Genomic DNA, 72,089 nt, shown 5'->3' with positions numbered 1-72,089 from the left:
CAAAGCTGGAAATAGTTAGGACAGGGGGTAAAAAATAAACCTGATCAACGTCCTTATCAATTCTGGGAAACTCTGTGGACACAGAAACAGAACCGTATTTACACTGAGGGTGGTTCAACGGGCGGCCCGCGTGCCAAACGTGACCCACCCATTAATGCAGACCGGCCCTTGAAATACATTGAAAAGTTAGACATGAACTGTAGTTATGTTCATGTAACCCAATAAACACCTGTAAAGTACCAACAACCTTATGACTATACAGGAGCAACGTGCGTTTAAGAATATAAACCTGAGGGAATATTATCCACAAATGTATTTGTTGATTTGAATAATTTCTAGTAATTTATAAGTTCTTAAAATAATTTTGTTTTTTTTGTGTGTCGGAGTTGTAGCTTGACACCCAACAATTCATTTTTCAGGCCCTCAAGATTGAAAATGTGGCCCCCAACCGACTGCATCAATTTCCACTGTGGAAACGCAATTTCGTTGTTTGGTTTTGTTTTTTTCTTTGTCGCTCGCTGTAACGTGTAATCCAGGGGTCTCCAACTACAGGCCCGGGGGCCACACCCGGCCCCCTTGAAACAATATGCTGTGGCCCGCTACATGGTGATAATGCACTGATAAATGTGGCCGGCAAATACTGTTTTTCAAATCACAGTGCTTAATGAACCCGCACAAAATGTACTTCATGTTTTTAAAATGTGAAACGAGATTAAACCGATCGTAAGAGAGCGATTTCCGACAGGATTACGAGGCAACACTAACGTGCGGGACAGAACGGAACGAAACGAAACGAAACAAAAGGAAACAAAGCGACCGCTTTTCCCTAGAAGTTCAACACGGCCCCCGCTAGAAGAAGACAACCTTCGGGAACAATATGATTACGTCCGACCGTACCGGGAGCTTCCTGTTTAAGGGCATGTGGCAGGCTCCCGACTCTTTCAATAGGACAAGTCATAAGCCCCCGCCGTGCAGCTCTAGTCTACTTCACGCTAATCACCTCTTTCCTCTGCTTTCAATTCAACATATTGAGCCAACTCCTCGAAATCCTCCCTCCTGCAATCTCACGCCGCACTCCGAGTCCTGGATTGAAAATGCCCCCAGATGCCGCTTCCTGCTGTGATCGAGCGGCTCAGTAATCATTATCACAGACATAACTGTTTTTTGTGGGGGGGGGTTTTTCCCCCGCCCCGACTGGGCTCCTTGATCCTGATGGGGATGAGGTTGTCATTTTTTTTTATGTGACATTTCTGACGGTTAGACGGTGCGTCTCCGAGTGCTTATGAAGCCCTTCTATAATCGTGATTTTGATGGGGTCTGGATTTCGGCGTAAACACTCCTCATCCGGTTTTATTTGAGCGTATGTTTCTTTTTGTTAAAATGAGCCGACTTCTCCGGCATGGGAGTCGACATTCCCGATGTTGTGAAACCCTGAGCCTTCCACTGAACCTTATTCTTGTCTTAATACGTATTGTTTACCTATGGAGCGAAACCCCAAAACATACTTAGTACTCGTGTCGGAATTTCTGTGGAAAATAAGTAATGATTCGATTTCTTTCCATTTTCTCATCACCCACCCTGATATCTGAACCAAAGAAACTGTTTTAATAACGGTTCATAGAATCATCTGATTCATAACCTTCCCTATTTCGAGCTAAAACGTACCACTCTGCTCCAAATATATATTGCTTACCTTGATGGATGATTTGTCCACATACCTGTCCTTAAAATGCCTCATCATTTCTCTGGTGATTAAAAGGTTTGTATGCTCTATATTTAATCCGCATAAACTAAAAAATAGAAGAAGTAATAAATCCAGTTATTGTGCACTGTTCATATTATCCTGGCTAAGTCGTCCTGACAAATTAAGACAGAAAAAGACTCGATGCCTCCATGAGCATGTCCTCACAAATCAGAATGAGAGGATGCCGGATGCTTAGTGTAGAACCTGGGGGAAAAAAGGAATTAACTGGAGCGAAATAATTGATAATTTAGCTCCTTGATCTGATTACAGGGCTTCATCAGGGAACACATTAAATTATTTCTTCTCCTTTGCGTGCGGCGGGACCGCAGCGCTGTCACCCGGGCCCGTCACGTCGTCCGTCTCCGCAGAGTAACCAGTTTATGTGACCCGGATGCTCCACAAGGATAACACCGATGTATTTACCTGCGTCTGTTCGGAGCGGAGCGGTTTGTTAGCACTGTGGTGGCAGAGGCAGCTGATGGGTCCACGAAGCAGAGACGGATTATTGATTCAATTTTTTTTCATATTTTTTCCAACTAGTGATGAAAAGTTTGGCTCTTTTTTGGAGGTTCTTCTTTTTACCAGCGACTCAGCAAAAAGATTTGTTCCGTGGGGCGTGGCAGTGGTGTGGCTTAAGCAGCCGCACCTGGCTTGGGTCTAGGTAATTGGGCCCGGAATGGGGGGCTGTACGCCTGTTGCTTGTCAGAGCAACAGGCGTACCCCCCCCCCCCCCCATCACCGCACAGACATGGGGAGAGCCTCTGTCATGACAACGTTCCATCTGCTCCCGGCTTGCTCCATGTTGCCACCCTCTACAACCAACTGGTGTGTTTGAAACCTCTCTGCCTGTGTTTCCAGGCCACTCGGTTGGCTTGTGGCAGGCGGCTCTGCCACATTCAATTTTCTAGACTCGTTCGACTCAGTTGGTGTAACGCACGGCGATCAAGGGAGGACTTCCGTGCACGATGAATGAGAGCGGGAAGAAGAGTCGACACTTTTCCCTGAGCGACTCGCGAGTCATTTTAAGAGTCGTTCGCCACGAACGAATCGTTTGCGAGTCTTGCTTCGCTATTTATAACGAGTGTGTCTAGTTTAAGAGCTTCCGCTCAGAAAAATAGCCCACAACCACGTGGCTTACCCTGCGTGAAGCAAGGTCTGTGGCAGATAAGTGGTTGCCATCGCAACGACCATTATTAACAGACAGTGCATTGCTTGCAACCAAATGGCCGCTGGTTACACCTATTGACCGATCAGAGTCGAATATTCCACAGAGCCGTGTAATAACAGTCATTAAAATTCACAAGTGCAAGCGGTCAGTCGGTAGTTTATAGCACCTTGGAAACTGATTTAATCAATCAAATCACATCTCAAGGACAGGAGCTCCGCTGTGAAGAACGCTAACAACAAACAAACCGGCACACAGACAAATGCACAGTATGTCTCGGTTGTGGTCCGCGCAGGTGTCTCGGTCAGCGTCTCCACCTTCAACCTGATGGCCATCTCCCTGGAGCGCTACAGCGCCATCTGCAACCCGCTGGCGTCCCGGACCTGGCAGACCAAATCCCACGCTGCCAAGGTGATCACGGGAACCTGGTTGGCCTGCTTCATTCTGATGCTGCCCTACGCCATCTCCAGCACGCTGAAGCCCTTCACCCGGTACGACAACAGCACCGGGCACATGTGTCGTCTGCTCTGGCCCAATGACGTCATCCAGCAGTCCTGGTAAGTCCCGGCTCGCTTCCCATTGGGGACGGTCAAGGGCACAGAACACCTCTCACCTTCACTTGTGAATCCTCTCTGCCCGTGTCTCAGCCTCCGATACACACTCCAGTTCAGCCATGCTTTGTTTTCCCATCACTCCATTTCATCTGGCCCCTAATTGGTTTTGCCCTCGACTGGTGCTACTAGTGCGGGACAACCTCTTGGGGAGGTTTGGAGTGGAATGCTGTTGTATCACATTTTGCAGGTTGACACATACTCCAATACCAGAAACGCCGAGTTGATGTCGGCAGTATTTAAATAGCTGGGACTTTTCTTCTCTCTCTAGGTATGTGACTCTGTTGCTGCTGCTCTTCCTGATCCCCGGGATAGTCATGATGGCAGCCTACGGACTCATCTCCCTGGAGCTTTACCGGGGCATCAAGTTTGAAATGACAAATAGGAAGTCCAGCAGAGGTATTACCGCGCTACAAATCAACCGAGCAAGTGGTATTTCATCATGACTGAGGATTCTGATTGTAATGCTGTAGTCTGACGATACCGCTGTAATATTGATCATTTCTCATCTAACTCATCTCCAAAATTCCTCCAAGCGACAGAGAGGCAATCCAGCACGGGCAGCATCAAGCCAGGTGACAGCGATGGCTGCTACCTCCAGTCCTCCAAAAGGAAAAGCCTGACCCTCTCCGTGGGAAGCGGATCTTTCTCACGCCACAGCGCCTCCCCCAAGGTCAAATTGAACCGCGTGTGCAGCAACAGCTCCACCGCCAACCTGATGGCCAAGAAGCGCGTGATACGCATGCTGCTGGTCATTGTCTTTCTCTTCTTCCTGTGCTGGACGCCCGTGTTCGTGGTCAACGCGTGGCAGGCCTTCGACCGCCGCTCGGCCCACCGGCTGACTGGGGCGCCCATCTCCTTCATCCACCTGCTGTCCTACACCTCCGCCTGCGTCAACCCCATCATTTACTGCTTCATGAACAAGCGCTTCCGCCAGGGCGTCCTGGCCACCTTCACCTGCTGCTCCGGCGGGGGCGGCGGAGCCGCGAGGTTGGCCGAAAGCAGAGGGGGAAAGGCCAGGGGCGCCGCGAGGAGCGGCGAGGCGAACGGCCTCGCCGCTCCCCTCCAATCCCCGCCCAGCAGCGCCAACATGCGCTTCGTCTACAGCAGCAACCGCGCGACGGCCTGGAGCGAGTTGACTTGAAAATGACGGAGATTTACGCTGCGTGTATAACCGCCGCCTCAAGGCTTTGAGAGGACCCGTGGTGTTCAGCGATGCCGGGTTTTATTTAAGGACCACAAAGTGCTTTATTATGACTGTTTCTAAGGCCAAACATGCTGCTCTAGAGTGTTTCATGACGCGGGTAGAGTTGTTAACATCTGTGTGCCGTAAATGTGGCGTGCGCTGTGTTTATACCGTCCTCCAGGACCCCAATAGCTCAACATTTATGTAGCTCTTAGTTTGCCGTTCGAAAGCTTGCAGCACTCAAGCTCTTATTACATCGCTCTGTCTAATTTAAGCGTTTATCAAATTAGCCTTTACAGCCTTCCGAGTGACATCCAGCTGAATAACAATCAGTGTATGTACGTTGACGTGTATCGTCATTTCTAACCCCAACCTACTGGCTACTTATAGTATCAAATTCTTTACTCCTACCGTAAGTGTAGGTACTACCACTTTAAAAAGTTAGTGCCAGTGCCAGAAAGTTTATTTTGGGGGGTTTTTTTGGGGTTTTTTTGAGCGTGAAAACTTATTTGGAATTAATGTTAGAAAGCCCATCGCTGGACGCTCGTGACGAGCTCGTCCTTGGCCTCGTGCGTGTGCGTGCCGACCACGCAGAGACCTTACGTCATGAGAATTCCGACACCTGCGCACCCTCTTCAAAGAACAAAGTCCCGGCACCACGTGTACGTTTCTGGGCCCGTGTCCCACCCCCCGTCTGCCTTCCACGAATTCTGTCAAACGCAGCAGTTGCGAAGGGAGCGCAGGCCTTTTCGACTTTGCTTACTTGTAGCCTGACTTTCGCAATGCAGTACGTTGTAGGCATAGAACGCTCAGTACGGCGATATTGTTGTATGTGTCGTTATATTCTCTCAGAAGTGTTTCGAAGTCCTTGTGTTACTGTGCAATTTGTGTTACTGTACAATTATTTTATGCTTTAAAAGGATTTGTTAATTGCTGAATGAACAACGAAGTCTCTGTGTTGACGGTGAAATAAAGAACAGTGGAGATCAAATACTTGTCGATTTCCAAATTATATTAGGGTGCAGGTATTTTCAGCGACAACCCTCTGCTTATACTGAAACACTCCCACGGCACACCACTATTCTGTTAACCACAAAACAAACAAATCCTTCAAACGACTCGGCCGCCGGGAGTCACTCCGACGAAAGAGTGGGGGAGCGAGTGAATCTTCCACTCAAACTGAAAATAATTACTAAGGGCTAAATTAAAGCCAAAGGCAAAAAAGGCCAAGGCCTTTTCCACAGTTCATATCGAATGGGACTGATTCGCCTTGAGTTCCGCCAAACTAAGATTGACAGGATGGAATGACTTTGGGACTCTGGCGGAATTCCATTCAGGACTCGGAGCCGAACGGACCCGTCTGGACTGCCGTTCTCCCTCGCTCACCGCGCGCTACCCCATCCCGATCCCAACGAAGGACGAGCGGGGAAAAATTGGGAGAATCTCTTTTACCGATGGACTCGCCTGGAACCGAATCTCCAAAAACAAGCCAAACCTTTCAGGGCGACTAATAGTTCTGACTTTCAGTGCGAAACTTGAACGGGAACCAATGAGTCAGATGAATAAGCACGGTCTTGCAATTTTGATCTTGCAACACAAGAGCTGGTGTCCAGTATTAATCACTTCAAGTGGAATTTGGAACCTTCCTCGTAGCACACCGGCAAGCGCTCGGCACAGCGGCTGAAAATCACCGGTGTAGACAACTCACAACTCAATCTGTATAAACCACATCTGGATAATCCACATCTGGTTTGGCCAAATAAAGCCTTAAACGCGACTCCGTGATGTACGACCGATCCTGTGACAATTTTTGGCCGGAGTGACTCGGGGGCTTTTAACGGCTTCCTTTCAAGTGCCTACGAAAGGCATTAGAAGAGGTTTTGAATACCACGGCGGAGGCCAAGACGACGCTCTGGCCCTCGGTCTGGAGACGTTATAACTTCATATACGAGGCGCGGTTCACTGCAACCGCAAGGCCATAAATCTTGTTTGTGCACATTCCAGCTCTAGTTGTTTTGTTTTTTTTCTCTCCCCTCCGTTCAGTCAATAAGTAAAACCACACACTGTAACACCATTCAACAATTAACTCACACTCCAGGTGGAATATTTTATATCACTTTTTTTTTTTTATTTCTTTTTTTTTTTATACCAATATTGCAAGTTTTTTTTTTTTTTCCACTTTTTTTTTCTTTTTTCAATGACATATGGCGCATGAACCAGAAACTGCGATATGTACAAAAACAAACAAACAAACAAAATAAAAAGACTATTGTATGTTGTATAAAAAAAAAAAAAAAACCCAAAAAAGAAACTGTCCCATTGTTTTTTTTTGTTTTTTTTTTTGACGTTATTGCTAAATGTTACAAACGGCACAGGTTTCTACCATCAGCGACCCTTGGCGCGCTGAGGATACTACCACATTGACATCTCGGTTTACCGTTACTAAGAGATTACACAGCTTAAAAAAAAAAAAAAAAGAAAAGGAAAAAAGAAAAAAAAAAAAAAGAAAAAAGCGTGAGAAACCCATCGGCGCGTGTGAATGAGTGGGAGGTGGCGAAGGGCGAAGAAAACAAACCAACATAAAGGAGCGGCCCGACGGAAGCCCAGGCTACAGGTGCGGACAGTGGAGCCGTGAGCGAGGGAGGCGCTCCCAGACGGACGCCGCACAAGCACACGGAGGAGAGAGCGGGAGGGAGAGAGAGGAAAGGGAAAGAAAAGAAGTTGAAGAGCGAGGAAGGGGGTAGCGCTCTGTAGTGCAAACAGCCCAATAGTCTGAATCGTAGAGGGATTAAGGCTGAGTGCGACTTCGAAAGGGCTCCAAACGCACCGTTTCTTTGCGGGGGTTTTGTTTTTGTTAGTTTTTTTTTACGTTTTTATTTATTTTCTTTTTAAAGCTGCCTCTCACTCGTATAGCAGTGCACGAAAACTACGTTGTTTTTTTTTTTGTTTTTTTTGTTGTTTTTTTTTTTCTCCAAAAAAAAAACACATTTGGCATAATAGGAAGATACATATATTGTTCTGAGCTCATGGTAAAAAGAACAGCTGCTTTCGGAAGAGTTCGAACATTTTGATCAGACACGTAAAAAAAAAAAAAAAAAAAAAAAAGGTTTTTTTAAATTAAAAAAAAAAAAAAAAAATTCGAGATTTGTTTTTTCACAAATGCTGACACATGAAACGGCAATCTGCCTTTTCTTTTGTTTTTCCATCTTCTCCGAAAGCTTTTTGCGCGCCACGGTAGATACAGCAAGTGTACAATAGAAAGGCATGTGTAACATCTTCCACCCCTTTGACTGCTCATCATCATCATCATCATCATCATCATCGTCGTCGTCAAGTAATTCTGTGTCCTCCCTTTCTCCTTCGAACTCCAGGTATGTTCAAGAGAAGGGGAGAGAAAAGTGAAAGGAAGGAAAGACAGAAAATAAAAGAAAAAAGGTGTAAACTGGGAACCAGCTCGGATTGTCACGGGGGGGGGGGGGGGAGTGTTTGGAAATATACATGCTACTGCACACCAGGAGGGCGGGGGGTTAAAAAAAAAAAGAGGCAACTCAACATGTAAACAAAACCTAAACCCCCGCCCAGAAAAAACAGACAAGATGGGGGGGGGGGGGGCAGGATATTCATAGAGGGGAAAAGCTATCTTTAACCTGCGGGGCATTCAAGGCCAGTTGGAAAATCAAAAATAAAATCCTCGGGGCTGGGATAAGAATTGGTGACCGGCTAAAATGGTTCCGTTTGCTTGCCCCCCGGCGGCTGCTCTGCCAACGCGGACTTCTCACATTTTTAACCGCGACGAACGATCAAATTTGTGGAGGAACCTGTTCCTGAAACACACAGCGCAGAAACTATTCCAGGGTAGAAAGGAAGTGGCCGTTCATTCTCGCTCTTTTTTTTTGTTTTTGTTTTAATACACTCCCAGGCCCAACAAGGCAGCGTGGACAATAATGCACTTGTTTCTTTTTTTCTCTCCAACATTGAATTAGACAAGGGGAAGCTATGTAGCAATAATTTAAAAAAATATTAACATTACAGTGTAAAATATTTTTAAATCAATCACCGGCAGAGAAGGGTGGGATTGACTGGGACATAACTTATACTTTTTTTTAATTTTTCTTGTTTATACATATTATTATTATTTTTTATTTTATTTTATTTTTTTTACTTTGAGAGTAAGCAAGCGAACCTTTGTTTTATTTTGTTTTTGCTCCTTGCCCAATTCAGGGTTTGGCGATCAGGTCAAAGCAACCTCATCACGCAGACATTCAAGTTACAGCATCATGGTTTTATCCCGGTAAGTGTGCACAGTTTAACTGTAGATACTAAGATTGGATGAAGTATTGCCTTTGAATGCTTGCTTCTATTTGCAGAACGGTGGAAGACGGTGGAACGGTGAATAAATTAAGTCCGTTATTTGTTTTGTCGTTTTTTTAAGAGCAACAATTGTTTTGTTTGTTTTTGTTTTGTTTTTTGTTTTTTTAAACGTGAGATAACACACTTTGCAATGGAGCGAGTCTGACTCGGCATTCCATTGCAGCGACCATTAAGTGAGCCTACACACACACACACACCCACACCCACCCACACCCACACACACACCCACACACAACCCCGCTGGCTGGTGAACTAGTGGTCAGGCAGACGAGTCAGCATCACAACAAGAGACGACCTGTATAATAATATTGCTGAATGTTTCGGAAACACACATCAAGAAGGCCTTTTTGTTTTGTTTTGTTTGTTTTTTTAAACCTCTACGGGAGAACTGATCACCAGGGACGCAGATGAGTGGGGCTACCGACGGCGAGTTTACAATATACTGTATGCACACACATATACACGCACTTACACGCACAATGGTTTCCGCAAAGTAAACAAACTCACAGGATATCTGAAAAAAGGCTGAGGCGAGCTCAAAGCTCTCTGGAGATTTTGCACCAAAACAATGGAAGGTGGGGTCAGGGGGTTGGGGTGGTCGGTCGGTTGCTTAGTTGGTTTGTCAGTCGGTCGGTCGGCTGCTTCGTTGCTTGGTCAGTTGCTTAGTTAGTTAGTTGGTTGCTTGCTTGCTTAATTAGTTGCTTGGTTTGTGAGTCAGTTTGTTGGTTTGTTTGTATCCCAAAACGAAGGCCAACGGATCCTTCGAAGCGCTGCTAGCGATGACATCGTGGATTTGTTTTTCAAGCGGTCGGAGGACGTCGCAGCAGGCGGCTCAGCGGTTCTTCCCAAAAGTGAGCCAACGGGAGATGATTTGCAGGAGTAGAAAAAAAATGGAAAAAGTTGAGATCTCTCTTTGATATTTAGTTAAGTAAGTGAGTAAGGCCACGTCACATTGGAAAATGTCTTGAACGGGTTTTTGCGTGGTGCGCTTTTGGGACCGATGCTATTCCTCGATATGCAGACGATGACGCCTTTCACCTCTGCCGGCGATACGGCGAAGCGTTGGGGGGGGTGTGGTGGGGTTTCCCGATTTCCAGAGACGTTCTCGTGGCTCCGGCTGAGATGTAGTGATGTGTAGACCAGAGCGCACACAGAATATTGCAGACAAGGCAGAGGCATTGCTTAAAGCTTTCTTTTTAAAGACTTTGTAAAAACCCAATGGTAAAAATATGCCCTCTGAGGTTATTCCCTAACAAAAACAAACAAACAAAAAAAAATTGTGTTCTGTCAAAAACAACAAAACAAACGAAAAAAAACCCAAAACAGACAAATACACAGGCTTAAGATTCATCCCCGGTGGGAGGAAGCCTGAGTACGAAAACGAGAAACAAAGTGTTTCACCCAGAGACTGAGAAGGCAGGCGTTTGTGGGAGAAAAGGAGTAACGTCGCAATAATAATATTAATAATATTACAAAAAAAAAAGGGAGGGATTTTGGACCTCAAAGAAATAAGGACAAAAACAAACAAACAAACAAACAAACAAACCCCAAACTCAGAGGTGGAATAGAAACTATTTGGTAACAAAAGTGTACTATATGTTTAATACAAAAAAGGTATGGAGAAAATGTACCTTTACTAAAGCTTATACAAGATCCTTGGTCCATAGAAACTATGCGATCGTCCCAGTCCCACTGTGTCCCCGAACAACAATACATCCAGTCCACTTCTCAGAGACACACATAAAATAATAAAAGGACAGGAGGACGGGAGGGGGTTAGGGAAAGGGAATAATAAACACACAGGGGGAAGAGGGTGAAAATATACTTTCTTTTCTCTATTTAAAAACAACATTTTTTTGTACATAGTGGATGTATTGTTGCTGTGGGTTCTTTACGCAGCCTTAACACAAGGTGCTGGTGCTCTGATCTGGAGACTGGGGAACCCCAGAGACTGGACAGGCAGGTCCTTTGGAAACCAGCGAGAGGGGGCTGGGTGGGTTGTTGGGGAGTTGGGGGGGGGGGGGGGGGGGGGGGGGTGTGTTCCAAAAGGCGACGCCGTCCCCTGCTCCCCGCCCGTCGGCAACATTTTGCTATGACGTCGTTGCTCCTCCTAAAATGTCCACGTAATTTCTACTTTCCAGCTTCTTTGAATCCGAAAAGAAGAAGAAGAAAAAAAATCGATATGCAGCACTTTAGAGTCTTCTTTTTAACATTTCCCCGTTTAGTCTTTATACCTCGTGGTATATTTGCTCTCAAGGCGTACTGTAATGGTGCAGTGGCTGAGAGTGTGTGTGTGTGTGTGTGTGTGTGTGTGTGTGTGTGTGTGTGTGTGTGTGTGTGTGTGTGTGTGTGTGTGTGTGTGTGTGTGTGTGTGTGTGTGTGTAAGGAGCATAGACCGTAGAAAGAAATGGAACGCGGCGGCGACTGTGACGTCACCCGGTGGTTTCTGAAGTGACAATTTGAAACCTCAAGTTTGGGTTTTACGCTCGGCACCATCTTGGCAGGAAACGAGAGCGGCAACTTTCCAAATTTTGGGCAGCGAGGCGGAGTTTTGGCGTGCTGAGGCTGAGAGCGAAAACGCCAGACGGGTCGGCGGAAGGAAGAAACATGCCCACCTCCTTGAACACGAACGAGAGACCTGTCGATCAAGGCAACTACGCCCCCTCTCTTTAAGCCTTAATACCTCTTAATGGAAGAGTAATTTTCTAAATCGCAACCAAGACACCCGTTGGAAGGAGTAAATTTAGTTATTGAGAGACCCTAATGTCTTGTGGAAAAAATGTATTGACTTTGTATTTCTAGCGAAAAGTTTCTTCTTTTTCCATTGACTTCCATTCAGTCGGAGGTTTTCTGGATCCAGCATCTAGTGGCCATTAGCTGAACTGCAGTTTAAAGCACTTCCACATTGGCTCCAATACTTGCTTGGTTAGGAGACCACAGCCGCGGTGGAGGCGGAGGACGTGACGCCTGCATTGGGGGTGCTGTTGGGGCCGTAGGCACTGGACTCCTGGCTGCCGCCGCTGTTGTTGTTGTTGTTGTTGCTGTTGCTAAGGAGGCTGGCGTTGCCGGCGCGCAGGATGGCCCCTGCGGCGTTGCAGTGCGGCCGGGGGCCGGGCTCCGGCGTGTAGGTGAAGGTGAGCGTGGTGGAGTAGATGATGCCGTCGTTCCTCACCAGCGTGACGGGCACCTGGACCGGCTGCCGCACCCAGCGCCATCCCTCGCGGAACGCCGAGATGTCGGGCACCACACACAGCATGCTCTCCCCACACCTGGAAGAAGGGAGGAGAGAGAAAGAGAGTTAAAAAACAAAAAAGACAAGACAAATCATTGAACAAAGTAATAAATACATAAATAAATAAATACTAGTAATAATCATATCATAATCATATTACTAATATAGTAATCAAATACTAATAAAAAGTACAATTAAAAAAATAAAAACATTATAAACCACCCAAGAAAAAGAGCTCTAAAGGGATAAAATACACCCATTTATATCAATCACCAAGGACTCAACCAAACACAGTGCTATCTTACAGTCCTAAACACAGCATGTTATGTCCTTGCAGCACCACTGTTGTTGAAATCCTGCACCTCACTCATTAGTTTGTAAAACCCAAAATCAAGCCACACTCTGGCTCTCACCAGAGCAACAGGGGCACGAGCCTGGGAAAGAGTTCATATCCACCTGATATTCAAGGGTAGACGCTACCGCCACAGACAAAGGCCCCATTGTCGTCAAAGCTTTTAGAACGCGTGATCAGCACTTTCTTAGATCTTGGCTAAGTTCTTTCCCCACGTCGACAGTGATGGGAAACTTTCTCTGCCTCCTTCGGTGCGCGTCACCCTGCATTGAACTCAACGGGCGCTGACGCGGAGAAAAAACGGCCGATGACATGCAATGACTCAAAGCCCATCCGCAGAAGGGCTGTTTCTGAAGTTGGAAGAGAGACGGACGCGGCACCGTGGCCCCAAAGCTGGATGTGAGGATGTGACCAAAAAGGACGCCCACCACCGAGACGGAAACCATGCCATGAACGTGTTTGGTGTTGCACGTCCTTTGCGCGTGACAAGGGGTTGAGGGTTACACTGAGCACGATTCGCGGTTCTTGGCCTCGTCTCGAAGCCTCACTGTGGCAGACAACAGGAAGACGCCCGCTGCTTTCACAGTCTCACATCAACCCCGGAGATTCTATATCCAAGACACTCCAGCTGACCTGCCTGCACTGAAAGTGTAAATAATAGAGATATTTCATTTTTTCCCCCAATAATGCACAGAGCTAAATACATCCTCCTGGCTGCCGCCACTTTGCCTTCCCTGTTTTTCGACCAATCAGAATGAGGGATTCCACAGAGCCGTGTAGTCATTAATTGGTAATGGATTACTTTTGAACAGTAACTTCCCCATCACTGCCCTCCTATTAATTCTCTCTCCCTCTCTCTCTCTCCCTCTCTCACAATAAAATTCCATTACAATCTACTGAATCATAGCTTCTATACACAGGAGAATCCGGAATGTTTCGCTGTCACCGGGAAACAGACGCAGACCTACGCTTAGGGAAGGATTTGAGGCTCAGCCCGAGCAGAATGCGTAAACATGGGCGACACACCCGAGTTAACTGTTTAGATCGCAGCACATGTAAATGGTCATAATAAGCAGTAAGTAGCACATCTGCAGTAAACACGGGGAGCTGAGTATCCGTGATATTATAAAGCAACTGAAAAACGTTGACACAATCAATAAGTGGACACTTAACCGTTGTGTTTATGTAACTAAATTACACTGTTTAAACAGTGGGTAAACAAGCTCAAACGGCCGAGAAAGTCTTTATCTTCACTTTTTATCTTCCAAAGCGTGGAAACGAGGTGAAATGATCTGAATCCGAGACGCGACAAACAGTAAATATCGTGTGATCGGACTCTCGGGGTTCGCTCCGTACGCAGGGAGGGAACGTTTGTCGTCATTTAAGATGGTTTACTCACCGTGGGCGAAGTGAGCGGCGCGACGCGATCTCACAAAGCGCTCCCTTCATCTAAGAAGTGAAACGATTGCCCGTACCCCCCACGACGGCATCGCCTGATCGAATGAAAAGTCACCGGCATTAAGCCGCGATGAGGGGGGGCAACTGAGGGCTATGGTCCACGTCTGGGCCCCAATAAAGCTCCGTGCTGCTTTGATGAGGCTGGATATCACAGTTAATTTGGGTGAAGTAAAATCGACCACAATGCTTTGACCTTTATTAAATACAGTCATTGTGTTGGCTTCCGGTAGTTAAATCACACATCGACAGCATATAATAACGTGAACTGACCGCTTACGTAGCGGCATGAAGGCTGTACCACTTCACGATCAATAAATCAAAATCACACAAACGCAGTAACCTAAAAATAGAAGGAGTGAGAACGCCAAAGAAAGCAAATGTGACGTAAGAATGATGTGCAGCCGAAAAGCCTTAAACGGCGACAAACGCACAGACCTGTACATGGTTTCCGCCTCCACGTCCCCGAACCAGACGCGCAGGTTGGCGGTGAAGTTCTGGCCCGTCAGCTCCAACATGGCAACATCCCCGCCGCCGTTCAGCTGTGTGCACGCACGCGCACGCACACGCACACACACACACACACACACACACACACACACACACAGGATTGAGTCAGAGTGGGTGGGTGGTTTTAGTAGTCCACCTCAATGTGGCTACCCTAGTGAAACAAATGTTAAATAATAATAAAAAAAAAAGCAATAAAAAAAACATGCACGCATATAGACCTCATGACTACACCTATTGACATATGTAAGCAGCATTGCTGTTCTGTTAACACTCAAATAAGCGTGTGTGCAGAAGGTGTGCACCTGCAGGCTCTCCACCACAGGCACGGGGGTGACGGGTGCGTGCACGGGGCCCATGCCCTCGTAGAAGGTGTACTCCGCCTTGTCCGTGCTGATGATTGTCCACGACGCGCCGTCGTTGATCATCTCCTTGTTGGGCTCCTTCGGGCACGGGGTGGCCTGGTGGTGGGGGGGGGGGTGGAATTAGGGTTTATGGATTATGTTTTGGCGTCCCAAACCTGATTCCTGATTACCAAATTCCTGAAGGCTCCCCTGGCAGAACAAGCTCATCTGCCTTTTATCAACTGCTGTGTGGTTCGACATTTAACATAAACCTCGAAAATCTCACAACAACAAAACAGTCATTATGTGTGTGCGGGCGTGCGTGCGTGCGTATATATATATATATATATATATATATTTATAGACTTTAATATTTTTTTATGATTATAAAAAATATTAACTACAAATAAAAGAGTAAACAAAAATCAAAAATATTGTTGTACATTTTTAAATTATCATAAATATAATTTCAATACATTTTCTTTGCCTATCTGTGTACATGTGCAAATATAATGTAATCACTGTCCGTGTATCTCCAAAAAAAAAAATATATATATATATATATATTTTCCAGAAAAACAGAATGGATCATAATGTAACACAGAGTAGATGTAACTCAATGCAAGAGGCTGCACAGACTCCTATCTAAGTAATCATTAACAAAATTAATTTTCAGTCAATCAATTGTGTTATTTTTTATTTTTTATTTTTTAACCAAAGAAATGTTTTAAACTCATACTGTAGAAGGCCGACTTGCGATTTGGCGTTCTCACCTGGAACTGGATGATCCTCTCCTGGGAAAGGCACAGGTACATGCGCTCTGTGTCCTTCAGGTAGAAGGCACACTTATGGAGCTGGGACACCGGGTCATCTGCGTCCAGCAGAGCCGTCTGCTTGTCCACCTTACGAATGATCTGAAAGAGAGAGAGAGAGAGAGAGAGAGAGAAAGAAAGAAAAGCACTATAAGTTTGTGTTTATACTTATTTTCTGTTCATTTTAGGATTATTTTTCATACTAGGTGTATTTTTATTGTTAATTCTTTGGTTTATTGAATATTGGCGAGGTTTTTCTATTTTATTCGATTAGAATAAAATTATATATCTACATGTATAATATAATAAAATAATATAACATATAATATAATGAGTTACCAGGCGAGGCAGAGCCATGCCGGTGACGGAGCAGACCAGCTTGACCGTCTGGCCGTAGTGGATGTAGCCGTCCCTCACAGTGAACTCCTCTCCTTCCGACTCCTCGTCGTCCACTAAAACCACACACAGACACACACACACACAGACACAGTACGGTCACGGCTGCGTGCGTATGTAACAATAAACACAACATCTAAGAAGGTTCAGACGGGACGCCCGGGGACTCCTGCTAAAATGCATTTATCATCGCAGTAAATAATGTGAGTGGAGCCGCAGAGCTCTCCCGGGAAGACACTTCCACTCCTTGTCTTGCCAAACGGATCTTCCAATACTTGATTCTGATCATTCTAATGATTCTAACAGCGACCAACAGCAGTCGGTTACTGCTGATTAATGAGCGCTGTCTGTTAATAATGACTGTTGTCCTGAGCAACCACCCCTCCACCGGGAGTCACGTCGCTCATGAATGCAGATATTTCCAATTTCACATTAATAACTGCAAACAGGTTTCTCATGAATAACTGTCAGGTGAAGGCTATTCTCGGTGAATGGTTTGCTATGTTGTTGCAGCGTTGTGGACTATTTTTCTTAGTGGACACAGTTAAATTAGGCTCATTCGTTATGAAATCAATGTTCAAATTCAATATTTCAAATCAATATTGTGTCTCAACGTTCATTCATTATTCATCTATTTAGTACGTAACCGCCTATAAACACGATAACATACAGCCAGCCGGTCGTTGTCGAAAAAAAGAACCCCCTTCAGGAGTGAGACAAGGAGCCTGTCTGGGTGTATTGTGTGACAGCGGGCCGCTGGCTGTACGTGAGCCCTCGCCTAAGCTCTCGTGGGACCCCACGCACTTACGCAGGTGGATGTAGAAGGCGCCCCACTGCTGGGAGCTTGCGTGGAAGTTGCCGCCCTCCACGTGGAGATAGCGCGTGCTGACCGTCTGGGAGCGCAACCGGTTGAACAGCGCCACCTTGGTCCCCGACGCAATACACACTGTGTAGGAAAGCGCGCGCACAAGCACACGCACGCACACACACACACACACACACACACACGTTATAAGACGTTCAGCAAATTCAAATAAGCTCAGGGTGTGTGTCGAGGTACTTAGAGGTCCACAGCACCATCTAGTGGCAGCGGCGCCACACAACAACTTGACCAATATTGATCGAAAGCAACGCTCTGTAATTGTGTGATGGGATTAACTGATGAAAGTTTAGTCTGTTTTATTTGACTGACTCTTTTAAAAGACTTAAAAGCTACGGAGGATCTGTTCGCGATCCACGCATCACTGACAGGATCACTGACAGGATCATGTTTGACATTTTTCTTTGCACGTGTTATTTTATACATGTTCTGTTCTCAGATCCTGTAAATAAGATTTTAATCCTGCCATAAGTGAAACCTCAAATGTACTGTCAGGTTAATGTCGGTGCATTTTGAAAATGCGTAAAGTTTGTTTAAATTTATTATATATAAAAAAAACAAAAAAATAATTCAGATATCTATGCGGTGCAGTGAAGGGCTGACATCTTAAACAGCTGATTTTTCATAAGAGAGTCAAATTGAAGATACTAGAAACCGTTGGTGGAGTTGAGACTGAGCTCCAATAAAAACAAAATAAATAAGCAAAAACAGCGTTTGACTCACGGTCGGCGTTCTTGAGGGACTGCTTCTTCTTGGAGGGCTTGGAGATGACTTTGATCCTCTTGCTGAGGAAGACGCCGATGTCGGCGCTGTTGCCGTAGAACATCTTGACGGACAGCATGAAGTGCTTTCTCTTGTCGGAGTCAGATATGTACAAGGTTTTGGCTGTGCAATAGTTCTGGTGGGGAGGGAGGGGGGTCCATTTTAGTTTTAGAGTTCAGCAGAGACGGCACAGGATGTGGTTCTCAAATTTGGAAATGTTAAGGTCCGTGGAAAAATAGGATCCAGCGGAAGAAACATGGAGGTGTAGGTATTTAGGGGACTAAAGAAATCAGACAGAAGAAAAAATGAATGCATAAAAACACATTTTTCATCTTTTATTTTATTTATTATTTGAATATTTATTAATCATTATTTTATTAATTATCTTTTTTTTTTGTTAATTTGGTTTCCTCTGTGGTCCTCAGGCAGAATAAACACTAGTTAGTCTAACAATAATTAAATCATACTGCATGGACAACCCTCCTGGATGGACCTTATGTACTGTATACAGCAAGCTCTACGTGTATGTGTGCGCGCGCTACCTTTCCCTCCAGGTTGAGCTGCTGCATCTCCTGGTCGCTGTTTCCGATGCCGATGAAGGCGCAGGGCTGCGACTCCTGCTCCGAGCAGCCGTCGCGCTCCATCTGCTCCTTCTTTTTCTTCCAGCCGCTGCCCATCAGGTACACGCACGGCGGCGGGCAGAAGAACCTGCTCACACACGCGCACGCACACACACACACACACACACACACACACACACAATTTATTAGTAAAGTGTCTTCATGATGATACAGAGAAAATACATCAGAAAATAAAGTTGAAATATTTTAGTTAGTTTCTTATTAAAAATGTGTTTTGCTTCGATTTCACTATGAATATACTAGATAGATAGATAGATAGATAGATAGATAGATAGATAGATAGATAGATAGATAGATAGATAGATAGATAGATAGATAGATAGATAGAAAATGGGAAATAATTTACAAAAATACAATAAACCTATAAGTGACCAAAAAAAATTTCAAAAAAAATACTAAAAATGTACTATAATAATTAATTAACAATAAAATATAAACCTGAAAATAAAGCAGTGAAGATAAATTAGCCTTATAATATATATATATATATATATATATATATACACATATATATATATATACACATATATATATATATATATATATACACATACACGATATCCAATAAAACAAAAGAATTACAATAAACAGTGAAAAAATTTGCAACAATTCACATTCGTGCAAAAATAAGATAGTCAATAAGCATTTTCTTCTACTAGCGCCATTACTCTCTTTTATTCTGAATGATATCGAAGGCCTTGATTAAACCATTTGGGAAACGTCCAGCGTGGATGATGAATATGATTGTAATCCATCCACACAAGGAACCATCGGGAAGAACCATTTGGGACGGATTTGGGTGCAACGTCTATTTGTCACCGTTAGATGGCGCAGCTGGACCAAGTTACACAGTGAAAACTCGAACAGAGGCAAGTCAGTACTTCTACCAGCTTCACAATATATTACTCTCTAATTTGACAGGTTTCATTTATATCAAAGTATATAAAGACACATTTTGTGAAAGGATGCTATTGCGATCATATGAAGAATTTAGACTCAATGGAAAAAAAATAGACCAAGCGATAAAAATGAGTCATAAATTAAATGAAAGGTGATGAGGGGGTCACACCTCAATAGGAGTCGGTTTGAAATCTGACCCCTCGGAGTAGGGGTCACAGAAATACATTTTTAAACTTAATTCGTCCGTCCACCATCAATCACTTCACGAAAAAAAAGAAAAGAAAAAAATATAAAAAATCACTCCGCTAGCGTGATGGGCGGACTCAAGGAGGCATGAAATCAAATGGCCGAGAGAGAGAGAGAGTGAAGTGAGCCATCTTGCTGCTCTGTCTGGTCCCTCCAGTCTACTTTCACTTTGTGGAAAGGAGAATAGAAAGAGACTGAGGAGGAGAGCGAGAGAGAGAGAGAGAGAGAGAGAGAGAGAGAGAGAGAGAGAGACAGAACAGCAGCAGTCGTGGAGGATGAGTCGTCCTGATCGATCGCTGGTTCAGGCCTCGGCTCGCACAAGAACCCAAAACACCCAGACGAGCCCCTTCCTTCCGTGATTCCGGCGACAGGGATACGAGGTATTGATCGGAGTACGTTGCTTATCTGGTTTCCCAACCGACGTTGAGCCGACCCGCCCCGCCCCTCCCCCGGACTTGAGGTTCAGCCAATTACTGTGATAAAATGTGTTGGACACACACATTTTTTTTAATAAATGGAAAAAGCCTAACTTGAGCCCAGGTCGTTCCAGAATTGCATTTTGTATATATTTTTTTATTTTATTCAAATTCTATATCTGTTTTCCATTTGTTGTTTATTTAGTTATTTATTTATTTGTTTTTTTGGGGCTATTTAAGTACATTTTTCGCTGTCTTCTCGTTTCTTCACGCACATCTTCCGTACAGCAACACACCAGTTCTCACCGCGACAGATTCCTCGAATGTGAAAATGCACCTGGTGGAATGATTCTGACTCTGATTCTGACGTCGTCTCCTGATGTCATCCTCTCGCTGCGTTTGACCGATGAGATGGAATTAGCGGCAAGAAACCAACAGCCCGCCTGCTACTGCCATAGTGCCCTCGAGCAACATGTCGAGTGCCTGTAAGTTATTTATTTATATTTAGAAATTTTTAATTTCTCTGCATTTACCCATCCTAGTAACCGACGTATCTAGGAGCAGTGACCGGCAGGAAGGTAGAACCGGCAACCTTCCGCTTACTAGACGACCCGCTCCACCTCCTGAGCCACGGCCCCCCAAGCCAAAGAGAGAAAAGGTCCTTCACAGTAAATCACACCTCACCATCATTCCTACGACACATCGAAAGAACTATGGCAAGACCCGTGTGTACATCTGGATGAGAGAGTGAGTGTTTCCTGTTCCCTCCCATCATGGCGTTCACCTGCTGGGGATCCGGCCGACACACTGCAGCGGCTGCGTGTCCGCTCCTGGGCCGCGCGACGCTCGGCAGACTCGGGGAAAACTGGCCGTAAAACTAAAACTCTGCTTTATGTAACTGCCACCGGCGGGGGGAGAAAAACACCGGTGTGAGTGCGCGCATGTGTGTTTGTGTGTGAGAGTGTGTGTCCATCTCCGTGAGTGCAAATGTGTTTATCTGGGAGGTTAGTGTGTTTTGGGTTGTGTGTATATGATTGGAAGTGTGTTGTTTGCATTACAAGGCTGTTAACCAGTCAACTCCCACTGGCCCTCGGCCTTGACCGTCACTGGAAAGGACAGCCTGCATGGGCGAGGGAATTAACATCTCCCTCCCTCCCCCTCCCTCCCCACCTCTCTGCACTCCCTTCCGTGCAGCAATTCTCTGAGGCGTCTCCAAGTTGATCAACCTGGAGATAGTCCTGACGAGATCGCCAAAACAGCACCGCGGTTCGGCCAAAGGGGAAGGAGACAGAGGGGGAGAGAGAGGGGGAGTGAAAGGGGGGGGGGGTCGGGAGGATGAGAAATCCGTCCTTAAGAGAGTGGTGATTTATAACAAGATAGGAAAGTCAAAAGGCAGAAAAAGAGACAGAGCGAGAGCGGAGAGCGCGAGAGAGAGAGAGAGAGAGAGAGAGAGAGAGAGAGAGAGAGATGGAAAAACAGCACGAATGAGTGAGAAATTTGGAGCGGGGCAGAGAAGTTGAGAAAGAGTTGGAGATGGAACAAGAGTGACAGAGAAGAGGAGCTGGGGGGGGGCGGGGGGGGGGGGCAGGCTGCTACACGCATCATATTCCAGCCCCGGGACCCCGGACCTCCTATTGGACACCAGCAGAGAGGCCGATCCATCAGTTATTCACCCAAATTTGAGGGGATTAATGAGCAACAATCTTATATTATTCTGAGGCGCATTACGGTGTACCCCTACGGACACGGCGTCCATCGTGCATTACCTGAGGTGCACAGCGGGGAGGTTCACGGATTGGGAGGTGCGCGCCCCCGCGCATATTTGCCGTGCGGCGCTGTCGTGGGCCACAGCAATGACGTCATAAGCGGCACTACGGCTGCGGCGACTATAAAGCTTTGCAGCCCCGACCCGCCCCCCTCAGTCCCTCCCCCGCCCGGTCTCCCCCATCCGGCTCCGAGCGGCGTTCCCCTGGATGTGGCCTGTGGAGGAGGCTCACTTCCTCCTCTGACCTCCATGGGTATGGAAGGCCAGAGGGGTCAAAATACCCCCTGCAACCCCGCCGCCCCACTCCGCACCCCGCCACCCCCGCACACGCCTCCCCTCCACTGACTCATGAGCGAACCCTGTGGAATGTGTGCTTTTTCCATTATCGCTTTCCTCTCGATAGCACGGTGTCCTTGGGCTGACAACCTTTGGACAAACATTTGAGACAGAAAGGGCTCGAGCCCCGAGACTCCGGGCTCCTTCTGGAGAAAAACAGGAGTCTGGGCCGGCGAGAAACGCAGGGGACACTGTGCTTAGCGCCACGACACAAAAAGCCGACAACCAAAAGGGTTCCGGGACCCCTGCCTTGCTCATTGGTCGGCACACACAAAGGGCAATTGGGACAAGGCTCAAAACAGACCTTGAACCTTGAGAAGAGGAAGCAAGCCCGAAAGCCTGGATTCTTTTACACTAGTGAAACCTACATGGAGCACGTGGGTGGGCCTGTAAGCGTTCCAATATTGTACAAAGTAAGTTCAACTTCACTTTGACATGATGGTTCTGAAGGCGGAAAAAGCCAAGACTACAATCCAGCCGGTCATCATCTCCAACTCACCTTTTCTCATTGCCGTAGGATTTCTGTGCAACCTTTGCGTGGAGGATCAGGACAGTCTGGTCGCCTCGCTCCTTCAGGTAATTCCTCATCGCTTCTCTGTGGAGGGGACGAGAGGAGAGGAGAGGAGAGAGGAGTTTAGTGACGGTCGGGGCGACAGGAAGGAGTCATCCACTCGTTATCAACTTCCTGGGGAGTTGCCAGTCTAGCGCGGCGTTCCAAACACTTCAACCTCTCAAAGCAGGTCGTGGGGTCTGGAGGAAACACCCCCCCCCCCCCGCCCCCCCCAGACCTGTCAATCTTCGTCTCAATCCCCGCCCCCTCAACTACGGCCCCTATATCCCAAAGCCGTTTTATTTTGCTTTGGTCGCCGAATGTTCGTCCATGGCTGAGTTCGTCCCCTCCGCTAGAAGGCTCAGAAGACTGGTGGAGGTGGAGCGTCGCGTTTGGCAATGGTGCGGTAGTTTCTACGGCTTCCCTTAGAGGGTGCCATCTTCTCGCCAATTTTCCAACGTTACTGAATGTGCTTTTAATTCTTCTTTTGGATAACGTCATGTTCCAAATATAGTCGTCGAACTATTAAACTGCCAAGCAATGAAAAATAGCTATTTTTTACACCAGCAGTGCTATGACAGGGTCAAATCAGGTTCTAATAACGTTGCGCTGATCCAGTATGAAGTACATCCTAAACGTTAGCACTTTCGCAACCTCAGCCCACCCCCACAGCAAAATAATCTGTGTGTGGAGGGAGTTTTCAATAACTTAATAATATGGGGGGGGGTGGTCAGGGCCTTAAGCCTTAGCAAATTGACGCTGTCAGAGAGTCAGGACTTCCTGAGAATTCTGAACACCAACGGTAAAAACGGATGGTCAAGATGTGTGCGATCTGGAGGGTGAACATGCGTGTGCGTGAAGACACACACACACACACACACACACACACACACACACACACACACACACACACACACACACACAGTGACCCCTGGAACACCACAAAGCCTCTGCGTGCTGTTGCCGGCCAAAAAGCTACGCTCTTCCCAGCTGGGTCCCGGGGGGGGGGGGGGGGGGTATTAATGAACCGCTCAGAGGGACAGCGTGGAGCAAGACAAAATTATGGAAAGGGATAGATAGGGAGAGAGAGGGAGAGAGCAAGGGAGATGGAGAAAGAGAGAGAGGAAAACGCCAATAGAGCTGAGCTCACCACCAAAGAATCCACATCTCATGTCAAAATGTTGCAAGGTCTACGCTCCAATTACTTCTGTCAACGCGGCCAAAACTCCCACTACACCCCTACCCCACCCCCCACCCCACACACACGCACATAAATACACACGCCATTATCTAGAAATTATTTAACATTTTCTGGAGAAGCAGAGGTTAGAAGTTTGAGTGCATGAAAGACTATATGGACAACACCACCACATGGATGGACACAGCAAGCCCACACACACACCACTTGCACAGATGTCAGCGACACCTGACACGTCGGGGTGTTCTGAGGGACGCGGACACACACCACACACACACACATGCCCGCGCTCGCACGCGCGCACACACACACACACACACACACAGTCTCACCAGCCTAGACAGGCCTTTGTTATGGAAAGCAAAGGGGGCCCCCATGACACGAGAGGGCGGACTGAGGGGAGCGGAGGATGAAGGGGTTAAAGTGTGCGAGATTGAGAGAGGAGCACGAGTGGGAGCAGCAGGAGGAGGAGAGAGGTTATGGTTTATCCGTCTGGCGGAGGAGGAGGGTGTTCCATCCACTCTGCGTCGGACTAGCCGATCAAAAAAATAAAATGAAAATTAAAAAAAACTTTCAGTCTAAAAAAAAAAAAAAAAATGTTTTCTAAAAGTATCACGACGCGCTCTATAATTTATTCCATGTTGACGAAATGCCCGTAAAGTTGTGCGGCGGAGAGATATAAATCAAGGCAGAAATTTCTGAAGTCATTTTGAAGCATTGAGAGACTTTGAGAGAATGAAAGATCTGACAAAACGATGCCAGAAAGAGAGGATTTATCTACAACCCCAAGTTAAAGCCAGGTTTGGAAACGGCGACGCAACTCAAATAATTTACGACTGGACGCGCAGTGGAAACAGCGTGAGCCTCGTCGTGTTGACCGGTTGGGGTCTTTCATTAGTCATATGCGACAAAATGAACGTTGCAGTCATGCAGGAACACACACACACACACACACAAAACTATCTCTCACATACACGTCCAAAAAGCTGTTCTCACTCTTTGCCGCGACCCCTGGAACACCCCCAACGCCATGGCTCTGACTGATTATATGGGAACACGGACTGAGGCCCAATGAGGTCATGTGCCTATGACGATGCCTCACAGGCACATGACTGCCCCCCGCGGCCGGCCGGCCGGCCAGCCTCGCGTGAAGGGTGACATCACCATCGGGGAGGCGACAGAAGGGGATGAAAGCTGAAGTTCGGAATTCAGCATCTATACCTTAACACAACCTCAAAGACTCTGGAGTTGGTGAGGGATCTTCTTATCTCTAGAATAAAATATGAGCGCCCACCAGTTCTCTAGGTTATGAAATCTCTAGATTCCAGAGTCTTTTGAGTCAGGACATAAAGCAGTGAGCTTCTTCGCACGTACCGACACCGAGCTCCACCATGGACCAAAGCTGGCTTTACACTGATTCCGACGAATGAAAACGAGTCACTGAAGTCCATTTATCTCTATGGATCCGTGGGATTCCGTATGCAAAATTTCCACTATAGCCCCTTTTCCATGGACAGGCTATTCCTGGATTTTCGGCCACGGTGAAGTAAACGTACTGAACGCGGCCAAGACGCGCTCCCCGGAGGCTGAATAACATAAGTGTCAGATGATTGGTTTCTCATCGCATGCACAGCCATCACGTCCGATAATTTATGTTTACAACCAACGGCGCTGTTAAAATACTTACTTCATAAGAGACAAGTTCGACAGCATTTTCCCTAATTCCACACATTTTCACCAGTCATAGTGAAATGAAATCAGCCTTTATTCCCCCCCCAACATGTATATTGATACGTCAAACAAGCAATGGGGAGCTGGGCTCAGGAGGTGGAGCGGGTTTGTCTAATAGGCGGAAGATTGCCGGTTCGATCCCCAGCCCATCCTGGTAGCGTGCCGATGTGTCCTTGAACAAGACGCTTCACCCCCTAACTGCTCCCCGGGCGCCTCTACATGGCAGCCCACTGCTCCTAGGTACGTCAGTTACTAGGATGAGTTAATGCAGAGAAATTGCAAAATTCCCCATTGTGTAATAATGTGTATAAATACGTAATAATGGCTGCTTACGTACATAAATGAACAGAGCAGCAAGAAAAAAAAAATCAAGAAACTCATAGAAATCTAAATCCTGCATCGGGAAAGAGTGCGTGGCCAAGGCTTGTATCTATGGAAATGATAACAGCTGTCGCATACACATGACGTAGACGAGCGTTGTCGCTGACGCACTCCGTCATTTATTGGCGTCAGTGTTGTAAGTAGTGTAGCTGGTGGACTTCCTGCTGCTGATTCCAGCGCCGCCCGCCATGGAAACCATAAACCGTAACCAATAAGAAGCTGGCTAATCGGTGCGTTGCGGCAGCACCTCGGCCCTCGTGGCAAAGGACGGATACCGGGGGATCCGACAGTCGGATTGGTTGTCGGATTCAGGGTAAAACAGCTTAAAAGAGGGAAGACCACCACGCTGTCCAGTTTGCTAGAAAGCCAGCAAGCAGTGCTTTAGAGCAGGACAATGTATCATGACAATTGATTAAGTGATATGAGAGCAGATATTATCTGGGATTTTCGACTTTGTAAAATTGCGATACAGTTGGATGTCTTGTGAACTTTTTAGACCGCTCTAGATGTACTGATCAATGCCTCTACCTGCTTGGTCAGATTATCCAAATAACTAATGTGGATAGTGTCAATATCTTATGAAAGCGCCAATAGTCATCACCAAAATATTGTGAATATATTGTGATGTTTGATTTGATCAATATGGTCCAAGGAACAACATATTTGACGTCTCAGAAGAGAAATGGGAAACTTCAACGGTTACACTTTGATCCAGACCCTCCAGACTAGGGGCGGGCGGTGGCCCAGGTCCCCATCGTGATCCATGCAAAGTTTGGAACCGATTGGTCCAAGGTACATATTTGATGGGAAATAAAGTTCCCACAAAAATATTAAACTGAAACAGTTACACTTTGATCCAATCATGATCCGTTTAATGATTCCTCCCTTTAAAACTAGTTCAAGTCTACAATCTGTCTGATTTAAGATGACCTTTCTGTGACCACATTTAGGTGCATTTAATAGCCTTAGTCTAGTAAGTACACAGATAATTAGATAAGTGGTTAGGTTGGCTCCATCCCATTGGAACCTTCAGCGTTTAGGTGCAGTCTCCCTCTAGTACTGGGATATCGTCATACGTATATTTTGTTTTTCATTTTCCTCCTAACTTCCTAACCAGGAGTAAAGTTTCAAGTTCAGGTTTATTTGTCATTTGTAATAAATGCATTGGAATTTGCATTGGGAGTCATAGAAGTATAAGGGGTCAGTGGCATTAGGTGCAATTTGTTAAAAAATTGTATATAGAAGGAGGAACTTACATAAGGTAGTCACACATAAACAGCAATGTTCTTAAATTATATAACGTTATTTAAACTAGGAAACACATGATGTCCATTTCAAAATATGAGTTGTTCTTGATCGCCTCTTTAACACCTATCAAATTAGATCTCTGATAGAGAACGCAGTTTATTAACAGCACCCAAATTATCTTAAAATCTGCGAAAAACTCATTGAACTACATTTATAACAACCTCAGTAGAGCTTGAGCAATCTGTCGGAGGAAATGGGACGCCCAGCGGACGTGAACCCAGCTCGAGTTTTCCAAATGACAGCATCACCTCCAGAGAAATTCCATCATTTGGTTCCTCTCCAAATGGCTTCCCTGACGACCCAGAGAAACCCTCTCCTGGAGCCTTGGGGGCACTGAAGACCGACCCGGATTTTTATGTCTTTAATAACTCAGAGGTGCTAAGGGGTGGGGTCGGGGGGGGGTCATGGAAAAGCCGACCCGATCAAAAATATATTTTTAAAGGATTCCAGGACTTGAGCTATTAACATCTCAAGGCTGCCGAAACCTTTCACTTTGAGCGGATGTGGTGGTTTCCTTCTGAATGAACGAGGTTATGATACGAATGAAAATGGATCTGCGGCTGAAGGGAACTTTCTGGAGAAAAACCAAGCGCATCCTGCCGGTGATACGACACACACTCACAGACAAACATGCAAAAATACACCCACAGAGATTGGTTTCCTGAGTTGAAAGCTTGAAGGAGAAGTGAAAGCTACCAGGACACACACAACGTCTTGTGACGGACTAATGCGCGCGCACGCACGTACGCACACGCACACACACACACACACACACACACAGTTCATGACATGTCACATAATTTTCAAGCTTCGTTTGTTTGTTGAATGAGCTCAAGGTTTTGTTGTCACTCTCATCGTTCTTTGCCTGGAACCGTACCGAGAATCCTGTGCCGACTGTCAACCTTCAAACAAACAAAAGGGAGTTACACAGGGACAGGAGGGGACAATGGTAGATATGTAAAAGTACGGTCGTTTTAGTTTTGATTGCTACATCATGTAACAACAGGGCCCGATACTAACTTTTAGAAGTGGTTGCCAAGTTGGCAACCGTACATCTGGTTTTGGTTGCCGAGACTGACAAAGTTGTTGCCAAATTTTAATCGTTTTATAACTGAGAGAGATCAATCAATTTCCGAGCATGGGGCTGGTTGACAACGAGGCAACCGCACCGCAAGATGGTTGACTGTCAGGTTGCCCAGGGCAACGGTTACTGTTGAGCCCCGTGTCAGACCGCCGTCCCATTTCCCAAATCAATAGAATATAAATAATATTTTATGAATTATTCTATGTTTGTCCAGTGGGAAAACACTGGCCACGGATGACGTCACATCCCAACAGAGGATAAAACTCACGATAGGAATATGAAGTACAATAAGAAGCGCAGCAGTTTCAAGCAGCACAGTTTACAAGAGAAAGAACCGAGACGTGATCTCATTTTATAGTCGAGTGGTTCAAAATCTGTCAAACTCTCCAGAAAAATCTGACAAAGTCACCAAATCAGCTGGAAACTTTATTAAGTGCTTCTTGGAAAAAATAAATCAGCAACTATCAAGAGGTTTGACTCGCCTGAACAGTATGCTGCTTTGGAGGACACAAAGTGGGCGGCAGAGAGAGAGAGTGAGAGAAGGCGAGAGTGAGAGAGAGGGAGAGAAAGAGAGGTGGAAAAAAAAAGTGGGCGAGAGACAGGGGAAGACAAGCAACCATCACCGAGGGGAGGAAAGGCAAAAATAAAAAAGAAAGAAAGAAACGTGCCAGACAGATTTCCAGACAGACATTTAAGAGTGTGGGGTCAGTGTGTGTGTGTGTGTGTGGGGGGTGGGGGTGGCCAGGCTACAGATGCAGCGGAGCAGATAGGCATCCGCACTGTGCATCTGTCACAGCGTCTCCAGCAGAACAGACCACCACAGGAACCCCCCCCCCCCCCCCGAACACACACACACACACACACACACACACACACACACACACACACACACACACAAACACACACACACACACACACACACACACACACACACACACACACACACACACACACACACGCCAAAGTTAGTAATCTAGGTGGAATTGGGGTCATGGTAAAACACCATTTAGATCTAATATCACAACAGGGTATATAGGACTGGGTGATATATCCTCATAATATCAATATCTTGATATGAGACTAGATATCGCCTGGGATTTTGGTTATCATGATATAGTTTAATGTTGTCTTGAAGGCTGCGTTACAGTACTGAACTGCATAGACTGGTTGGGTCAGTATATCCAAATTACTAATGATATTAGAAAATATTTCTATCTTATTCAAAAAGGCCAATAGCCATCCCCCTTATCTTTGTCAAATTATCGACATCGAGGTACGCGTCAGAAACAATTATGTGATGTTTGATATTGATCACTTTATCAATTTAATTCCGGCCATTTTTTGCCGTATTTCCCAATAGATCGAAATCTGAATGAAACGTTCTATTACAGCATGCTTAACCACCACAGTTGTGTGGATTTTTTTTTTTTTTTTTCATCCTTTCAGGGCTTATTCTCCCAAGCAACAGAGGAGGTTGTATGTACACACCCTGCATGTGTGTGTGTGTGTGTGTGTGCATCACTGCTTTAGTGCACGTGAGCGTGGTCATGTGTCTGCACGTCATGCACTACGTTTCCAGTCGAATAGCCTTCCTAACAGTGCGACCCTGCAGGACCCGGCACTTAACTGCCCTAAAAATCCCCCGCAGGACCTTGCAGGGTTTTTGGCTGCCTAAGCTACTGCCAGAGTAAAAAAAAGAAAAAAATAAATAAAATAAAGATATTTATCCAAAAATATTTTAATTCCTCCCCTCTCTCTCTGGGGTAAACAGGCGAGCAAGAGAGAAATGGGAACACTTGTGGGATACACCGAGAGGAACGAGCGGAACAAAACATCACCACACAATGACCAGCAGAAGGGACACACAGTCGCACAGAGATGCATACAGAAGCCCTGACACACACACACACACACACACACACACACACACACACACACACACACACACACACACACACACACACACACACACACACACACACACACACACACACACACACACACACACTCTACAGTGCATAGAAGCACAGCGGCCGGCGCGGGGACGCAGACTGGAGCAGTTTTGTTCTCTGCCTTTCAGCTGCTCCGGAAAGAAAAAAGAAAAGGATAAAAAAAAAAAAAAAAAAAAAAAGAAGTGTGTCATATTTCTGGCGGTCCAAACCATCAGACAAATGGAGGGGTCGCTGCGGGCGCAGCGAGCTGGCGCAACATGAATGAAGCAGAGGACACATCAAAAGGTGCTGGGGCCCTTCCACAGCACCCCCCTCCACCCCCGCCTCCTTTTTCTAAACCACCGCTTGGCTGTTCCAGGCAATAAGCAAACCCTTAATTTTCCCCGCTGAGCGCCACGCGCAAAGGCAAGCAAGCGTGCACACACACACACACACACACACACACACACACACACACACACACACACACACACACACACACACACACACACACACACACACACACACACACACACACACACACACACACACACACACACACACTAAATGCAAACTAGTGAACACGTACATTTGCCAAAAAGCAAAACAACATATGTAATGTAAAAAGTATACACACACACACACACACACACACACACACACACACACACACCCTAACTGAAGTATACTGTCTGCCACATACAAAAACACAATTGGACCCACATACACACAAAACACACACACACACACGCACAACAGTACACATGCTATATATAACCCCAGAGCAGAACCACAGGGGCCATCAACTTTCTCTGTTCTCCAAATGAGGACCAAACATTCGTGGAGAAGGGTGATTTTCAGTTTAGACGAGAATAGTAAAACTCAAATTGAAAGTGTGGGAAGGGGGGAAAAATGCTGCAGGGGTTGGTGTGCGGGCTCACCTTGTTAGTCGCTGTGGCTGAGGGCGCTCCCCAAACTTCCTGCAAAAGACACAAAAAGGAACACGCAAACATCAGACGGCTTGCTATCGGCCTCAAATACACAGAGTCAACATCGCCTCCACACCTGGGTGTGCTGCGCACACACACACACACACACACACACACACACACACACACACACACACACACACACACACACACACACACACACACACACACACACACACACACACACACACACACACACTGTTGTGTGTTTCTAGCGTGTGCGACATGTGTTGGTGTGTATGTGTGTTAGGCAGGATGTAGCAGGTGTTAAGACACTGAACTTTGTTTCAACCCATTCACACGCCGGCCTTCACCATCACCTCAGGAGCGCGGCAAGCGCTACTCTCAGAGTTGGGGTGTTTATCTCCCAAGATTAATGCCTAAAACGTGCTGACGGGTCTAAAGCGAGGGCACCCAAACAAAAGAAAAGTGTTTGAAGCTATTGAAGCATATTCGATTGCAGCCATCGCAATGACCTTTTCCCTCATTGGTCTAATAATGAAGTTGTGACGTCTGTGTAGAAAAAGGGATTGACTGCAGATCTGTGTGTGTAATATATAACCACATGTATAACGCAACTTTGAAACAAAAAAATAAAACTATTATTCCCATCTTCATTTGACTTCATAATTTCCAGTTCAAGCTGAAGGCAGATTGCCTTCGATCTTTGCATTTGACCGCGGTAAGTGATTAAGGATTATCAGAGAACGATACGCTGCTACAGTGTTTGTCCTCGATAGGTCAGAATTAGCATAAAAGCTTCCTTATCCACGGAGAAAAGTAAAGTGTCGGGGAATGTTCCACTACGGTGTGCGTACACGTTGATGACTCCACATATGGGGGGGGGGGTTGTACATTAACAGGCATGGACGCCTTTGCCGGCGTTGAAGAAGCGCACACTAGGCTTCTGGTTTTATTTATGGTGGCGTGGATAACACTAAATCATCAAAAATTTGCTGAAACGCTGGGCTCCACACGCATCCGAACGAGTAAAAGAAGACATAATTTAACCCCTGGGCCACACCAGAGGTGACACGTCGGCGGCGCAAAAGCGTCACGTCATTTTGTCGATTCGCTCACACCGGGTCCGTCTTCGTTTCGTCTACGACACGCCAGCGAAAGCGGCACTCTTCTGACTTTCTATCACTGGAAGTACAAATTGTGGAATGCACCAACCTTTAATGGGTGAAAGTGAATCTTTGCTTTCGTTTTCAACCCCTTGCTTCTCATTTCATTCGCATTCGGAGTCTGTTTGTTTATGAACCTTGCTGGATGAGTTCCTGAGATTAGCTTGGTTATATTTCAAATTTGCAGAGATTATACAGAGCTTGACAGGCACTCGGACCCAGAGACATATCTGAGGTGCCCTTGGGTACCTGACTGAATTAACGCAAATAGCATTATTATTTAAAAAAAAAAAAAAAAAAAAGCTGCTTGACAGTCCTCACTTTCATTGCGCCACGGGGTTTGTTTTACCCTCTGACTCGCACGTGTGAGCCGATCTGCCAGGCCGAGCACATCTGGTACCTTCACTGGTAGCAGGGGGCCGTGGCTCCGGGGAAGAGGGTCCGGGGGAGCCATGGACTGAGCGCTCGATGCAGTGGTGAGGTCTGTGCAACTGGCGCTGTAACCTAGGAGTACATTATATTTGCAACCACTTCGGGTGGTTCCATTTTTTTTTTCCTCCAAAATATGGCTGGTAAAAACTAACAATAATATAACAATAGGTGGGGTCTTTTGAATGGCAATAGTTTGCTTGTAGTGAACTATTTTTATGAGCAGATGCTACTGCATGTCAATCTATTATTTTATTTAGTAAGAAGTTGTGTAATAAGCTTTGAAGGCATACATGAGCGATCACCCCGCCGGGGAGTTAATTTGCGATAATGAACGGCTGGCTGCACATTATCCCTGAATGGATTTGCTGGTTGATGAAATGATGGTCCTACCTGACATTGATGGATGAACTCCAGTTGAACAACAAATGACATAGAAACATGCCTCCTATTATGGATGAAATATTGGTTTGTGTGAACCGTTCGGTTCACCTCGGTTAAGTGCCCCCATTCCCAGAAGCCCCTAGCCTTTTGTCAAGATGTCTAGCATTGTTACCTACACGGATGTTAAATAACGCGCTGATGTCCAGTAATGTGATTGTGGGAAGCAAACGGGATGGGCACTTTGGAGGCTTTTCATGTTCAAACTGTAACGTACGAACTATCAGGGCAGTCACTACATAAAAGGCTTTTTGTAACAGAGACACGTTTCCCAGTTGCGACCGAGACCAGAGCAGCTTCTTAACCCCACTCCGCAGTTGAGGAAGTTCCCTTTCACACACAAACACACAAGTTCAGGTCATTCACTCAACAGGCACTTCTGCTTTTTGCCCTTGATATATATTTTTTTGAATCCAGTCGTAGGGAAGTTCTCAGGAGAGGCAGAGAGAAACATAAAGAGAGATGAGGGCAGAGCCGCACAGCATGGAGTCAAGAAATCAGTGAACTCGTCATCACCCTTCTGGCACTACTTTCATCGCCCGTCCGGAGGTTCTGAACCCAACCATGATGTCTGTATGTGCATGCATGGTGACGGTGCCCGTCTGTGTTTTTGGGTCACGGGCGGCAGGTGACGAGCCAACATCCGACAAGTCATCGAGGAACCGTGCGAGCGAAGTGCCAAAGCTTGTCGCATAATCCGAGTCACTTTTGGAGAAGTCGGTCGCGCTCGCACGCCATCCCATCTCACAGGCCGTGAATAAGATATTTACACGCAGGGAACGTTTGACAAAGAACTGATTAGAAATGTGGATGTTATGGCCAACCAGGTAGATAAAAACAGCTAGAACCGTCTATGATGTTTCAAAACCGCATCTCTTTAACGTAGCACGACCTTAAAGACAACATTTAACTATATGATGATATTACAATTTACCCAAATTCAAGACGATATCTAGTACAATATCACGATATTGATATCGCGATATATCGCCCAGCCCTGAATCCTGAATGCTTTTTTTCGCGGATATGCTTTACAATATTAACAAAAAAAACCCCATTCCTTTACAAACCTGCTCCGTCTCCTCTATAATAACACGGTCTCTGACGTGATATTTCAGGCAAGGTGACATGGAGTGAGAGAATGAAGGGGACAAATAACCGCTCAGATAGAAACAGAGGGATGGGTTATGCCATAAGAATCCAAGGATGGATAGAAAGGAGAAGAAGGAAACATTGAGATAGAAAGAAAGAAATAGAAAGACAGGAAGGGATGGTAAATGAGAGAGAGAGAACGAGAGAGAGAGAGATGGGGAGAGAGAGGAGCGTGTGAGATAAAAGAAAGATATGGAGAGCAGGGGGGAGAGAGGGATGGTGAAAAAGTGTAGGGAAAAACAGACAAGAGAGAGAGAGAGAGAGAGCCGGGAAAGGGGGAGTAGAGGTGGAATAATTAAAGAGGAGGGCAATCAATAAGGTTCCCACAGTGAAACCCTGATGCCTCAACTGGATAATGGATTCAAGCCCCTTCTCTCTCTCTCTCTCTCTCTCTCTCTCTCTCTCTCTCTCTCTCTCTAAACCTCGGCCTCCTTTTCACACTACGGAGGCGGGGTGGGGGTGTGATGGTTGGAGGAGTGAGAGTGGGGTTGGGGGGGGATACAGTGAAGGGGAAGATAAAAGAATACTAAAAAGTAGCAGCAAGGGGATGGGGTGTGTGTGTGTGTGTGTGTGTGTGTGTGTGTGCGGCGGTGGGGGTTTTGGTGAAAGGATGAAGGAGGCAGAGAATTTGGGAAGCCTGGAGGCAAAAAGCATCCTGATAGTCATCGCTGCACTTTCCTGTTACCTGAATTAACATTGCCCGTTACTACCATAGTACATATAGTAGGGTAAGTAGTAGTATACAGTATGTGCAGCGAACTGCCCAAATTCGATCAAATAATTCAAATCAAAACGTTATCGTGGAAAAGTTAAACCAGTTGACTCTAACTTCCAAACTACTTATTGACTGTTTCAACTGATTCACTGATCAGTTGCCCTATACTTACTGCTGCGCAATACACTGCAATAAAACTGTGAAACCATTGTAGAACATAATTACTTATTAATAACATTGTAATTATTTAGACCTACTCATCCATTCTCCTCCACGGCCATATTATCGTATACACATTTACTCATCCCGTACACGATATCCATCCATATTTGTGTTTCATACCCACAGCCATACTAACAACCACACTGGCAATTGGCCTCTGCTATAGGCATTTAACTTAATTTATCATCAGCTTTTTTAAGACTGTTAGGCTTTTTTTATGCCAGTTGTTGGTAAAGCAATGCCCAAAGCTTGCCACAAAAACTGTATCTACAAATGAAAATGTACTTAACAGATTTGAGAAGGTTAAAACAAACTACTGATACTGTCGCCCTCTGCAAACACGCAGGATCAATCAGGCCACACGACGCAGCTTTAACTTATCTAAGCAAGACGTGTCACACCATAGGCACACGACACGACTTTCTGTATTGAGATCGGGAATCTTGTGGTCTTGTGGTTTTCACACTACATGAATGATCAGCGACACACACTACACGATCTTTCACCAGGAGGAATCCCAGACTAGGCTGTCGGGTCTCCAAACTACGTTTTGTCGAGAAATTAAGCGATACCATGCGTGAGACAGGATTATTATTATGGTTCTTTTTTTATACACCGCGTTCCAAATTATTATGCAGATTGGATTTGAGTGTCCTAAACATTACATCTTTTGTTTTTCAATTAAACTCATGGATGGTATTGAGTCTCAGGGCTCTTTGGATCACTGAAATCAATCTCAATCTCAATTATTAAGCAGGCCACAGGTTTCAAGCAATATGGGAAAGAAAAGGGATCTCTCTGCTGCCGAAAAGCGTCAAATAGTGCAATGCCTTGGACAAGGTATGAAAACATTAGATATTTCACAAAAACGTAAGCGTAGTCATCGTACTGTGAAGAGATTTGTGGCTGTTTCAGAGCACAGACGGGTTGGTGCAGATAAAGGCATAATGAGGAAGGTTTCTGCCAGACAAATTCATGGGATTAAGAGAGCAGCTGCTAAAATGCCATTACAAAGCAGCAACCAGGTATTTGAAGCTGCTGGTGCCTCTGGAGTCCCACGAACCTCAAGGTGTAGGATCCTCCAGAGGCTTGCAGTTGTGCATAAACCTGCTATTGGGCCACCCCTAACCAATGCTCACAAGCAGAAACGGTTGTAGTGGGCCCAGAAATACATGAAGACTCATTTTCAAACAGTCCTGTTTACTGATGAGTGCCATGCAGCCCTGGATGGTCCAGATGGATGGAGCAGTGGATGGTTGGTGGATGGCCACCATGTCCCAACAAGGCTGCCACGTCAGCAAGGAGGTGGCGGAGTCATGTTTTGAGCCGGAATCATGGGGAGAGAGCTGGTAGGCCCCTTTAGCGTCCCTGAAGGTGACTTTCTGACTGACCACTTTCTTCCATGGTAGAAAAAGAAGAAGGGTGCCTTCCGTAGCAAAATCATCTTCATGCATGACAATACAGCATCTCATGCTGCAAAGAATACCTCTGTGTCATTGGCTGCTATGGGCATAAAAGGAGAGAAACTCATGGTGTGGCCCCCATCCTCCCCAGACCTCAACCCTATTGAGAACCTTTGGAGCATCCTCAAGCAAAATATCTGAGGGTGGAGGCAGTTGGCATCAAAACAGCAGCTCTGGGAGGCTGTTCTGACGTCCTGCAAAGAAATTCAAGCAGAAACTCTCCAAAAACACACAGGTTCAATGGATGCAACAATTGTGAAGGTGATATCAAAGAGGGCTCCTATGTTAACAAGTAACTTGGCCTGTTAAGATGTTTTTGATTGAAATAGCTTTTGATTTCAGTAAATATGACCTCCTAATGCTGCAAATTCAACAAATGACCATTTTCAGTTCTTTACACCCTATAAAATGTTTTGAAACTCTGTTGTGCCTAATAATTTGGAATGTGCATTTTCACTTTTTTTTTTTTTTTTTTTTTTTAAATACTGTTATCATTGGGAGGTTTGTTCAATAACATTTAAATTATACCCTGACGGTTGATGACTTGAAAATTATACTGACTGTCATTTGCATCGACTATTTAGGAAAATCTGAGCAAAATATAATTTGCATAATAATTTGTAACGCGGCTTATATTCTTGATCACTTTAAAGAGCCAAATAAAAGCAGTAAAATAGGTATGTTGTGTGTTTCTGGCTGCTGCTCCGTGCACTCCCTCTCTCCTTCTCGACCCGCTCCGTGTCTGCTCTCATTGGCTGACGTTCGTGGCGTCACTCCCGAACCGAGCCCCACGACGACCAGATATAACACCTGCGTGACCTCTCGGCGAGCGGTCGGATCGCGACGCGAGCAGCTCACACCGCACGCTCTGCCGCTCACGGGAGCGAACTTTGATTTTCGATCACCAAAAAACCTGTCGGCAAGCGAAAAATCAAGCCAGAACCACAGTCTGAATTTGACATACAGACACACCGATAGTTCCGAATAATAACTATTTGCCAGATATACAACTGTCCCCGCCCCCCTGGTGGGATGTTTATAGGGTTGGGTACCAAAACCCAGTGCCACTATGACACCTGTTCCTCTACGATCGTATCTACCGGACTGAATCAACGCAGATTTCAGTGCCTCAATTTAGTGCCATGCCCGAGCTGCTGATTGAAATATCCATCCTCCGGTGCTCCTAAACCACACGCGCCTTTAAACATAACTGTTTGGAGCGCCGCTTGAAATCCACGCGCCGCCGCTTTCCTGTCCTGCCGCCCTCCGAACTTTTGTTCGGGAGCCAAACAGCAGCGGTGTTCGTCAATGTCACATTATGGTCGATTGCTTAGCCAATCATATAAAAACAGGCGGGTGGTAACATTTTTCAGTACCAGTAACGTCCAGTTCATACAACTGTCAGATATTTGTTAACATTTGAAAAGTAATTAAGGACAAATGGGTTTAGTTCATTAAAAAAAAGCTCTAAAATAGTCTACTAACGCGATTTGAGTCCTGGTAACACGCAGAATAACTAATACAAGGATACACTTGTTGCGTGTTACGACTTTATCCTTAAAATGAGAAGGTGGCTGTCTACTTCCTGTAGTCCAGAGTCCTGCCTCACTATGTCTCTGTGGAATGAAATCACTCCGTGTGAAAGTTCCCAACAACACTGTTCCATTCAACCTGTTCCATCTCCAGATGAAACACTGCATGTCCCCTAGAGACAGTTCAGCAATTTTTTTTTTTTTTTTTTTTTTAACTTTCGGGATTAAAATAAAACGGCCACGATTCGGATCTGTTTCTCTGGAGCTGCAAGCGAACTCCATGTGTGAGGTCACAAACACGGAATGCGTTTCTGTCTGTTTGACTTCTCCAGTTTGGGTGTTAGGACTGGCTCGAATGCCGCAAAACAAGGAGTTACACAGCACCGGGTTAGAGGCGAACAGAATGTGTTAATATTTACAAAAATGGCAAAAGAATAAAATATCAAACCAAACACTCCGCCAACTTCAAGCAGGTAAGACACACACACACACACACACACACACACACACACACACACACACACACACACACACACACACACAGTAACCATTACAAAGCAATGTCAGAGGGTCCAAAACTACGTAGCTCGCAAGGTGAGAATAGACGACAAATCTACAACTAAGACAAATCTACAACTTGCACATATATAGCAAATTGGATGATGATGTCACAAAGCGTCTTACTCCACCAACTCGTCTCGCTTCACCACCCGACCGGAGGTTTTCGAACGTTGGCGTGTTGGCGATGTACAAACGTTTGGCTACGACTAATATTAATTCAGGTCTTTTTTCATTAGAATTTACAGTCCATTCATGCTATTTGAACACAGGTACAAACGAGGGGTGTTAAGATGCGCTGACTCAACGACCTGTCTCTGTGTTCTCCCTGTCAAACAGTAAAATAAATAAAATCAAAAATTTTCCCTCTTTTGGTTTTGTTTTTCAAAACAGCCTATTCAAAACGTTCAAAATTAATAAAAAAAAAAAAACGAACTGTATTGTTTTCCGAATTTGGAGAGGAAGCGAGTGTGCGAGTGTCTGTGACGGTGACACCACCGTGACACCACCTGTGTGCGCTGCAGGACTTTCGCTTTGTCACCTTGCGCATGGCAACTTCGCATAAGATTCGGAGGGTCGCATATGGAACGAAGGATCCCACCTCGGTGGATCCCCACACCACCGCCGCCGCCTGGTCCACTGAGCGTATATTTACTCATTTATAGATTTACATTCATTTATGTAGTCATTGCATCGTGTTTTTATTTCAGGATTTATTTCATGGGCATATTTATTTTTACATGCATGCTACGTCCACATACATCCTCTTTGTGCGCGCAAGTGAATGAGCTCCGTGCGCTGCTGCTCCGTCTGTCGCTCTCAGGCGCGAGGGGAGCACAACAGGTGACTTCGGCTGGACTGCCCCTTGCCCTGTCTATTCCGGTATTATCATGAATGTGTGAAAAGGCGCAAAACTGAAATGTTCGGGGATGTAGCTGCATGTGCGAAAACTGTGTAAAACTCAGTAGCGGTGCCGGAAAGGTTATCCTAGTAATTTACCAGGAACTATGGAAATAAAAAAATCTAATCCTGACCTTAAAACAGAAAGTCTAATCGAATCTTGGATTTGGAGAATCGCGACGCCCCTAGCACAAATGTGAGGTTAGTGCAACTTTTCGGCGGAAACCAAATAAAGGTTGACTATTAAAAATACTGAACAGGTGGTTGCCAAAGGGGGCCAGAGACCACAAAATGGTTGCCAATTGACTCAATCTGGTTGCCGAGGACAACCGTTACCGTTGAGACCTGTACATACATTTATACATAAAAAGGGGTGTCACAATTCTCAAAATCGATTTGACCTGATTCGACTTTCGATTTAAACTTTTTTTTTCCCCCAGCACTGCACTATGCCATTGTCAGACTATAGAGTCTCTATTTGTTAACAAAAACACTCAAATAACTTTTATTTGAATTATTTATTTAAAATGTATAAATAAACAAAAACTTGACAACAGCTAAGAGCTTTAGAAAAACTAGACTTTAGAATAATAAACAATTACTTATTACACTACTTTTGAGTTACTCACCAAAATAAGTGCAGAAAAACAAATGCTATTTTTGCCAGAGGGGAACACTGGTGGTTAAAGCCAAATTACTACCTGCGGCTCCGCAGCTCCGATCAGAGCGATTTTTCCTCCAAACAAAGCAAATAAAAAAAATCGAGATGTTTAATTTACTCGTTTTCCTGCTGCTGCTCTACGGTGGAGCAGATCACAGCTCACTCCTGAAAAACACGCGCCGGTGGTTGGGAACCTCTGCACTAGAGGACATTCCCCCAGTGACGGTCGGGTTTTTTTCCTCCAGTTTCATCGCCACATCTGCGTTATTACTGGACATCTGTTCACTGTGCAACAAACTGCATGAACTTATATTGAACTTTATTGTTATTTTTTTTGTAATATTTGGATTTCGTCCCTGCAGTCCTAGTGCCAGGTGGGCGGGTGCAGTGTGCATTGAGGGATGTAGTGCCTCCAAAGCTGATTCACAGCTCTCCCAACTCGGAACCAAATTTCATGAGACCGCCCCAATATAGCACCACGCACCACACACACACACACACACACACACACACACACACACACACACACACACACACACACACACACACACACACACACACACACACACACACACACACACACACACACACACACACACACACACACACACACGATATTGTGTAGGTCCCCCTTGTGCCTCCAAAACAGCTGAGACATGGACCTCTGAAGGCACAAGACCTCTGAAGGTGTCCTGTGGTATCTGGCACCAAGACGTGAGCAGCAGATCCTTTAAGTCCTGTAGTTTCGAGGTTGGGCCCTCATGAATCGGGCTTGTTGTTCCAGCACATCCCACAGATGCTCGATTGGATTAAGATCTGGGGAATTTGGATTCCAAGTCAACACCTTGAACTCTTTGTCATGTTCCTCAAACCATTCCTGAACATGTTTTGCAGTGTGGCGGGATGCATTATACTGCTGAAAGAGGCCACTGCCATCAGGGAATACTGTTATGTTTGAAGGGGTGTACTTGGTCTCCAACTACGTTTAGGCTGGTAGTATGTGTCAAAGTTACATCCACATGAATGCCAGGACCCAAGGTTTCCCAGCACAACATTGCTCAGAGCATCACGCTGCCTTCGCCGGCTTGCCTTCTTCTCATAGTGCATCCTGGTGCCATCTCTTCCGCAGGGAAACGACGCACTCGCATCCAGCCATGCACATAATGCAAAAGAAAACATGGTTCGTCAGACCAGACTACCTTCTTCCATAGCTTCATGGTCTAGTTCTGATGCTCACGTGCCTATTGTAGGCGCTTTAAGGTGGACAGGGGTCCGCATGGACACTGTGACCGGTCTGCAGCTACGCAGCCCCATACGCAGCAAGCTGTGATGCACTGTGTTCTGACACCTTTCTATCAGTTTATATAGCCCGTATTAACTTATTCAGCAATTTGTTCTACAGTAGCTCTCTGGGATTGGACCAGACGGGCTTCCCACAAGCTTTGCTCCCACATGCATCAATGAGCCTTGGGCGTTAATGATCCTGTCGCAGGTTCACCAGTTGTCCTTCATTGGACCACATTTGGTAGGTACTCACCACTGCATACCGGGAACACCCCACAGGGCCTGCCGTTTTGAAGATGCTCTGACCCAGTCGTCTAGCCATCACTATTTGGCCCTCGTCAAAGTCGCGGGCGGTGCGAACCGGGAGTGCATCGGTTGACTTCTGCTGGACTGCCCCTTGCCCCGTCTATTCCGGCATTACCATGGCATTTGTGAAAAGGCACAAGACTGAAATGTTCGGGGATGTAGCTGCATGTGTGAATAGTGAAACTCAGGAGCGGTATTGGAAAGGTTATCGAAAATCGAATTGTGACCTTAAAATAGAAAGTCTAATCGAATCGCAACACCCCTAGCACAATTGTAAGTTTACTGCAACTTTACCGAGGCAACCGAATAAATGTTGACTTTGATTTCAATTAGATTTGCAGTCCTTCCTTGGACCACTTTTGGGGAGGTACTAACCACTGCATACCGGAGACACCCCACAAGACCTGCCGTTTTGGAGATGCTCTGACCCAGTCGTCCAGCCATCACAATTTGGCCCTTGTCAAAGTCGCCCAGGTACTCATGATTGCCCATTTTTCCTGTTCACTTTCTGCCTATTATGTCCCACCCCTTGACAGGTGCCATTGTAGCGAGATGAGCAATGTTTTTGACCTTACCCGTCAGTGGTTTTAATGTTGTGGCTGATCCAAATAGATATATATAGAGATGGATAGATAGACCTGGAGAAATAAAGTACACATAGTGTTCCCATGTTAACTGCTTGTATTCTATGATTCTGTGGGGAATCTGACCCAGCTCCCACCAGGATCATGGTATTTCCGACAGTCTAGTTTTGTTTACGTATGCAATATGGATGCATCAATTTGAAGTGAGCACTCAGACAAATAGCAGATGCTCCTTGTAGCGTCCTAAAGAAAAAACTGTGTTGGGGGGGATCAAGGCCATCGAGATTGACCGTGGTTTGTAACTATCACTGCTGCGCTTTATGGTTAAGTAGCAGCGGCATTTGCATTTACCACATCGCACAGCATGTGTGAAAAGAGACAGAGTGAGACACAAAAAAGAGAGATGGAGAGATAGGTGGAGGTGCGAGTTCCGTGAAAAACCACCGGCTTCATTTCCTCGCACTCCCTCAGATGAGCTCACTTCTAACATGACCACGTAAACACGCTCAAGGTCGAAACTGCGATCAAGATGTGTGACAACAAACACAGGAAGCTACAAACGGTGCGGGTGCAAACAAAAATAAACGCACCAATAGCAACAGTTGCATCTGCAACCCGCTGCCAAATGGGGCTTACGGGAGCGGGATGATGGCGCTACAGAGTCTACATTACCTGGATCCACAGTGTCTGGGTACTTACACATATTTGCAATTCAACATCCTATTGCAATTGAATTGCCTGAAAAGTAAGGTGGCAACCATCTTCACGAGACATTTTGCACATGGATGATTTAATTCGTACGTAAAATAAAAGGCGTTTATGCATCGCAGGGACTATTTCATAGTTCTATGAGCCTTTGGAGGAACCCCCCCTTTTTTCTGTGTCCACACTGCAGGAACGTTCATAGATCTTAGAACTCCATTTTGAGGAACTTTTTATTAGCTCCTAATCCAGGGCAGGGACTAACCGGCACAAGCGGAAACTTCGGTGAAGTAAGTGAGCGGTGATTGGTCCGAACGCAAGTGTGCGGTCCCAGGCGCAGTGTGGACAGTCTGCCAAGTCGAGTTGCATCGCTCTGGGTGCTGACCAGCCCACGTACACTCAGGAGAAATAGAAAATAACTAATAAAATTTAAAAAAACAATACATGTATTTTTTTTTATTATAGATGTAGTTATTTCATTTATTTAACTTCATTAATTGAGTGAAAAAAAAATCTGCATGCACCGTCTCGATGCAAGCCCTTGCCTTATGAAAGTTCGAGTAAACCTTTAAATTACGTCTTGTAGATCTAATATGGGTGAACATTCAGCAACTGGATTGCTTATTTCTCACCTCAAATTTGTTCAGAAACAGACTTCAGTGGACTGATAAGGTGAAATTAAGTTACAGAGTTAGGGAACTAAGTTACAGAACTCATGCTGAAACCCCGTTCATTGGCAGACGTCACTTCAGCGTCACTTCAGAGTTCCAATGTGGTGCCAACCCAGCCGCAAAAAAAAAGCCCTTGAAGGTATCTCGTTCTCGGGGGACCTCCCCAGTTCCTCTCAGGGAGTCCCCAGAACCGCTCTGCACCAGATGCTTTTACCATAAACCAGGACCAACTGTCCCCATCTCTGGGCCGGGGGCCAAAAGAGAAAAGGGAAGCCCCTTCTAATTTGCATTCTGTCTGTTATTCTAATTGCCTTTTCCCTCCCTCCTTCTTTCCCTTCAACCTTGTCTTCTCCGGCATGCCATCACTGGTTCTTCTGGATCCAATGGGGCTGAGGGACACTGCCATTGGAGCCTATGCAAGGACTCATATTGGAGGCATGCACTATCACAAGCGGATAGACATGGGCCAAGTATTTCAGAAGGGAAAGAAAAAAAAAAAAAAAAAACAGGGCTGCACAGAACGTGAGACAGGGAGACAATTTTCAGTCCAATTTAACAATCTCCATATGTGCATAATATTTAGATACGCTGCTCCATGACTACAAAATGTTTCCAGGGAGCACATGACTCCGAGATTGGAAAACGGGGCCGCTTGCAGAGGCCGTACCAAGGCCGCGATATCGCAGGTTTCAGCTTAGAAATATACACTCACTGAGCACTTTATTAGGGACACTATACTAATACTGGGTGGGGCCTCCGTTTGCTCTCAAAACAGTCTTAATTCTTCTTGACATGAATTCCACAAGATGTTGGAAACCTCCTCTTGAGATTCTGGTCCATAGTGACATGATTGCATCATGCAATTCCTGCAGATTTGTCATCTGCATATTCATGCTGCGAATATTCCGTCCCATCACATCCCAAAGGTGTTCTATTGGATTCAGATTCGATGACTGGGAAGGCAACTGAAGAACACTAAACTCATTATCATGTTCGTGAAACCAGTTTCAGATGACTTTTGCTCTGTGACATGGTGCATTTTCATGGAAGTAGCCATGAGAAGATGGGTCGGTTGTTGCCATAAAGGGACGCATGAGAGCGGGGCCGGTTATCTCATAATCGGTTGACGGTTATAGACGGTCACACACAAAAAAAACCCCCATCATAATCACCGGTTGTAAATGTTTTTCTAAAATGTATAAAATAATTTGCCTTCCCTATATAAATATACATAGTTTCATGTCAAGATAGTTTCATTCAATTGGTGTCAGTGTCAATCATTTCAATTGCGCTGTCTTTGACAACACAACAGCATCGGCCTCTACTGTGTCATTGAACATACGGATGGGGAGAATCATATTGATTTAATATTTTTTTTTAATTACCTAATTCTTTTTTTATTATTTAATTTTATAAAAGGTTGTGGGTGAGGACGGTGCTGACTTGCTGACAGCGGAGCTGTGAGCGGCCGGGGATGCACCGCCACGGGCTGCACCGGCACCGGAGTGCAGTGTACCATATCCGTAACAGTCATCTAATGCCCATTCCGCCCATCGCCCATTACATCTCCATGCTCCAGGCTCGGATGGGAGTTTAGAAGTTTTTTTGGATTGTTTCTCAATGCGGGAACTCCGGTAACGTCCCCCCGAGTTCTAAATGTGAGCGGTAAAAATGGGAATATATTTGTATATTAAAAACAAAAGCATATGAATCGAAATGGGACTATAGAGAAACAGCTGCAGCCCTAATAGGTCTTAAGGTTCATTTTGATAAGGTGCAGCTACCAAATGGAGTGGGGTTTTTTTTCGTTTTTTTTTCTCTTGCGACCAACCGACTTATGAAATGCTTGGTCATCAAAACGTCACACCCCTGTCCTGGCATGCTGGCTGTGCCTTTTGCATTTCGGGTTAGTGACTACCTTGGCTGCCAACTCAGAGGTGGAACAACAATGCCCCCCCCATTCCGTGTTACAAGCCGGAACAAAGGCGCAACATCCCCGCCTTGAACAGGCTGGGTAGAAGGGGGCTTATGTAGTAATAATAGCCTTGTAATAATTAAAACAACAACGAGGCTACTACTACTACTACTACTACTCATCCATGCAAACGTGTTTTAGCACTGCTGTAAACGGAGTCACACACCCCACTCGTGCCTCAAACCGATGAAGGTGAACTGAAAATCAAACAGACCAGATATTTTATTATATTGTTTGTTTGTTTGCTCGTTTGTTCATTTAACAGGGACAAGCAGAATAAACGGGGATTGTCCGAGAATGTGAAGAAATGCTATTTCATTTTATTAGATTTAATTAACCAGCATAAGTCAGAAAAAGGCAAAAGTGTCCAGAGAAAAAAATTCCCCGCCCCATTATACCACCGCCAGCAGCCTGGACAGTTGACACAAGGCAGGTTGAGGTCATGGATTCATGCTGTTGCCGCCAAATTCTGACCCTACAATCTGTGTGCCTCAGCAGAAATCGAGATTCATCAGACCAGGCTACGTTTTTCTAGTCTTCAACGGTCCAGTTCTGGTGAGCCTGTGCCCACCTCAGCCTCAGCTTTCTGTTTCTTGGCTGACAGATGTGAACCCGGACGTGGTCTTCTGCTGGTGTAGCCCGTCTGCCTCAAGGGTCGACGTCGTTCATTCTGAGATGTTTTTTTTCCTGCTGTGTGGTTATCTGAGTAACCGTAGCCTGTCAGCTCGAACCAGTCTGGCCGTGGTCCGCTGACTTCTCTCATCAACGAGCCGTTTCCGTCGACAAAACTGCCGCTCGCTGGATGTCTTTTGTTTTTCGCACTATTGTGAGTAAACTCGAGAAAGACCGCGTGCGTAAAAATCCCAGGAGATGAGCAGTTACAGAGATACTGAATCCAGCCCGTCTGGCACCAGCAATCATGCCACGATCGAAAACATTGACATCACATTTTTGCCCCATTCTGATGGTTGACATGAACATTGACTGAAGCTGCTGACCTGTATCTGCATGATGCCAAGCAATTGGCTGATTAGATAATTGCATGAATAAGTACTTGTACAGTTGTTCCTAATAAAGTGCTCAGTGAGTGTATATTTTCATCAACAGTGCATTTTCTCCTGCATTTGCATGAGCTCCTGCTATCAAGAGGACACTGAGCCCCCAATATTGAATACTGCCTATGATGCCTTGGATACTGACGTCCATTCACAGATGTGACATCTTAGCAACAACATTCACGTGTAAATAAATGGAATCATTTGTAAGGAAATTCTCGAGACTGCCCTAACTTTGAGCCTCATAACTGCAACCTGGTTACCATTTCCAAAACGCCAAGTTATTTTGAAAAAGCAACATAAAGGCCTTCTAATTTCCTTCTTCTTTTACTTCATCGACGCCAGGACTATGCACTGCTTCCAAATGTATTCAATGAGAAAAATATAGTGCATCACTGGGCCATTGGCTGTTCTGGTCCAGTAACTTTACCATCACTATTATGGAATAAAGTCACTCTGAGTGACGATTAATTTTATTTATGAGTTCAACCGATTATCAATCAACATATTCTATTAAAAAAAAACACGTGCATCTTAGCGTAAAAAGTCATTTTCTAAGCAATTCCTGATTCCATTTCAGGTTTTGGCCGTCTACATGGGCGCCCTGCGGTGAGGCTGGAGCTTTAGCGGTGACATTGTTCAAGGAAGCCTCATCGGGGGCACCGAAGCCCGAAGCTGACTAGTCGCTTTACCTTGGCACTGAGACTCGGAACATGTGTGCCAAGGTCACTGCTCCGACACTAGACTGGCACAAGCGACACCAGGATGGCTGCATTCCACCTTACCACGGGAAGTAAAAAATGAGATGACTGTTTTTACATTTACTTTTATGTAAACATTTGCTTAACCTGACAGTTGCTGTAGCGCTGCAGTTATTAGAGGACTATTTTTAGATCCCAACCAAGTATTCTTAGCTTTACATTGTTATGCCACAAAAATCCAACACCTCTGTGCTCTATTTTATTATAACCTGCATTATATCCTTTTACCTTCCTACCAAGTTTATAGTAGAGCAAGAAACCCGAAGTCCAAGCGGGTGTGGGTTTTTAGTTCCGCCATGACTGTAGGTCTGTTTTTTTCCCCCCCAAATTGTATTTTTACCTGTTATGTGGTTTTTTTTTTACTATGTCTTTAACCCATTTTGGGCTTTTTATTCCTATGTTTTTACTTTTCTTTGCTTTGATATCATGTCTTTCATGCCATGTGTAAAATACTTTGAATTGCCATTGTATACGAAATGTGCTACACCTTGCCTATTGTTGTCAGTCACAATCAGTCGTTACTGCACGCTGACATTTTCAAGTCATATTTTAGGTCAGAATTAAACATAATACTCAAAATACATAAACACAAATACTCCTCACTTGTCAATGTTCATCCATGTTGGAAACCGATAACATAGATTCCATGAAATTTGTGCGGAAGCCGTGCTCTTGTCACACACACTAACAGTCGCTGATGGAAGGGGCTTCGACAGACTGACACCTTTGTGTCTGAGCGGAAGAGCAGAAGGAGCATATTTTCGGCGGGGGGGCAGCTCATTAAAACCCAACACCTCAAACAAACACCAGATAGAGAACTACCGGACACTGGGAGAGACCCTTCTAGACACACACACACACACACACACACACACACACACACACACACACACACACACACACACACACACACACACACACACACACACACACACACACACACACACACACACACACACACACACACACACACACACAGTGTATATACCAGAAAAAATATTTTCAAAAAACAAGCATGCGGGTCTTTCCCATGCTGTGAGGTCTGGTTTCGAATGGCATGGATATGCACATTTCTGTGCTTCTCTGGGACCCTTATCTAGGTCTGGGAGGTTTAATCACCCGATGCCTGGATATTGAAAATATTGATGGTACAATTTCAGCTGACTGATTTCAAACCTTAAATCAGTACAAAAACGAATACCAGGAAAGGGAATATTCAGTCAAGTTAAATTAAGAGCATTCAGTGTTTTTCTACATACACCCAGACGACCAGATGGCAGCCTCTATTATGGCACGATGCGGTGGACGTGGACTTTCTTTCTTTTAAAAGATGAACTGTCGCATGCGTTCACACGTCTGGTTTTGCCCCGATGTGAGGAGTTGAGGGAGGCCAAACAGGAATAGGAGGGGAAGGGACGGTGTCGTCGTTTTTGACAGGCAGCATGACATATGAGGTATTAGTGATGGATGGGGTGTCGGTAGCTATAAATATGCCGTCGACCACCCGCTTTCTCACACACACACACACACACACACACACACACACACACACACACACACACACACACACACACACACACACACACACACACACACACACACACACACACACACACACACACACACGTATCTACCAACAAAAATATTTTCAAAAACCATGCATTCATCTTTGTGACAGTAGTTTAAAGTAAAATTAAAACAGATAACATGTGCGCAAAAAGCAAAACCACATGCAAACTCCCCCATACACATACACATGTTCCCTCGTAGACGCCATGGGGAGCTGAGAGTGTGATCCCTGGCCGCTGCTCATTGACTGACAGCTGTGACTGACAGTCCAAACAGCTCCAAAAGCGAAAACTCACAGAAACGGACATGCGCGTGCACACACACACACACGGAGGGTGTGCATATGAAAGCGCATGTTGTTGCATGTGCACTCGGAAACGTAGCCTCAAGTGACCCACCCAACTCAAACACACACGCACACATGCACACACGCACACACACACACACACACACGAAAGAAGACAACATGCAACGTGACATGCACTCCGGCATGTCCCGAGCTCCCCACGTTGCAGTGCACCACATATGGAAGGAACAGCACTATTTTAATTAGTCATTACTTCATGACCCTAGTATGAGCAAACTGTGTGGTTTGCACTTAAATATGTATCCCTAGTACACAGTGTATATTACACTAGGGATGGATAATATATTGGTATTATATCACAATCGGTTAATTGGGCCCACTACATATACATACATATATTCATATACAAGGAATGTGTCTTGGTGATAGTTGGTGCATTGTAGTGAAAATAGACAGGTAACATAGAAAAATAATGCCTAATAGTCTAAAAACAAAAAGAAGAAAATCCATACAGAATATACAAAACGTGCTCTATGCACCAGATAATAAAAGATAAACAAAAGGAAAGATGTGAGAAAGGCTAAGTGGGATGTGGACTAAGTATTGACTTGATATGAATATAGCTTTCTGTACATGAATAATAATAATAATAATAAGTATATGATTGGACACGGCTAATACCAGAGGGGTTAGTCTAACTTATTCCAGTGTTGTTACAGTATATTGTATGTGTATGTAATCGAAAAATCATGAAATAAGCAGGTGAAATAAAAACATTGGATGGAATATATTTTAGCTGTAACACTATTTGGGGCAGCAAAATCAGAAAAATCCAGTGCCGAAGATTGTTTATTTGATATTACAATAATCACACATCTCTGGAATGAGAATAATAAAGTCATTTTTATTGACTTATATAATATAAAAATTGTAAGAAGTGGGATAAAAAAATAAAACAAAAGAAAATAAACAAACGGCCTGATAAGGCGAACACAAGCTGGCAAAGTGCATGAAAGAGCTGTAAAGTAAAGAACAGTGGTTTTAAACACCTAAAATATTTACCAGGCTAAGCTGCTTTTTCCTCCAACAATGTACAATGTGATCAGTGTGTGTGTCGTCTCTCCATTCCCCATAGACTCGGCTGTCCCTGGAGAAGCCTTTGCCAAACACACAGCGCTTCAGACGTCATCATTCATATTTTCAAGGTCAATAGCCGGGTTGTGACCCCCGAGGTCAACTGGCAGGCAGTAGGCAGCGTGCATGTGTGGGTATGACGGAGCCGAGTCCGATTATATTACCATACAAAAGAGGCTCGTACTTGAGAATTTCCCTTTTGCTTTCTTTCCTTCATCTTTGAAGCCAAGATTGACCGGTAAAGGACCGCTGGCTCCCAGTGTAACTAAGTAGGGTTTGTGGACAACCCGTACTTCTAAAAACAATATATATAAAAAAAAAAAAACGAGGCATAGTAACAGTATGCATATAGAGACCCCTGTTTAGTTGAGGTGGACAATTTGGTGTGAACAGTATGATGGGTCTGTTTATAAGGGGATTCAACGGTTAATTAGTTCCTGCAGTTACACAATAGGCTGGGTCAACTACAGTCACACCGCCCTGTGTGTGTGTGTGTGTGTGTGTGTGTGTGTGTGTGTGTGTGTGTGACCACTATCCGTGCTGCATATGCCTCTGTGTGCGTGACTCCAGTACAGTGCACTGGTACACAAGATAATGGAGTGGGGCCTGTGGGATTGTATCTATGGGAGGTTTCTGGTTTCAACACCTAAAGGCTAAGATATCACGTGTATCACAGCGTTTCTGAGTTTCCCTCGTTGCCTCCGAACGTCACAATCGCGCACGTTCTGAAATTCTCAACAATTTTTTGTGTTGTTTAACTTAACTTGCTTAACTTGCACATACGCCGACAGTGACTGGTGAGCATCAAGGTTGGTGATCTACATGCCGCAGCCGAACTTGGATTGAACCATAAACAAGATCCGTGTTCAAATCTGAAATGGGACATACAGTAATTACACGTACCAAACGGACACTGCAGTGGTGGCAAGCAGGTTGGAAATGTCTTTCCCTGGAAACCTGCTGGGAGCCCCAAAGGAATTTTGAGGAGGGCCACCTTATGGCCCCCTAAGGCCCTAGTTTGAGGGGCCCCTGCCATAAATCAAGATGTAGCGGAATATGGAAGGGGGGTCTCAAGTCAGGGTCACTGTTTCATTCCATCGGGGACATCCTAGCTGCTGTATGAAAACCCAACGCAGGAGAACAGAGTGACAACAATCGTAAACTCATTTGGAAATTTAAGCGCTTTGGCGACAATGCCGCTGGCAGTCTTCTGAAAAATAACTCCATTCCGAGGTCACCCGTCACATAACATACACGCAAACATGCAGTGCTGGCAACAAACCGTTCATCAAGGCAGCCATTCCATGTAATTAACACACACGCACGCGCTTTGAGCCTGTGTGTGGTCTACCATTGCAAATATTACACACGTGTCTTTCAAGCATTGTATTTAATCACTATGGGAAAGAGAAAAAAAAAAAAAACATCTCTAACCCATTCCCTGGAGCAAAGCTCGCCGAATGCAGCAGAGAGGGGAAATCAGGGATACAAAAAAAAAAAAAAAAAAAAAGACTTGTGAGTGCGACATGAGGACAGCCAGTCACTGGTTTCTTCTCCTTGTCTCATTTAACTAATTTCCCATGCTAGTAACACAGCCATCATGCATCCAAAAACATCAGTAAAGGCTCTGCTAAGGAGACTGAAACCTCGTGGGGTTTTAAGTTCTTGAGAAGTTGAGGTTCTTGTATTTCTAAAATAATGTCAAAATGCTATTTATTTATTTATTTTTAGATCAATGCACTGCAGGTAAACTGCACGCAAAGAAAAAAAAAACAATCAAAGAGAGCAGCCCAAATGTTGCTTGGAAGCACAAAACTGTGGAGAGAACGGGAAAGAGGCTAGTTTTCTTCCTGAAGCGCTCAAGCAGCTTCACCTAGACTAAGCTGACTGCTGATGAGCTGTCCGACCCGCCGTGATGACTGGCCGTCTGGCTGCAGATGGCAACGGTCTGGAAAGAAGATTCAAGAGCAGGCCTGAGTGAGACTGTGTGTGTGTGTGCGCGCGCGCGCGTGTGTGTGTGTGTGGTTTTGAGTTGGGCGGGTCACTTGAGGCTAGGTTTCCGAGTGCACATGCAACAACATGCGCTTTCATATGCACACCCTCCATGCAAGTACACGCAAACAAACACACACACAAATTATGTGCTAGGCAACAGACCCGCCTTCGGCATGAGAGGGCCTAATGACAGACAGGAAAGCCAAAGAAAAGGCTACCATCGTTCCCCCACCTCTCCCTCCTTCTCCCTCGCTCCCTCTATCGCACTATGGCTCTCTCGACCGCACTCGCCAATGTCAACGTTCCACATGGAACTCTCTGGAGACTGTAAAACTTCATCTTAGACTGGCACTAAAGCAGCGAGACCTCCATGCCCAGGTTCACATGTAGGGTTATTTCTTTTTCTCCAAAACTAGTCCAACATGCCCAAGAGTCAATAGTTATTCCGTTATACAGTATACAGTATACATAGTTTACTGTTTAGTGTGATTGCCTCAATTTGGGGAAGATGCGTAAAGCTCCACGCACGCATTAAAACTCACGCACATGCCTGCACGTCCGTACAAACACCTCAGTGATTATGTTATGTGAGGTTTCCGCTGCAGATCCTGCAGCTCTGATTTATTGCTGTGTTCTTTATTGACTGCCACTCGGCTCCATTTAGGCTTATCAGATAACATAGGACCTCAATTAGGTTACTTTTTACCACATCTGATCAGCCCCAGATTTCTAACCAGATTCAATGGACTTAAATTGCCTCAATTTGACAAAAGTAAAATCCATTCCAGAAAAACTGAGGCGCAAGACGGAGAGTGAGAGATTATTCAATCCCCTAAATCCAAGACAAACACCAAACTGTGCGTTCTGCGTAAAGAAACTATTTTTGTCGGTTTCGACTGACAAATATAATTCCAAATAGAAGAATTTGAATGATAGAAAACTCTTCATGTTATTCTATTGTACTCTCTACCAATTTGAGATGCTGTAAAAACGCCGTGGGCATGTTATGGCCAGGATTCCATAATAAGGAATGGGCCCTGGGCAATTGGTGGTTTTTTTTTTATAATTTTTTTGCATTGATTTCATTGCCTTGAATATGTGACCACCCCATGCAAAAATGATCTAATCCAATTGCGTTTCCCTTTAAATAAAGCACTGTTGACTATCATCTGCAGATTGAGTTGCGGCAAAGTGGGAGTATGAGGTGAAGCAAGACAGAAACTTTTATTTCCTCGTGGGTGGATTTTGACCCCCGTTTGTTTTGCAGTATGTACGTCTTCCCCTAACAAAACAGTCAAACCAGGATCACGCTTTGTCACAATGCAACCTATCAAAATCAGTCATTGGAATGCCATGACAAATGCCTGTGCCATGTGACGTCTATGGCAGCAAAAAAGGCTGCTAGACCTTAATGCAGCCAACTCCAAAGTAGTGAAATTAGTTACAACAGCCAAAAACGAAAGCCAATACTGCACATAAGGTGGCTTGCAGAAGTGAGGAAAACACCCTGAATGAAGGTGATGTGAATGTGATAATCAGTGGATAGAGTGATGGTGAAACATTTAATTTAGGGGTAGGATTAAGAGTAATGTTGAAATGTCACTTCAATCATTGGGTTTAACTAATATTAGAGATTAGCTTTTTACTAGATTAGCTTTGTAAGGTGAAGATAGGGGGCTCACTGCAGGACAGAGGGCAAAGGGCTTGTTAACCACTACAACTTGACTTGACGCACAAACATACAATCAATGGTCCAAATAGATGGCAGAGAAGAGTTCATTAAAAAGTAAAGCACAGGTGCATAGGTCTCATAACCTGAGATGATGAAAAAAGTACAGTTGAATTTGGAGAACATATTGAGTGCCTGAATTTATATGGCTGCTTTAGAAGTGGAGTTTGGGACAGTGAACTTCCAGTGCACTTTGAAGCCTGGTCACAGTGCAACTAATGACAGGTTACAAGCTCATTTGGAAAGCCGGCGCCCGAGAAGGGTGCAAATAAAAAAAAAACCCAAGTCTGGTAGTTTGTTTGTCCATTCCAGAAGCCCCTAAGGCAGGTATGACGATTATTTTGATGTCTTATCTTACCCTAAATAGCTTGACTGTGTAACTTGTGATAATTCTATGATCAGTCTAGGTAATTATTTTTTATAAGGAGAGAACTTATCTTCTTACATCTACCACTGACAACACATTTTCATCAAGAGGAATTTGTTTCATTTGATCACCCTACAGTCGGACTGGAACTGGAAGACTGACGTACATGGGAAGAAAAACAATTACACTCGTGTTACCCGTGTTACCATTTGGAAGCGACCGTGCGTTGTGATTAGAGTGTGTATTTATTTTGGCGGCGATCCAGCGACAACGTGCATATGGATATTGTAAAGTCGTGCAGGGGCGAGTTCAGGGAAGAGTCACACTGAGAACACGGCGTAAGCAAACGCAGCCCCAGGAGATGCATAACAGACAGTTCCCGGCCGCGAGCGAGCGCTCTGGGATGTGAGCTCATATCTTTACGATCGAATCTTTGGAGATTGCACTGATGTGACAAGTGCGGCCGCGGCCAGAGTCCCGCAAGCAGGCCGGCTAGTGGGTTCAGGGGTCGAGGCGGGTCATGTACTTCAGGGAGTGCTGTCAGTGAGAGAGGGGGCTAGGGGTCCAAGGCAAGGGAGACTTGAACCCTGAATGACCTCCAACAACCCCAACCAAGACGTTCATGTTTCCAAAGCGGATGACTCAATGGCAGTGCTGGAGGGACAAGGGAGGGAACCATGGAGAAGGGAGGGATTATGGGAAGCCAAATCCGACTTAGCTTGTGCGTCCGGAAGGGCGTCCTCCGTGTGTTTACCATCGTCCAGCGTCCTCGAGGATGTAGGTAAAAAGAACTATGGCTTCTCCCAATGCATTGTGGAACATGTTTGCCAGCACAGTGTGCAGTGTTTGCACAGTTCACCAGATGCAGTATGTTATCCTGGTATTGTCGCATAACATTTGAGCATAGTATGGATTCCGACATACTAAAAACGTTTGCAAACTAATCTTGCGTACTTAATAGTACGTAATTATGGTAGCTGGTTGGTAGCTCAGGAGCTAGAGCTGGTTCGATCCCAGGCTCCTCCTGCTAGCATGCTGTAGTGTCCTTGAGCAAGACACTTAACCCCTAATTGCTCCTGATGGCTGCGTCCGTCGGTGTTTGAATAATTGTAATTGTAATGTCTGCTAAATGCAATGTAAGTATGCCATTTCAGACATAGCGCTTCCTGCTGACTGACTCCTGCTGGTGGGCAGGTGTATATGCAGAGCTACGCCAGCCCACCCAAGGACCCCCGGACAACACCCGATAAGAGTGCAACCAAGGTATCAGAGCTTCTGCCCTTTCAGCTATATCGGTCCTGACCACTTCAGCTCTGCGCCCCCCGCCCTGTCACCTCCCCAATATGCTGAAAACTTAATTAAGTTCACAATTGGCTTAAAATATTAAAATGACTAATATTGCTCTGACCACCATCTCGTGTGAACTGCATGCAATTAACCTGAATGTGTGACGGCCAACACGTAAAGTGGCCATGACATATGTTTTTTCGACTACGAGGCCAAACCCATGCGGATATTCTCTTCAGTTGAAATGCACAAAAAGTGCAGTGTCAGCAACAGATCAGCACCCATGAAGGTCAGGATGCATCAATCTATATTATCAGAGGCTACTAGAGATGTCAGCAGTTCAGCTGTGAGGAGAATTCACCACCTGCCAGATTCTCATATTGTCGCAACAAGGCAGAGAGCGTGTTTGGATTGGTTGCCTTTCACAGGGTAGAAAACATGTCATATCTTGAACTCATTTTACCATTTACTTCACATCTTTCAGCATTTACTCATTATTTTGGACAGAAAATATCTGGATATTTAGGAGTCCTCCCAGCATGGACACACACCAGTCATTCATTTTCACACACTTTATTTTCCTCGGCATGCTCTAATGCATCGGTGAAATTCTATTTATGCTCTGCAAACTCCATTCACTATACATTTTTATTTGATAAGCTCCTTCTCTTGACTGCACCAACTGCTCTTGTACGCGCCAGAGCACTCCACCACCACAGCAGATCACAATTACAAATTGGATGCTGGGAAGAATAGAGAGCGAAAGGTGCCACTTGAATTGTAAATCATTGACACAGATGAATAATAATACCCTGATTCAAAAACAACAGGTTTTCAAATTAGCAGCTTAATAACCCTTTATTTTAAAAAAGGGCTTTTAAATAATAGATTTCATGAATAAATAAATCCTCTGTTGACTTCCATACAGTGCAGAGGCTATGACACTATGAGTGTTGACTGGACAGCGGCAAGCCAATGAGCGCTCTTCTGAATTTAGTTTCTGTCAGCGCTGTTAGGCTCATATATAATCCTATTAATTAATTGTCATTCGGTTTGTTTGTTAAAATGAATTCCCTTCAGTTAATTGACTAACAAATCCTCCGTAGGAAAGCGAACCTGCACCTAAAAACAGACCGGATATACCAGAGACGAACATAAATTCATCCGCGTGGGGTAATTACGTAGCTTGAAAAGAGCTTGAAGCCATCCAAGTGGTTTTTACATACGAGACAAACATAGAAACCCCCGCGACAACCGTCGGGCAGCGACGAAAAAACGGCGCATGAGGAAAACGCACGAGATGTACAGTATATTTTAAGTCTGAGCTGATGACAAGAACAGTCCCTGGCCATCAGTCCCTAGTGACCGCAGGCCGCCCTGCCCTAGCTCCACATCGCCTCCAAACGACACAGATAGAAAAATAGAATTCTTGGCAAACTGGTCGACTTGAGAGGGAAGAGAACTAGAGAGTGAAAGAAAGGTTGAGTCAGACAGACATTATGAGAAACCTCAGTGACCTTTAGCCCACATGTTTCGAGATCCTCTGTGGTATGTGTGTGCAAGTGTGTGTGTGTGTGTGTGTGTATGTGTAAGATCGATGTGTTTGTCACCTCGGAACCATTTTCTGGTTTGAGAAAGTTTGATCCAGGATCTGCCATTTCTCCCAAACTCGCGACCACAGACACTCTGAATTGGCTCCGAGCGCCGAGTGAGGGGGGGAAATTGCTCTGATCAGTCACATCATGTGTGGGTTGAAGAAGCAGAAGAGGTAATGGCGCTCACAGTGTGGGGACCGTGGCAAACAAGTCTACCTAATATTCAGAAAACCAGTAAGTTGAGCCACCACTCCCACCTAAACTACGCTGAAAAATAATTACAAGGTGCTGACACATTTGGTGATAAACAAGTCACTTTCCCTTCATGGGAGGTCAAGTGAAAGATCATTGACATCATTCGAATGTGCCTCAAAAGAATGATGGCAGCAGTCGTAATAAAACCTAAAATGCGGCCGCAAGCACAAGATGATCAACCACAACATGAACAAAAGCTCAGGTTTTTGATTTAAAAAAAACAACAAAAAAAAAAAAAAAAGGATTGTTATCCTCCGACCGCCATGGATTGATTGTTCCCCCGACTGGCGTGCACGTCTCATTACTTCATTGTGATTCTAAGCACGAGCCAAAGGCCTCCTGATGTCAACGGCCACAGGAATGCCACAAGTCGGATTCTTCCGAAAAAGAAAAAAAAAAAAAAAAGCCTTGGCAGCCTTTGGGTAGAACAACAGGACGAAGAGAGAGAGAAAGAGAAAGAGAGAGAGAGAACATGGGGGAAACATGAGGGCACGACGGGGAGAAGCGCTGCTTCCCTGATTTCGAGTTTAATCACCGCTCTACCCAAAAACCCAGACAATCTGCTTCCCCTAAGTTTCAGGGACGGAGGGAACGACCAAACCTAAAAAAAGAGCCGATTCACTGGACTCCGGGAAATAGTCGATGGAACGGCGAAAAAACATTTGCTTTTCATTTGGAGCTTGAACACGTACATAAAATCCCAAAACATGAAAATGAGAGAGGGCTTCAAAGCTCGAGCCGGCGCCAGAACAAAATAAGATGCGCGTTCCTGGCCCTAGAAACACGGCGACGAACGAGCTTCGCTTGAATCGTTGATGGCAGCCCCCGTGAATACAGTCATTTCAAAAAAAGTAGTGTAAACAAATTTACCCAAGAACAAGACATGTTTTCATCCTGGCCAAAATTGTGGCGGTTAATCAAGTATTCGGGTATCTGAAAAGACCAAACTCCCTTTGGACCGGAGGCGGAGGGGAGTTGGATAGAGAGGTTTTGCTTGCACAAATACACTTTTCATATTCGAAATATCACAACAGCCCATTTGACATATTTTGCTCCCCCAACGCAAATTACACGACTTCTCTTGAGATGAACCATCTTACGACACGCCGTTAACTTCAATCCAAAATGGATTTTGATCCCCTCCAAAAAGGTTCCACCGACGACGAAGAAACATACCGTCTTGGCAGGTCTGAGTCGGGTATATTGGTTCAAGATTCGACTTGATTCATCGTTGTGAAAGAACGCTAAATCACGGCCCTGAGGGGCGTGACGCAATAAGTCAACACATACGACAGACCAAGTAGAGTAGGAGGAATTTGGAAATGAGAGCTGAACTAAGTGATCTGATTTTAAACATCAGTTTGTTTATGGGCTGGGTGGGTATCTGGTGGTAGGTTGTTGGGGAGGGGGGTTGTCACTCTCCAGGGAGATCCCGCGAATTTCAGTCAACCGTCATGACGCGGAACGGATGAACGGGTCTGTGTCTGTAGACACAGGGATACGAGAAGATCAGAGAGGAACACTTAGCGGAGCCCGGGGAGCGCCCGACAAATGACAAGGCAATTATCTGGGCCAGCGGCTTCAGAAAATGAAGCTCCTCTCCCGGAGCCACTCTGGTCTGGAGAAATTCTCTTGAAAGCTCCACGGCGGCACAAGGGCTACTCTTCTTTTTGAAATTAAAAAAAAAAAAAAAAAGTCTATGTATCTGGAAACCCAGCCGCTCTCTTCTCCAAACAGAAATGAGAAAAGACAACACTTGTGACGGACAACAGAGCTCAGGTCGAGCCGCTCAGACCTAAGAGCAGGAGAGGAAGCCAGTGAAGGCAAACACAAAACAGGAGAGAGAGAGAGAGAGAGAGAGAGAGAGAGATCATGTTTTCTGAATGAAACTTCCTGAGTGTAGAGCGATGGGATGGCGGGGGAAGAGTGGAAAAAATGCTGACACGGCAGAAAGCACCATTCCCCATGGCGATGCCATAATCGCTACCAACGGCGAAGGGAACAAAGGGCAGAGGCTGCGGGGTGAGAGAGAGAGAGCGAGAGAGAGAGAGAGTGAGCGAAAGAGCGACAGAGAAATACTGTGTCCCCGGGCGTCTTGTTAGCTCTTCCTGTCTTTTCCCGCTCACTAGCTGATAAGGGGGGGGCCAACGACAACAACGCGATCGGACATGACACCATGGGTGTTTGCTCAAGACCGCACTGTTTTCTCTTCTTGGATGGGGGGGTACAAGTATGGGGTATGAGGTCAGTGTAATGCAAGTCATGCAACAGCAAATACATCGCATGAGGAATCAAACCACCACAACCATTAAACCTCAGGATTTCAGTGGCTTGGTAGGATGGTGCGGGGGGTGAGGGGGGGGGGTGGTCCACAAGCCGCCCACTACATGAGAAAGAATAAAATACACCATCGATACAAATAAAGAATTAAACAAATTTTTTAAAAGCCACGGAGACAATAGATGAGAGGGCAAACGTCAGAAATACACACCCTCACGCTGAATGACGTACATGGGCAAATTCGGCCAGTCACACACACACACACACACACACACACACACACACACACACACACACACACACACACACACACACACACACACACACACACACACACACACACACACACACACACACACACACACACACACTTTGTCCCTCTGCAGTTGCGCACTTACATACACACACTCAGTCGGACTGCAGAACACACTCCAGCATGTGGCGAAGGACCAGAGCGGAGAGGGGAGTGCCAGGTGGGCAGCAAGCCAGGGCAAATTACGCAAAAATGTTAATTTCTAGCCCTCCGGATTCCTCCTGTGGCTTTTAGAGAGAGAGAGAGAAAGAGAGAGAAAGAAAGAGAGAGAGCGAGAGAGGACAATGAAGTTTGGGTGGCTGAGCAAGGGGAACACACCAGAACACACAGACAGAGAAAGAGAGATTCCGAGTGGAGCAGCACCTCGGAGACTCAAAAACCGCTCGAGTAGACAAGTCGAGTCCAAACCCCCGAACGAGTGTGCGCAAGGTAACGGATACACACATGAAGTGCACGCACAATGGGCTACTGTACGCATCGCCTGCCGGTGGCACGCTCGGCTTTTGTTGTTTTGTCTGCGCGCACACATTAGCCCCCTCCTCTCCCCTTGCACGCGTGAGTGTGCGTGCGCACACACACACAGACACAGACAGACACACACACACACACGTGTGTGTGTGGCATCTGCCTGGATATTGTGGATCTTTGAAGGCTGACGGCCCGGGCCCCCTGAGGTGACGCACAGATCAGGTTTTAACAGTCTTGCATCTCGCCGCACAGGTAGAGGGTGTGTGTGCGTGCGTGCGTGTGTGTGTGTGTCTGTCTGTTTGAGCATAGGGCTGCTTGGGTGGGGGTAAATCCGCACCTCTTTTTAGCACTCGCCTGAGCCTCTGCCATCATAAAGGTCAGTGCTTCGACATCTGCTCCTCTCTCTGAACCTCTCCTTTCATAAATGGGAACAGAGAAGAGGAGAGGACCCCCGGGACCGCCACCGCAGAGCACGCACGCACGCACACACACGCTTGTGTTTGGGTAACACACACCAAAGGCCCCTGCAAACACTCAAAAACTGACTCCCACTGACTGTACCTAGACAAGCCCAGACGCTCATGCTATGCGTCGACACTAACGAATACGTGTACGCGGGCAAAGAGGCTTGGCTTTTGGGCCAACAGACTCCATCACTCTGTTTTTTTGTCTGAAGAGAGAGAGAGAGAGAGCATGGAGGAGGAGGAGGAGGAGGGTGGGGTGTTCCAAATGGAATTCCATTCCCCAGGAGCACAGCACAGGCAGCATTGTGTTGAAATAAGTGATTCATGCTTTTATCATCCCAGGTGAACAGTGCTTCTCTTTCAGCGCGCGCGCACACACACACACACACACACACACACACACACACACACACACACACACACACACACACACACACACACACACACACACACACACACACACACACACACACACACACACACACACACACACACACACACACACACACACACACGTCTGAAGAGGATATTCAGAGACAGAGGGGGCAGAAACATCATGACTGATCTGATCTTTGATCTCAAATACTGGGGTTCCAATAGCTGCATCAATGAGGACCACCACTTGATACTAAAATTCAAAAGATGAATGATTTAACCAACTAAAAGCCCCCTTTCAGTGCAGTTTGAGGGGAAGTTACAGCCGTCCATCTAAAGGCTGAGGTAACGGCATGGCCTCTGTAAGCCGCCACTTGCTAATGAAGACCCCTTATGTCAATTTTAGTATTGCTTCACACCCACTCCCCTTCTTCTCTCCACGGCCCACACTCGCTCCACCAGCCCAAAGAAAAAAACAACACACACACACACACACACACACACAAAGCTGGAGATATCATCTGGACAGGTGGCCAGCCACTCAGACCTGACCCGCCCGCCCTCTAGCTCGCCCCCCTGCCCTCCCTCCAACCCCCCCTCTTCGTCTCTCTCCACCCCCTCCTCCCCGCCTCAACCGAAATCAGCTCAGGTCTGTTGGAAAGCCACAAATGAACACACACACACACACACACACACACACACACACACACACACACACACACACACACACACACACACACACACACACACACACACACACACACACACACACACACACACGCACACACGCCAAGCTAATGTCTGTCACCCACTGAGCTGTCTGTGGGGATTACTGCCTTGACGGTACAAAAAAAGGCTTGTGTTTGGCTAATGTGCAGGCAAACCATTTTAATCAGATAGAGTTTACTCCTAAGACTGGCTGGAGCAACTGCAAAGAAAAGACTAATGTGCATTGAGCACAGGCTACACCTCGTAGCGATGAATCGCCCACATTGATGAAGTGCCCGGTTTAGAATCCAACATGGCGGGCACACTTCTGCTTCAAAAAAAAGGTACAATGGATCTTCACAAAACCATCAAGTCAATTCACTGAGCGCAACAGGACACAACACGATGGACTCTTTCGGAGGAAAGCGTTCATCTAGTCCGGCGGTTTCTCAGAGCGGGGGCCGGGGTCCCCCCCTGGCGGTCCTTCGAGGGGCTCCAGGGGGGGTCCCCAGCAAAACGATCCATCGTGAAACTTGACCATTATTTCATTTACAAGACAACGTACAACAATGACTGTTTTGATTATAGCTTCACTGTTAATCGTCCTAACTATACTAAGCACTCAATGACATCCAACAAGAAAAATCTCCTCAAGTTGACATTTTCAGACGAAATCCAATCAAATGGAGTCGTGGCCTTATACATATCAAATCAGTCCTTGATATTTAAAACAAAAAGTTGAGAATCACAGGTCAAGTGGATTTAATATGGAATGTCTAATTATAAATCTCATGGCCTGAGATAAATCCCCACAATAGGAAACTGAAATCCAGGAAAAGGCATTTCGGCGCTCAATCACTTGTTATCCAATATTTTAAGAGCGCAATCAGGGGGAATATTTTGTGTTTTGAGAGAGACAAATTTCACGCACAGTCGGTTCGAGTCCTGGAACAACGGGGCCCGGGTCTCACGGAGGGGGGGGGGGGGGGGGTGGAATCGCCGGATCGCATTTACCACGGACACCGCAGGGAGTTTGGCCCGTCGGGGCGGCCGTCCCGGCATGCCCTCTGCGGCAAAAGGACCGACAACGAGGCGGTTCGGTTCGGCCCGGTTCCACTCCCGTGCGAGAGTCGGCCCTTGACGAGCCGCATCAGAAAAGAGTCGTCCCTTTTTTTTTTTTTACGACCCGTGGTCCATTTCCTTCTGTCGATACAATACGCGGATGACGCAGTCGGAACCGGCGACAAGAGCAACTGACGTTTGCTGTTCCGCCATCACAAACGATTCGACGTTCACCATGTTACGACGGCTCCTCCCTGACTGCCCTGACCTCTGTGACCCGAGTCAGAGACACTGTATGTCTGCTATAAGGTTATAACCATTCTGCTTTCCATCCTGGTACACACAGAATTGCACAGAAGTTAAGTCTTCAATATGTGTATCCAAAATCGCACAAATTCCTATTTTTGTAAATTGTTGATAGAGAGGTTTGCTTGTTGTTGTTGTTGTTGTTGTTGTTGTTGTTGTTTTAGGTTTGTGTGTCGCCGTTTTGATTATTTCTTTTTAGGTTTGTTGTATAATGCCAATTCTTTCTATTTTCTAGTTCATTTTCAGGTTTGTTCTATCGTGATATTTTTTCAATTCTTTGGGGTTTTTTTTTTGTTGTAGTATATTAACATTTTCTGCTTATTACTTTATTGGTGTGGTCTATTGTTTTGTTGTGGGCGGCTGTAACGCTGGGTTTTCAAAGCATCTATCTACATGAACATATATCGACAAAGCACATTCAGAAGCATGCCCTGCGGCTCACTAGCGAGCCGCCATTCATCGTGAACGGGCAACGGCCAGAGAAACGTAAGGCGCGGAGCGCCGCGCGTCGGTGGCCGGGTAGCCCGCTGGCTAGCTCGCTAGCTAGTCTGGAGCTTAGCAGGGGACCGTAGCCACGCCAGACCCCGCACTGCCCCGCGTGTCGGCGCGGCGGCAACAGCCAGTTCGGCTCCAGCTCGACCCCGCACGGTTCACACGCACACACACACACACATATATATATACATACACACACACTTTCCGGAACGAGCAGCCCGGCGGCGGCGGCGGCGGCGGGGGAGCGGGGTAGGGGAAACAGACGCACTTTCACGTGAAATGCCTCTCCCCTCTCCCCTCTCTCTCCCCTCTCTCTCCCACAGCTCCCACCCGCCGCCCGCGAAAGCCCCCGAATCTCAGACTCACCCCGTCACAACAGGCGCCATCTTCCACCAACTCTCACTCCAACTCCAGCACTCGCGATATCCTTTCTCTCGCTCTGTCTCTCGCTCCGTCTCGCTGTCTGTCTCGCTGTCTGTCTCGCTCTCTCTCTCGGCGCGCGCGCGCCCACCCCCCCCCCCGCCCGACGCAACAACAACCCGCCGAGACGACGGGAGCGAGACTGACCGGAGCGGCGGGGACCGGGAAGGAATAGCGACGCGAGACTCGCGGACGATCCGCTCGTCGCGAACGAGTCTTTCCGCCGACTCGGGAGCCGGGCGTCCCGCCGTCGTCGTCGCCCCCCCCCCCCCCGCAACCAAGAATGAATGTGTGCTCACGAAACAGAACGTGTGAACCGACGGCCCGAGCGCCCCTCCAAGTGATTAGGGTGCGTCGCGAGGGGGGTTCATTCTGTTTTTTTTTTTTGCCGTTCATTCACCAAACGTCGAAAGTCGCCGTCGCGATGCGTCATTTCGAGAACGACCGCCGTCGGAGCGCGACTCGCGCCCCGAGGAGCGACCGATTCCAGGCTGGTCGGCCGACACACGCGGTCGGGAATCGCCGCGGGGAGGGTGCGGGTTCACAGCCGCACACGTCAGAACAAATCAGCAATCGCAGTATTTCAAGTATTTATATCGAGTCATTTAAAAAACAAAAAACAACAAAAAAGAAAGAGAGCGGGAGGAAAAAGTATGCCGGGTACAAACATTTGAAAACGTAGAGTAGTAAAAAATAAATAAATGGCAGCACACGATGAACAGCAACCTTAAAAATGAACAATGAACCAGTACACCTTTGTATCATGCCTTCGATTATACCGCCCGAATCGAATGGAGGAACGGCCGGAGAATCGAGTCGACTCTTTTTTTTTTTTTTTTTTACTGAGCGCCTCGTCGAGGGGCGGCTCTCAAAACGGAGTCCAACCTCCCACCACGAGAGCGGGGAGGGGGGGGGGGGGGGGGTCGGGCAGAAAATGGGAGGTGGCGGGTGGAGAGAGAGAGAGAGAGGGAGAGAGAGGGGGGGGGGAGAGAGAGAGCGGGAGAGAGGGGGGGGAGAGAGGGGGGGAGAGAGAGGGAGAGAGAGGGGGGGGGGGGAGAGAGAGCGGGAGAGAGGGGGGGGAGAGAGGGGGGGGAGAGAGAGGGAGAGAGAGAGAGAGAGAGGGAGAGAGAGGGGGGGAGGGAGAGGGGGGGGGGGAGAGAGCGGAGAGAGAGAGAGAGAGAGAGAGGGAGAGAGGGAGGAGGGGGGGGGGAGAGAGAGGGCAGACGACACAACAACAGGCGTGGGAAACCTCCGGGCTCTCGCGAGAGCCGGAAAACTCTCACCGTAGACGGGCGCTCAGGGCACGGCCCCCGTCTCGCGAGACCTCCGCGGACCCGGAGTGGTTGTTTATCCTGCGCCGTTGACGTACTATTCCCACGTGTTTAGCGGGTGATGCGCTACGGCGCCGATCGGCTCGGGACGCGACGCCAGACGCGAGAAGTCCTCGGTATTTTCGCGGGACGCGTTTCTTTCTCGTTCCATTTGTTCGACCGCAGCACGCTACAGCTCTTATTTCACAACCCGTACATAACAGGAATTGGGGGGCAGTTCCCACAGAGCGGAGTTTCTGGGTGGGGGAATCAATGGAGGTTTTCTGCAACACTAAATTCGCTATTCCCCTGGGGTGCGGAGCAGTTCCTGTTTAGAAAGTGGAAACAATGGTGTGAAAACATGTGAATGAACCATACAGGACAGATTAGTGCACTGCCATCACACTGGGGAGTCCCATGACCACACTCCTCACAGCCCAAAACCTCAGACCAAGTACAAGGGAGGCTATTATTTCGACTAATTGTACTTGGGAAAGGAACACAGTTAACCCTCTTTCCATCCTTCCTTTAGAACAAAAAACGGCTTACTCTGGATGTTTAACCTCCTCTATTAAAAAAAAAAACTAAAAAAAAAAAACCAAAAACCTTCATGTCTTGCAATTCAGGCTGCCACCCTTAACAGCCGCCTCATTATCCTGAGCTCTCGAGGGCGGGTCGGAGGGCCGTAAACCTCCACGCGGGTCTCCATCGCTCATGTCCTGTTTTAACCGCCCGCACTTCATTTAAATGTGTTTGTCTTCTTTGTTAACCGAACAAGCCGTTCTGTTTGGTGTGTGTGTGCCCCCCTCCCCTCCCCTCCCCTCCGCCCCTTCTTCAAAGACACGGATGCGAAGGGTGAAGACATCTCAGGGGCCCCGGGCGACCACTCTGCGCCCGACGATTTAGGAGTGTGCCTGAATTCAGTTTCCGGAGATGACCCGAGTTGCGCGTCGCAGTGGTTCCGGTCCGTGAGAGACAGGGGCCGGGTGGCGGATGCAGATCGGGCCTAAATCTTTCGACTAAATCACACTTTGAATCTGGGCAAACTGAGAAGGGCTTCGTCAGCCCTCTAGTCTGTATGTATTGGGGGCAGTTCCGACACGCCGTTGTCCAAGTTTGATCCAGATCGGTAAAAGTAAGGTGATTTCCGGAAGGGAGATTCAAGTTAATCTAGGTCTGAGTGAAGGTTTAAATTCCGTTTTTGGATCTGAGACCTCCAGGTTGACCTTGACAAGAGAGAAAATGGATTATCTGGAGTGAGGTCGGCGCCAAGACCCGACAGAAGGAGCGGACTAGTCCTTCATGACCGTAGCCTCGGAATTCCTCGTCGAGGACTAATTAGTCTCAAATTAAGCGGCGTCTCAGGAAGGCATTTTTTTAATTCTGGATTAATTTAAGTAGGATTATATCTTGGTCCTGCTTTAGATTAAACCCTGTCTGTGAAACCACCCACAGTGGTTTCGATAGAACATTACAAATCCACACTTTTCAAATTTTTCTTCTGAGGAAAGAGGGACAGAATGACAAGAGAGAGCGCGAGAGAGAGAGAGAGAGAAGCACGGCCGAGGCTTCGCATGAGAGCTGGCTTGGACGGGGGCCCGCGCGGCGAGGACCCGGAGACGAGGACCTCATCCTGCCCTCGAAACCAGTTTTCCATTGCCTCTTCCTTTACGGTCGGAGGAAGGACCTCCACTTACACTCAAGGTTTAGGGGGAAGCATAAAGTTTCCTCAAATGTTTTACGGCTGAAAAAAAAAAAAAAAGAAAAGAAGAAAAGACGTCGTTTCCAGAGGGAAAAAAGAGGGAGCGGAGGGCCCTCGCCGTGACAACACGGGTTGCTTTCATATTTAGAGGAAGTTTAACAACAACTGGATTCGACCTCCGACCTCCTCGGTGGTTGTAAAGCTCGCAGCATATTTTTATGGTTAGTCTATACCTATGATTTGGGGTTTCCCCTAAAGCCCGTATTGTATTTTCAATTGCTCCTTTTTTTTTTTTTTTTTTTTTATGCAATATGTTTTCTCTTAGCGCTTTGTGCGATTCATTCGGGTTTCGATAAAAATAAAAGCGACTTGACTTCGATGGAGATCCCATTTATTTATTTATTTTCAATGGAAACAAACCAGCTTTTTTTCTCTAAAATAAAGACAGCACCGGCAATGATCTTCTATTGTGGCCATGTTTTCTGGCACAAGACATGAAACTATTATTATTATTATTACTAATATTATTATTATTATTTATGGAGGGGGACCATCTCCAGAGCTGTCCTGTTTCGATCCAACCTTGTTTCCCCTCAGAATGGACTTTTAAGATAAGATAAGATAAGATAGTACTCAGTTACTTGTTTACCAACCTTTTTTTCTGACACCTATTATGGCCTACTAACACTTCTTAATTTCAATCTCTTGAGATTATTGTGAAGAACGCAGAGCTGCTATTCTGGTCGGAATTGATGTATGCAGGCTAGCAACACAGGAGACAGTTGCCGTCATTTATTTATTTTAAGCGGAATTTGAAAAATGATCACTGCACACAGTTGAAAAAAATTGCTTTATTATTTCCCCCTGTGGGGGAAATTCAGGCATTTCAGCAGCTAAGGGGGGAACATCAAGTACAGAGTATACACTATATTCCAAAATATATACATGAAAAATTAAAACAAAAGTAATAATAAAGTAATAAAATGTAATAAACAGCTTAACAAAAAAATTAAAGAATATAATATACAGTGTGGTTCTTTTCAGTGAAGTGCAAAATAGAATAGAATACACAATATATATAATAAAATATTAAATGTATAATATCAATGACAGCACGATATATATCAATGACATATATTTCTCAATAATGGCTCTAAAAGTGGCCATTTCGATGACAGGTTTCAGGATATGTTTGTCAACATGCGATATGTTTTGCCGCGTCAGTGAACAAATAAAACACAGTGCGGTTCTCATTACGTGAAGCAATTCCCATCGAACAAAAAACGACGCCGGGGTCACAAGTTGGATTCCTCTGCGCTCTAATGAGAAACAGCGACATTGAGAAGGCGGTGGGAAACGTTTATTCCGAGTCTAGATCCTAATTTTTCGCCGCTAAGCTTATCTAGCCGAGCTAAAGAGCTCCTTAAAAAGAAACAAAATCATTATTCGAACAAAAGCCTCCCGTTTTTGGTTTTAATCTGCTGGATTGAGGACAGGGAGCGTAATGAGAGGGGAAAGAAAGCCAGTTGAGGAAGCGCAGACGGCTTCCTGATCAGCGGCCCGAAGGGGGAGAACCGGTGGGGACCCAGCAGAACCAAACCAGGGAAATACAAGTGGTGAGACGGTCACACAGACAGTTGACGCAGGGACAGACGGACACTCAGACAGAGACACAGACAGGAATTCCGCATTTGGCACCTGCTTGCTACACTTTCCCTGCTCTTAAATAAAAACGACCTCTCCAGCTCAGAACTTCCATATAAGGTTGAATGAAACTGAGTGAATGTCACATCAAGACAGTCTACTAAGCTAGACTTATATCACTGTAATAAGTTAGAACGATAACACTGTAATAACACTGTAATAAGTTATACTGATAACACTGTAATAACACCATAATAAGTTAGAAGTTAGATGAATAACATTGTAATAAGTTAGACTGATAACACTGTAATAACACTGTAAAAAGCTAGACTCTAGTAACCATCTGTTACTAGCCATGTCAACACGATTAATAGGATTTTTGATTCATCATGTACAGAAATATTCAATTGTAATTATTTAGATTTATATTCATTCCCAGTCAATAATTGCCTCATGCCATTTAGCGCCTGCCATGGATTTTGGTGTTGGTGCATGGAGCACATTTTGTACAAATTGTATTTCTTCTTTTTTTTTTAGGCTGTTGCGCATTGTTTTTCGCCACTACTCCACTACAATGCTCCAACTATTACCACGGAAAAATTCCCTGCACATGAATATTAACTTTGCCCAATGAGAAGATTGTGAGTGTCTTCGGAACCGGGTTCCCCCCGGAAACATCGAGGGGCCCCCGGCCGCTTGGTTGGAAAAAAAAAAAAAAAAGAAGAAAGAAACGACCGGGCGATTAGTCTCCGAGGAAGGAGAGGGAAATGGAAGCGGCTGTTTTGCAAGTGTGTCCCTTTTGAAAGAGAGGGAAATCGGAGGCGTGAGGAAAGACACAGTTTCCCCTTTTCCGGGACCCACTCGGTTCACCTCGAGTTCACGCTGTCAAGCCCGTGCGGGGTGAGCAGCGCCCGGGGCACGCACGCCATTCAGCGGCCCCTGGCCACGAAAGGGTGAAAATAAGCAACGTGATAGGACGAGGCTCCAAAACATTATCAAATATCCCGCCTGCTCTCGGCCGGCGTATCCAGTAACGGGATACTGTGATGATCGCCGCGATGAAAACCCCAAAAAGTCTGCCCGCTCCACCCGGTGCGAGGCGATCGGGGAGGTGTCCTCACTTCGCTTTCTAATACGTGACACGGGTCATCGCAATGACGTCGTGACAAACGGACGCTCATGTGACACTCTCGTGGCGTCCAAGGCCAGAAAAGATTCACTTTTTTGAAGTATGTTTCAAAGGTTGGATGTCAGCTTTAAATCGCTATCAAATTGTGTGTGTGTGTGTGTGTGTGTGTGTGTGTGTGTGTGTGTGTGTGTGTGTGTGTGTGTGTGTGTCTGTGTGTGTGTGTGTGTGTCTGTGTGTGTGTGTTCGTGCGTGCGTCTGTGTGATTGTATTCTCGATTTGACGGAAGGGAAAAGTGTTGGTTCAACTCCCGCCCCGGGGGCTTTGTTCTCTGATTAAAAAAGCAGAGTTGATCATGAATTCGGAAAAATATGTATAATGCTGGTGAGAAAAGCAGTCTGAGACACTCTTTGTCAAATAAAAGATATTATTGGCAACACTGACAAAATGCCTTTCAAGAGGTGTTGGGATCCTTGCCTTATAAGTCTTATTATATCTTATTATCTGTACGTATACAGTATAGCTGGAATACTTGTTGTTTATTGTTCCTATATTGTTTATTTTTTGTTCCTCTCTTGTTCATTTGTATTATTTATATTCCCTCCGTTATTGTTGACGCTGTATGACTTCTATTAGGGGTCCACCCCCAAAACGGGTGGGAGTCCTATTGCTTTTGTTGACGAAAAAACTGACGTGGGTAGTCTACGGATGTCACAGATCCGCTGCAGTCATATACAAGATGAATAAAATGTGTATTCGGGGCAGTTCCGACACGCTGTCGTCCAAGTTTGATCCAGATCGGTCCATTTTTGTGGAACAATTGAGTAAAAAACCGAACTTGTTTTTTATCATAATAATTCTTTTTTTTTTCGCCGCAACAAGGAGTACACAGATCACGTGACAGAACTGCAGTCTGGTGACACACAGATATAATCGCGATTGGAATAATTTAGGGAATATAAGAATTTTATATATATATATATATATATATATTAGAATTTGAATATAAGATGCTCTTAACCATACAAAGTTACAAAGTGACAGGTATTATTTTACTGGAAAACAATTTGATTAAACAAAGTGCAGCGTATTCAACATCATAAATATATACGCTTCTGAGGACAACTGACACGCACCAGAGTAAGTTCTACAAAAGAAAAGCCCACTAACATCACTGTCAGAATTTATAGACATTCCAGAGATACCAATGTATACAATCTCCCTAAATTATAATTGCTGGTAACAATAACCATAAGCAATTACATAATACAAGGAATAAGTATTTATTGTGTATGTGTTTTGAAATATTTTCATTCATTTTGTGTTTTTCGTGTAGCTCACTACACA

At 45.8% G+C, this 72,089-nt stretch overlaps 2 protein-coding genes across 2 annotated transcripts in view; one reads left to right on the top strand and one right to left on the bottom strand.

Moving 5' to 3' along the window:
* cckar (cholecystokinin A receptor) overlaps positions 1 to 5,583 on the top strand; it is a gene marked incomplete at its 5' end in the record, with an annotated part of 7,269 nt that extends 1,686 nt beyond the window's left edge. The window contains 3 exons of the mRNA XM_080023250.1: positions 3,205 to 3,466; positions 3,792 to 3,919; positions 4,057 to 5,583. Coding sequence (XP_079879376.1) covers positions 3,205 to 3,466; positions 3,792 to 3,919; positions 4,057 to 4,664 — 998 coding nt within the window. The 3' untranslated portion in view covers positions 4,665 to 5,583. The remainder of the gene's footprint in view (positions 1 to 3,204; positions 3,467 to 3,791; positions 3,920 to 4,056) is intronic.
* A 6,420-nt stretch (positions 5,584 to 12,003) lies between these two features.
* Positions 12,004 to 64,926, bottom strand: rbpjb (recombination signal binding protein for immunoglobulin kappa J region b; the record flags this gene model as incomplete). The annotated part of the gene is made up of 11 exons (XM_080023248.1): positions 12,004 to 12,346; positions 14,555 to 14,658; positions 14,929 to 15,084; positions 15,741 to 15,881; positions 16,119 to 16,231; positions 16,984 to 17,121; positions 17,779 to 17,953; positions 18,360 to 18,525; positions 22,621 to 22,716; positions 31,246 to 31,284; positions 64,907 to 64,926. The coding sequence occupies 11 exons, from the start codon at positions 64,924 to 64,926 to the stop codon at positions 12,004 to 12,006; spliced, it is 1,491 nt and encodes a 496-aa protein (XP_079879374.1).
* Positions 64,927 to 72,089: the final 7,163 nt, after the last annotated feature.

Source organism: Zeus faber (assembly GCF_960531495.2).
Source record: "Zeus faber genome assembly, chromosome: 22".
Taxonomy (NCBI): Eukaryota; Metazoa; Chordata; class Actinopteri; order Zeiformes; family Zeidae; genus Zeus; species Zeus faber.
This window is presented reverse-complemented; position numbering and strand designations above follow the sequence as displayed.